The following is a 68,948-nucleotide window of genomic DNA, read 5'->3' as shown; positions in this document are numbered from 1 at the left end:
TCATGTGATACAACAGTCACACGATCATGTGACAAATGATGTCCATGAGAAATAGGAAGAGATGCAGACTTCTGGACCCAAGATTTTCTCAAGAATACTACAGTTTCATCTGCCGGAACCTCATCAAGACTTTCTAGAAGCCTCGACTGTACTTGACAGTGATACTGATCCAGTAACAATCAGTTTTAGCATTTCTTAATAATGTTTTCTACACTTATTTTCTACTCAAGAAATGTAATGTTCATCCAAAATGTAAAATATATAAAAGTAGCAGACACCGAACGTGTCAAGATTGTTCTGGGAGCTGCAAATCCAGTTAAATAAATAAATAAACATGTATACATATTTTTGAACCAAATATCACATTTTCAAGTGCAAAATTAGTTTAATAATGGTGTCTCCAAAAAACATTTAGGAAACTATAAAAGCACAAGGACGGCACATACTGTCAAAAAGCTAATTTTAAAGAAACAAATAAATACAACCATATCAATAAATTGACTGCCATGAATCACTTATAAAGAATAAGAAAAATGCTTAAGCCTGCCCTGAAAAGTCTATTGACCAGTAAACCAAAAGTCATTGGGTAAGCTTGGCCACATTTTTAATTTATATAACATTATTACTTGCAGATTCTAAATATTATATATTTATATTGTTACTGCACTTCTATTTCAATTAATTGATCATTTCATTTGTTTGTTTGTTGGCAGCAGTAAGAACTCATACAAATAATAAACAAACATTTGTAAATTTAAAACATCTCTAAAATGGAATAATCTGTTCCTTGTCCCATTATTAAACACAATCTGAACATTCCAATTAAATATGTGTATTTGTTATTTGGCCAACATTTCCAATGATTTTCAACACGAGCCAAAAAGCATTAGTCAGTGATGGCACGATTCATATTACGTTTTTTTTTTTTACTTTCTTTTATGTCCTGACATGAGCCATGTCAAAGTAATCTAAAAGTCCTGAGTGCTGCGTCATTAATCTGGGTTGTATGCACCATTTTCTCTTCCCGGTGGAATCTGTTCTTCCTGTCTAATCCACGTCTTTATCCCTCTCATTACGTCACGCTGACCTTTGTACCGCTGCAGCCCCGACAGCTGGTGAAAATGTCCCAAACCACACGTTTTGCAAGAGACAAACTAAATTGCTTACTCACAGATTGTTGTGTCGTCTGGTTTGATAAGTGATGAAGAAAATGATTGCTTCCTCAGAAAAAATAGACTTCCGAATCAACATGGTGCCTTCAGGTGCAGACAAGATTTCCTCCTTAAGCAGGGATTAAAAAGCAAATCTGTAATGTAATATGTCATTTATCACCTTTATCTTTTTCCGGATGGATGAACTTTTAACACATAGGCATTTTTTAATATACTTATATGCTTGTATGTCCAGATGTTATGACACAGCTTAACTTGCTAAATTGATACTGAATGTAAACTAAAAATAGAACGCTCAGTGTGACAAACGTGAGACCTGCCTTCCTCAAATAAAAAAAAGAGCTCCCTTATAAATGCTGTCCTTTCTATATACCTATTCAGTAATCCTATTTTTATTGTATATGAAAGGGTGATTAAAAATCATGAAAAGTTTATTTAACTGGCTCAATTATAGCAGAGGACCCAAACCATTGCAGGAGCCATGGTCTCAAGCAGGAAAGGTCCTACTCAAATTCAATATTTATTTTTGTTTAGCTATTTTTGCTACTAAGATCTTTTCTGTAATGCTTTTACTTAGCACCCCATAACACATAATGGATAAAGAAATGAAAATCCTCTCATCTTCCTCCCAAAGATGCAGTAAGTCCCTCATCATAGTAAACAAGATTTGATCTCCAGAAAAACAGTGTGCGGGGTTTAAGCACATTTTTTAATGTAAATATTACAATGAAAAGAGAGTTTTGTAGAAACAGACACATACTGATGATACAATAGAGTCACACATATATTTAAGACTCACTTGAATCAAACGGTTTTTTTTCCATTTAACTGTGATGCAGTCATTCTGAGGTGAAATGTATGTGGTCACAATAAAATAAATATTTGTTGATGCCTGTGTTGGGGGTTTCATTTATTTATTTTTGCATTTTATTATTATCATCTTTTATAATTAATAACAACCTAAATGTTTTTAGTAGAAACTGGAAACTGTTTTGTTGAAATGGTTTTGAAATGTTTAGGTAAACCTTATTATATATATTCATTTTAACGTAAATACAGACAGAAACTGACGTATGTATTTATATGATGTATGTGAGGATATACAACAACCTTCTGCTGGTTTATACATATGGAATTTAAATTCATATGTGACTGAATCCTCCCAGGCACGAAAAATAGTAGAAAAATATTGTTATACAAATCGCTATGGCATCCACGATGGTGTGTCATCCTTTACCTGAAGCCTGCATGAAAAGATACGAGCTGGTGAATGAACCGCTCACACATTCCATGCGGGGTTTTTTCAGGGAACACAAAAGAAGAACATAGAAGTATGCACATCATAGCAGCAGGCAGCTGGGAGACTGTGGATGCTGGTGAATATTTGATGAGAGAATGGATCCTCTCCCCGTGCAGGGTGAGTACAGTGTGCATACTCAATAACACTACCCACACAAACACACACACACACACACTGTCATACGACTTGTCTGCTCGTTTCATAATCCAATGCCGGGCTACGACATTTAAACCATTAAAAAAAATATGTTCATTTGTGTCTTTGTTCCGATGGTGACGGTGATATTTAAAAAGAAAAACAACAATTTCTAGAGTGTCTTGTCGCTGCACTAAAGTTAAATTAAAGTAATAAGGTAAGGTAAGGTAAGGTAAAACTTTATTGATCCCTCAGGACGTCTCCTTCGGGAAATTGTTTTTTACCAATAGCCAGCAATTTTTCATAAACAATAAAAAAGAATACATAAAAAATAAAATAAGAAGAAGAACATAAAGAGGAAGAACAAGATGACACAATCTAAGCCTAAAGATAAAGATAAAGAACATAGGTCAAAGAAAAAGGATACAAAGACTAACATAGAACAGAACATCCAGATACTTTCACTCCACTCCTGCCCCCTTACTCAGAATTGTACAATTTAATAGCCCGAGGGATGAATGAGTCCCTGAGTCTATTTGTTTTGCACCTGGGTAGGAGCATTCGTATAATATAATCTAGAATAATATATAAGAATATTATAATCTATGAGAATATAATCTATGAATATATATAATAATGACAATCACAATTATTTTTTTTTCCTGTAGTCTTCAGGTAATAGGGTCATCAAAGATAAAGCATCGCTGGATGAACTGTTGTTTATATGTTTAATAGGCAAATTTGACTCCTGCACCACACTCTGGAGTCAGGTAGTCTAGAACCCCATCTTCTTTTACACCTCGTCAATTATATACAGGCGGCAGTCTGGATCTCAAAAAAATCTATAAATATTCTTGGGCCATTTTTATTTCGGCTAAAATTGGGGATTCTGATTATAAAACTTCATTTCATTTCATCAAAATACACTGATGATGTTTTAATTTTCTCCATGGAAAATTGTGAATTGAAGAATATGGAATAATTCCATCCGCCAAGGAGGTTTTAACCTCAATTTATTTCTCTCTCTGTTGGCAGAACTAGTCAAATATTCCCCTGCAAAGATTTTCCGAAGATAATAATGGGACAAAAAAACCACATTAATGCATTTTGGTGGTGTTCCAGATTACCATCTGGCACCACTAATCTTTCAAAGGATTTGTCACTAACCTATTTTCCAATGATTCTCTTGTCGACTGGAGATGTAAACACTCAGTAGGTGGCGATCATGCCCTGTAATGATAATTTAAAGTGGTTATTTAACAGTAAGTATGAGACGTGTTATTTTCTTTGTTTTGTTTAAGTTTTTTGTTTGTTTTTTTATTTAGTTTATTTACCTATTGGGAAATTTAAAAAAGAAAAAAAACACACATTATGCAAGAGAGACTCTAAAACATTTTAGATTTAATGGTGAAAATAGGTTTCTTATTCAATATGCTTTCAAATCAGGGATGTTTCAGCGTCACAAGAATGCAGACTTGTATCCTAAACGTAGCAAATTAAAATCCCATTAAATACCAACAGCCTTAAATATAGGACAGTTTTTCGCTGGATGCATTTAATGCCCTTGATGTAGGAAAAATGTGGGATGAACCTGCATTATGATTGTAGAAGGTATGCTTTTTAAAGTTAATATAGAATGAGTCAGAAATTGCAGCACTAAAACTGAGTAGTAGTGATGTGTTGATGAGGCTTCATGAAACAGCTCGTTAGGTATCATGATACAGTGTTTTTATTTTGAAATAAGTCTCTCTCTGCTTTATAATCTCTGGCCCTGATTTACTAATTCAATGAAATCTGGCATCAATTTCAAGTTCCATCTAGTGGTCTTTCAAAAATAAAGACACTGTATCATGACACCTCATCAGCTGTTTCATGAAGCCTCATCAACCTAGAACTAGTTAATAGACATTTAGGTGCTGGATAATAAATCCTGGTTTAACAAGGGAATAAAATATCTGCTAGTTTTTCTGCTTTATTTGTATTTTTTAAGGAATCGACGGTGATCCCTTTGCAATTCTCCGACAGAGGGAGGGAGAGTGGGAGGTGGGGAGGTGATGAAAGAAAGATAAGAATAGAAGCAGAGATTAGGGCCGAGTGATGACTTGCAGATGCTGTGACTTTAAGGGGTATTTTTAGCCGGGCAGATAGCAGTGGTCACTGCATCGAGGGAAGAGCGGGGGGGATGAGCGAGGCTTGGAGCCTCTTGCATGGTTCTGACTGGGAAAGAGCAAAATCTCAAGCTCAGAGGCACAAACGACCAAACGTTCCAACCATATATTTTCTACTGATATGATTCATACTTGATATTCAATATCACCTTTCGCTTCTCATAAAAAAAACATTGTTTGTGGTCAGTTATTAGGTCTGCGTCTTGGTTGGTGCCGTGTCCATATTTTCCCCTCCTTTGGCGAGATATGTAAATTTAATGACACCGGGCGAAGTGTGCGTGATCGGGTTACTGTATAGATTACACGATGACCCTTTTCAAACGCGCTCGCAGAGACCCAGAGACCTAGAACTCCGATGCAGGTACCCGCTCAACACTTGCCGGCCGCTCCGAGGACAGACATGCCGGGGAAGAACTGCTTCGCCTTCCTGAAGGGTCAGCGACAGAGGTGCGTCTAATGGAGTCCCTGCTCTTGTGTTTTGCTTCGAGCTGCGTTGGTGAAAAGTTGCAGTCTCATCTGCGGAAAAAAAAAATAGGGTTGGAGAAAAAAAGCGGGCGATGCAGCGTTACGCCCGACCATGACGGCTTAATTAAAGTGAGAGCAAGATAAGCACTGCCTCGCAGCTCTGTTTATTGAAGTGTGCGTTGGAGAGAGCCAGGAAGTGAGAGAGAGGCGGCCCCGAGATGGATGCCGGCTTCTGCTCGGAATACAAATGCCGTTTGCATGTGATGTGGCTCTGATGCACGGACGCGTCTGGTTCGAGTGTCACAAGGGATTTGACTTCATCTCGGGGGCCGTGATGTTGGTACAATTAGGGGATGCATTCCTCGTGTCACGAGCTAATCTTGGTCAGAGTCGTCCACGGATGTCTTTAATTCCTCTTTAATAGACGACGAGTTCGCTACATTCTTTTTCACTCTCCTAAGAGACATCTTTCCTGATCTTCTTCAGGCAATATTCCAGACGTCATTATTAAAAATAGAGCTTCTTTATTTGGCTGGAGAATTCTTTTTTTCATTAAGAAAACCATGTGAAGGGAATCCATTACTACTCCTTAATCCCAGTGTGACTCTTGAAGAAAAACTACTTCAGTTGGAATCGATTAAGTCGTCACTGGTTGGAATAATTATTTCACCAGGTTTTCTAGTGGTGGGGGGGGGTCACTAACGTGACTGAATTCACAGTCGTGTGCGTCCAAATCCAATTACAAAAATCTATAAAGACAATTCCTCCACAGTCGGTACAGGACAATTGATCGGCAGTGTCTCGCTGAGATCATGTTATATTCAGTAACCTGTACTCAATTTAATAGTGATGTGATGATATAAACTGAGATCAGGGTCACCATTTCACTCTTTTTCCTCATATCTTCTACCCTCTACTCTTTCTCTGTGGTGTCTTCTTCTTGTTCTCTGTAGCCAACACTTCTTCTGTGCTCTCCTTTTTCCTCTTTTACTTGATAATTGTCTTCTTCTACGTTGCCAACCTTTGGGCTTCATGATCCTTATTTTAGTCACTTAAACGTCTTTGTTTCTGACTCTCTTTGCCATCTTTTTCTTCATCTCCTTCATTACCTTTCTATCCGCAGACATCACTTCTGGGTCCAGGAGGCACTAGACGTCACTCCAAGCGGAAAATACATTTCAGATCCGTTAGATCTCTTTACTATAATGTCAAATGTAACTCCACTTGATTCTTGTATTTTCCCCAATTATTACTCAGCTTAATAGCTGCAGCGGTTTTCTCTGGTCTTTTTTTTCGTCTCTGGAAAGTGGAAGAATAAGAGCTCAGTCAATCATTTTTCTTATTTAGTGACTAAAAAAAAGGTTCTGAAAAAGACACAACATCGACTTAAAGACTTAATTGTTTACTCCTTCCTGTCTTTGTCATTGTCTATTTCTTTGTTTTGACCACCTTTGTTTTCTTTGTTCTTCTTTTATAAAATAGTTTCCCCAACATCTCAGTAGGGCTGAGCAGACGGAGAATCACAAAAATTGTAAACTAGTGCACGATATCTATTTATAAATGGAGCTTTCCAGATTGCTGATGCATTAAAGATGACCTGATGCATCAGAAAGATATAAATGTTTTTCAAATGATGAAAGATTTTTCTTAACCCTTCGTTATCTAAGGGTTAAGGTGACTCAAAGGCCCCAAAACAAATGTGTTTTTGGTATCCCTTGCTGGCTTCTAGAAATACGTATGCAGTGGTGGAGGTTGTTCTCCTTGACCAAGAGACAACACAAGGGATACCACAAGCACATTGTCTCCAAAACTCTGGGTGACCTTGACCCCGAGATATCACAAGGGATACGACAAACACATTGTCTTCAAACCTTTGGGTCACCTTGACCCTGAAATATCACAAGGGTCAAAGGCTCAAATAGGTCAAGTGCTTTAACAGGTTTAGTCGCCTTCAAATTTCAAACGACGTTGCTAGGCAACCACATCTGAATAACCATGTGATCCTCAACAAATTAACACATTCTAAAATAGTAAATGTACATTGTTATTAGCATTTCACGACTTATTCGCTTGTGTGACCTAAGAAAGTGTTCAGGAAAAATGCTGCCGACTCCCCCAGGCAGCTGTTTGAACACCTCATCAGCACAAGTGTGTCATCGTCTGCGTCACTGCGAGACAACCGTGCTCATGTGACCGGTCCCTAAAGATGAAGAAGAGGAAACGCACACATTGAAGTCAAATATTTTCCAGCAGATGAGATCCTATTTTTACAAACTCAAATCTGCAGGCAGTTAATTGAATAGTTGTCTTTAACATTCACTCCATTTCAATATGATTCAGGAGGATAGATGGGAAGGTAAATGAGGAGTCACGACATACACCGGGTTAGTCATCATGAGGGGGTGTCGAGTAATTCTGTTTAAAAAATCAAATGTTTCAGTTAATAAGTGATGAGAGAGAGCTGTGTGTGTGCATTTGAGATTATTGATAAAGAAGGATAAATAGATGTTAAATGAAAAACAGTTTTAACTACAACTTGGAAAACATTTTAACTTATAATTATCATTATTCATGTATTATTTGGATTTATATTCGTTAGATATTTAATGTCACTTAACATCATTAAAACACAATGTGATTTTTAGTTCTATTTTCAACTTTCTATGCAAGTGGATGAACATAAATATATGTATACAAAACAGTATTTTCATTTAACCTTTTCAATTAAAGAATTGTAGAAAACCTGTAAATTAAAATTAAAATTAAATAATTTAATTGATGCCCAATTTACAATATTTTTCTCAGTTTGTTGGGACATATTGACTTCAATATAGGAGGTTGTGGGTTCAAATCCCTGTAAGAAAAGTAGAGTAGGTTAAATGCCGAGTTATTTTAAATGTATTTGGATAACAGCTTCAAATCAATGTCAATCATTTTAGTTTATAATTCATGAATATATTTGGTATTTAAAAAAAACCATACATTCTATTTGTTTGTGTCTGTGTTTATCAGGTCAATAGTGTTTCTTTAGACCCAGTAGAAAAAAATGGAAAATGAAAAGTGCATTTCAATAAATCCATTCCTTATATTTGTAACTTCACAAGATCTGCCATAGGGGTTTGCTCTGTCACTGAGTGATGTGCTCAAACCCTTCCAGGAGCTGTCTGATGTGTAGGCTTTATCTGAATGAGAGAGAGAGAGGCAGTGGGTGGAACATGAGTGGAGAGCGTAGTTGTTGATTTAAACAGGCAGTAGGTATTAGAGAAAAGAGCATGATGCATCTGGTGTCGCTGCTGGATCCACTAATGCTTTGTCTTATGTAATAAAAATGACACATGGACTTCTCGGTAGACGGGGACACTTTCTCACTACTGCATTCTTTTAGAATAGCTTAAAGAGAACATCCTTGTCACAAATGTTGCTTTCATTTAACTCCTGCGTTAGTTCAGGGTCAAGGGGATTTGTGGCCGAAAACAAATGGGTTTGAGGTATCCCTTGCATTGCTTCTGGGTCGGAGAATTAAATTAAATTCAATTGTTTTATCATAACAAAGATAAATCAACAATTAGTGGATAACAGTGTGACAGCGACAAGGAAAGACTTCCTTTTAGAAGGCAGAAAAATCGAGCAGAACCAGACCCAACTTTAATGAATTTCAGCTTCTTCCACCATTCTAAGAATTCTCCAAGGAAGGCAGATTGATTGAAATAATTACAGTTGCAATTAAATGGATAGTATATTTAATATATATTAAATTAGGAGAATTTCCTTTTTTTTTGCTTAATTAATTTTCATTTTTCTTTTTTCCCCATTATCCTTTTTTATTTATACATTCTTTCCATTTTTAATTTTATTTTTTTCTTCAGACCCTTACTTAAGCAAACCTGTCTGACTTCTCCAGGTATCTCATTTAATTATAAAAATAATATTAAAGACCAAACGGTAGAACAGAATCTTGGAAATATACTATATATATATATTATACTATTATACTATAGTACCATGCTCACAGGCTGAGTTTATCTTTAAAACGAATACATCAATACAGTCCAAATGGTAAAATAAAGTGAAGATTTAACAACTTCCCACGTCGTGTAATGGGATCAAAATATTAGAGGTGGAACGTAATTTAATTGAATTGTTTTTATCGTCACAAATCTCCCTCAAAACACGGCAGTGTTTAATATCACTAAGATGATTTCTGCACACAGCAGCCACACTCTAAGGCTCCCCAGATGGAGGTTCTGTTGATTATTGTTTCCGTTGTGTCGATGAAGAAAGATTTGCTTCCGCGCTCAGAGAATGCCGAAGCAGTCCCACAGCTCAGACATCACACATGACGTAACTTTCCCACACACCCACATACCACTTGCTCGCCGTCCTTCCCACACATCTTGCTCACCACGTACCGAATAGGTTCCCATTTGTGAGGCTTGAGGTGAATCCCTGAGCAGCGACACGACCCTGACTGGTGTCTCTATTTGAACAAAGTGTTGATTTATTTTTTCACATAGGATCAAAATGTTTGATTTAAATCTTTGCTGTGTGAAAACAGTTTGATAATACGTAGTTAAAATGTAACTACAAAACATGTCTTAGTAAAAAGGGGTTATTTTGTCAACAGGACCGATGTTTTGAGGGAAAGAAAGGACAAGCAAATGCACTGATACAGCTTATTCCTCCTTCAAAAAGCACATTGTACAAGTCTTTCTTTAAATACCGAGGATGAATAAAATCAAAATGGTTAGTCCTCATATTCACATGAAAGAGAATATGTTTACAGTAAACTGTATTAAATAAAGTCTGGTTTCTGTTCGCTATTAACAATGGTTACCCTTGTAGAAGCCATACAAGTGAAAGTAAGTAAGTAATAGTGATTTTTAAAGCGCCTTTCTAGACCAGGGTCACAAAGCGCTTGAACAATCACAAGAAATACACAGTTAAAAAAACTTTAAAAACTCTAAAAGGCCAAGACAACATAAAACTAACACAGGAGTCCCAGCAGACTAGGAAAAAGCCTGCACAAATAAGAATGTCTTAAGATGTTTCTCGAAGGAGTCAGTAGACTCCATCAAACACAGAGAGAGAGGAAGATTGTTCCAAATCTTAGGAAGCCCGGATGGATTTCTTTCTTCTGGTCCGGAATCGTGTTCAGGAACCATCGGTAGATTCTGATCCACAGACCTCAGAGCCCGAGCTGGGGTGTAAGGCTGGATCAGATCACTGATGTAAGGAGGAGCCTGACCATGAATAGATCTGAAAGTATGAACCAGAATTTTAAAAGGGATCCTGAAAGAAACTGGCAGCCAGTGAAGAGTTTTAAGGATCAGAGAAATGTGAGTTCTTCTACTAGAGCAGGTCAGGATTCTCGCTGCAGATTTTCCTGTTTACTGCAGGCTTAGAGATTTTTCTCAGTTGAAGGAAACAGTTTTTTCAGTTGTTGTACTAGAGACATGTCTTTGACAAATAAAACACCCAGGTTTCTCAGGCTCAGTTTGACAGACTGGCTAAAGTCACCCGAGTGCTGAGTCAAATCCTCCGAAAACCATCCTAGATCCAGATTGAACTACAGAACCCAACATGACTACTTCTTAAGCTAGTTCACTCTCAACCAATCATGTAAATCCATAAAGTTACACTCTTTACAGACACAAAAAAAATACAGGACCTCCTTGGCAGACGTATTAAGAGCAATACTTGATTATTTCGGCACATACACAAAAACACTAAACAGGAAAATTAAACAGATGTGCTGCTGTCTAGAAACTGTTTCCTTCAACTGTGAAAAATCTCTAAACATTCACAGGCCACACACACTATTTATGTAACCCAAATTGACAATACAGAAAATGGAATACGTTGGAAAATAAGAAGTTGTTTATAATTACTATTTAATTCTTTTAAGCATGTTTCTCCATTCCTAAAAAAAAATCCTCTCAATCATGCGAGTAGAAAATGAATCTTTTCATGAATCATAAAACTCCTTCGATGCCCTTGATATGTGCTTAGCTAGCACTCGAAGATAACCTTGCTTGTATTGCCGGGACTCTAATGTTTTCGTCTGTGTAATTCAGCCGCTGAAACTACAGAAGCGACATCGTAGCTTAGCTATGCCACTTGACAGAAGGGGACGACATCAGATCTTAGAAGCTGCAACATTACCTACAAAGCACTCTTAGCATATCAGGTACAGGCTACCAGAGGACACACACTCATAAAGTCATGGGGGGTAAGAATATTCCTTACATAGGGCTTTTGCTCCAGCCAGGGGTCCATAGGTATTTCAGATCACTAGCAGGTTTGACGATCCATCAGCATATCATCAATCGGCTGATTTTAATAAGAGGTTTTGCTGTAAACTAGCACAGGTTGAATAAAGTATACCAATGTGTTTCTTTCTAGCTGGTAAGACCAATAACTAGTCTATAATCTACTCAAGGGCTTCAGAGAGATACACTGGCTCGTAAATATTAGGACACAAAGTCACTTTGAATAAAACTGTGATTTTTGTAAATTATCTTTAGTATTTCTTTCATTATGGAAAGTGTACCACCCAATAACACTTTGTATATTTTGAACAGTAATATCAAATTCTCAAAAATAATTAAATATACAACTTGCAATGACTTTATTTTGTATAGTGTGAAAGGATCCTAAAGCCCAGAGGAAGCCTTGGGAAAACATAAGTGTAAGAAAACAAAGAGCCTTACTAGATTTGCTGCACATCCAGAAACAGGAAGTAACCACATCCATCGTTTCCAGGGGGGATTCCAAGTGTCACGGTTTGAGTGCGACAGTCAAGCAATTTCACCTATTCTCAAACAGAACACTTTTTGTGTAAATCTAACCAAGCACAGAATGCACCACACAAGATCGACCAAGGCCAAGGCCAATCTTTCATTACAGCACCGCTACACACAACATCCAGTCTCGTAACTTAATATTTATAACACAACAACGTCAACAGTATACTACAGTCAAGCTAGTTTGGGGTCATGAGCCGCAGTTGAATTGAGAAGCATCCAAATTCAGATCATTTAAAATGACAAGTTAAAGATGTGGAATAATAAAATATAATAGTATTCGAATTTTGTAGAAAGTGATCATTAAAACACAACTTTTCAGTTGTCACTCATATATGTCACTATCAAAGATGACTATGCTATAAATCAATAATTAAGTAAGTAAGTAAATTCTATTTGTAGAGCGTTTTTCCCAGACCAGGGTCACAAATGTTAAACAATTTAAAACAAAAGTCAATAAAATATATACTTAAAAGATCAAGATAGCCGAGAACAACACAAGTCACGATCTATGACCTGCTCAAATCTACTTTAAAAGATCTAAACATATAAAATATAACATTTCAATGTAGACTTTTGGAGAAATGAATCATTTAACCATCATAGTTGAACTGTGTTACTCATATGACATTGTAAAAGATGACATGTTTATGATGCTTGTTAAAATCGATGACACTATCCCACACATATCATATCTTAACCTTTCAATGTACAATTTTGGAGGGATTCACAATTTTTTACCGTCATATTTTACCAATGCAAGTATTGTTATTTTAAGTGTGCAGCTCTGTCATTTTGTGAATCAAGTCTCCTAAATGATCAACTTTAAATAAATGAAAAAAATACCGTTAATAATTAAGATTTACTCGTCGTGGTATTTGGAATTATTTAAGTTAGTGTGTCGAGGATTATTTAAAAAAAAAAAGAGAAAAATTGTATCTGAGGATGTTCCACTGCTGCTCCATGATTCATCGACCGCATCACGACATTCATATACGTCAACGCTGGTGGCGAAACCACGCAAGACGTCAATATAAAAAGGTGCATTTTTTTATTTACAGATAAATCCCTTTTTTTCTCTTTTTAATTTCCGTGCGAGATATATATATATATATATCTAGTGATCACCTGCCAGCCGCGGCGCCTGCGCAGTGAGGCGGGAGGCGGAGAGGATGCTGATAGCTCTCTATCTGCTGCCCTGTGCCCTCCATCCCTCGGATATCACAGAATCACGCAGAGCCGAACATCCGCTGGAGTTGACCGGAGTGATGGGGGAACAGATGAGCCGCGGCTGAAGGTACGATTCCCCACCGCGGTTGTCGCCCTGGAATGCAGCGGCGGAGTGTTTGACATTGTGACCGTGGAGGGTGAAGGAGGCTCGGCTGCGGTGCGGGAGGAGAGAGAGGGCTGACACGGAAAAACACGAGTCCGTGGATGCGTTTTTAATAATTCGTTTTATATCAATAATATTCGGGTGGACATGTGGATGGTAGTTGAGAGCTCCAGCCACACTAGGCTCAAGGGCACAGGAGTGTTTTTTGAACACATGAAGCTGTCATCACCTCCTCTTTTGCTGACTGACATGCAGTCGTGATGAAGGCATGTTTGGTGATTTTACACCCGATTTATCCAGAATCAAATCACCTCCCACATCAATTTCCATCTGACTAGAAGTGTCCTTCTAATATCACTATAATACTATTTTGATTTCAAGAATTAATGCAGCTTATGTTTCTTTTATTCTGATTTATTTTTATCTTGGCACAAAAGGATTTGCCTTTGAAAAAGGATTCCGAACATGGTTAGTTGTAGCTCAGGCTATTATTATCTGCATCACGTGCTTCACATGGCTCTGTGGACGGTCCCTGTCTGTGGTTGAAGAGAAATGAGGGATTGCTCTCTCTCTGTAGGGGCAAATTGCAAATGTGCAGGGCGATCATTGATGCATGACAGAGGCAGTTTCTTATCAGCCATTCTTTTCAATTTCAATTTACAGTTGTCCGTGGGAGATAGATGCATCACTTTTTTTTATTTTTTATTATGTAACACACCCGGTGGATATATACTGAGCTCCAGAGCATTCCCTGTTTATTACGCATGAACACCACCCTCTTACTATGATTCCCTCATGATGGCATGCCTTCACTCCGTCATGCGCGTCATCGCTGCCTGTTTTATTGTGCAGGATGTGGAAGAAACGTGTACTTCCCTGACATCAAATCAAATTCATGACTACGATTATAGACAGATATCATGATTCGTGTTTGATTTATGGCTGTACAATTGTTACATGACTGAGTCCTTTTTCCAAGACGTATTAAATCTTCCATATCTGTTCAACATCACAGTGATATTTTCACTGTGTAAAATTAAAATACAAAAAAATTGCTATAAAACTTTATAACTCGGTTTAAACACTGAAATGACTGGCAAGATTTTACTTTTTTTTTTTAAACTATGAAACATTTGAAATATTTACTATAATATCTTCAATGGAAATACAAGTATTATTGCTTTTGGTATTGCATTACAATTACAAATTGCTATTGGTTTTGAGAAACATGTAAGTAAGTAAGTAAGCAATATTTATAGAGCGCTTTTCCAGACCAGGGTCACAAAGCGTTTAAACGATCAAAACAATACTCAATAAAATGTATACTTAACAACGCTGTTAAATGATTAACAACGCTGCCCAATAGCCTTTTAGCTAAATCGAAATCACTCAAAAGACTCACTTTTGCAAAAACTTTTGCACCTGTACTCCCAACGCTACGTGTCTTCGTCTATCTCCCTCTACATGATTTTTTTTCTACCTTTAAAACTAGTGAGTTTAATCGCACTGATTGTTCATAAGTAGTTGTAGCCAGATTACTGTGAAGCTCTCGACATAATGCAGGTGAATTTGCTCTATGTTTAGGAGGTACTACTGCACAAGTGGAAATAGTAAGTAAGTAAGTAAATTATATTTGTAGAACGCTTTTCCAGACCAGGGTCACAAAGCGCTTAAATAATCAAAACAAAACTCAATAAAATATATACTTAAAACCTCAAGATAACACTGAGAACAACACAGGGTCTCAGATAATCAAGGAAAAGCCTGCACGAATAAAAATGTCTTAAGATGTTTCTTGAAGGAGTCAGTAGATCCATCACAAACCTCCTGTTCTCCGTTTCAAATGGTGTTTAAATGACATGATATGTTCTTAGAAAGAAGACTTGAGAGAAGCTCCAGTTAGAGAATGGCAAAACTGTTATGGGAAGATCTCAAAAAAATGTATCAGATACTTGAACAAGACTATTCTGGAAACTGTATGCAACAGGCACAAGCAAAAGTCATTGATGTGCAGGATAAAAGCAGCAAAAAAAACAACTAAAAATTTCAAAGAAACCTCTTGAGAAACTCTATGATTTATATGTACGTAAAAAAAAGTAAATTGATGAGATTTAAATACATTTTAAAAACATTTTTTTGTCGCCCTTTATGGTTCCAGGAAGTCTGATGCGGACGCGGAGCCGGAGGAGAGCCCAGGGAGTAGCAGCAGCAGCAGCACTAGTAGCAGAACCAGTGGGGCTGTAGATGCCCTCTCTACAGCTCCAGCCCCAACTCCCCCTCAGGCCTCTGCCAGAGCTCCAGGAGAAAGACGAGACAGAATACAGGACTCCTGCTCTGACTCGGACACAAGTGTAGATTCTAGCTCCAGCGAGGAGGAGGAGGAGGAGGAGGAGGAGGAGGAGGAGGAGGAGGACGAAGAGGAGGAAATGTTCTCCTCCAAGTTTCTGAGTGGGGCCAACCCACTCAACGCTGTGTCCTCAGCGGTCAATAAATTTGGCTTGTTTGGAGATGATGGTGAGGGGGATAAAAATGTAAAGGCGCCCCAACAACAAGGGGCGAAGACACCTGGAGACCAGCAGGCAGACGCTAAAGTGCAGCAGAAGGGAGCCCCCAAACCAAGCCAAGGACCAAACCAAAGGCCTGCTCCGAAGCAGGGGTCGCCACAGCTACAAGGGAACGGTCAGGCGGCGCCTTTGCACAAACCCGGTGAGCAACATGTTGCCCAAAAAGCAGGAGCACCGTCAGACAAGAAGTCCGAGTCACCCAAGAGTCAAGCTAGGGGGCCGGTCCAACCACCTCCATCAAGAGTTCAGCAGCAGGGGAACATAGGAGCCAGGGCACCAGGGTCAGCACAAGTGGATCCCAAAAGCTCACCGAAAGCGGGACAGCAACAAAAGGCACCATCAAATCTGGGGCAGACGCAACCAGTGTCGCCAAAACCTTCACAACAGGCTCCGTCGCAGCAACAGGGACTCAGAACTCAGCAACCCACTGGGCCTAGAGCACCTGACCCGGCACGGGCAGGGTCACCAGGACCTACCAAAGTTGCATCTCAGTCAAAAGCAGCATCCAAAAGCATTTGCCCGGTGTGTAACACGGCAGAACTCAATCTACACACAAAGGAGAAGCCCAACTATAAAAACTGCACGGCGTGCAAAACTCAAGTGTGCAGCTTCTGTGGCTTCAGCCCGCCAGACTCAGATGTAAGTATCAGCTTTGTTTTGCTAGATTATGATATCCACAATAATGGATTCCAGCCTTTTTCAAATTTGCCTGACACCATTTCCCCCTGTAGATTCTAATTATAAAACTGTCTGATGCCATATTTATAATCTAGGAATCAATTTCCCGAGGAACATTTTGCATGTTCTACAAATCATTTCCCCGGGGACTCATATGAAGCAGAAACTTTGTCGCCATTCATGTTTAAATTTGTATAATATTCATTCGCAAGTTGTCTTATCTAAGGGTACAAGTTGTGATTTGCTTAAACTGTAGAAGTTCATTAAGAAATGTAGGTGAATTTACGATTGTATCAGTCAAAAGTCAACTAAAAATGGCCTACAACTTTACACAAATATTTGTGTAAAACAGACACGTTTCTTAAATTACAAGTTAAAACAATATTTAACAAGTAATATTATTGAACAATCTCTTATACAAATGATCTATTCAATATATTAAACATTTACAAATCAACGTATAAAACGTTATGTACAACATTGACCATTAAATCTGCTTCACAAAAACTTTGGACATCCCTGCTCTTAATAGTCGTAAGCTATGAGTTGTTATCCGTCCATAAGTGCCGACTAACTGTGTGATGAATGTTTCTTCACATGGACACTCACTTTACTGCATTTGTGGGTTTAACATAATAGAAGAGAGATGACAGTTTGTGCTCATTTCTGTAGTTTGTTGTGCTGCATTTTATACAAACATGACACTAACATTTACTCGTGGCGTGAGCTCAACAGCTCAACTAGTGGCTGATACTTCAGATCAAAACAAACCTATCTCCCATCTCCACTGTATCCTCTCTGACTCAAGGCCTGCATTAGCAATCTCTGCTGCACTTCAGGTCCGTCTGGTGTCAGGACAGATAAAGAGGGCTAGTCCCCTCCGTTGCTCTGATTGTACAGGATTTATCTACATATCTCACTTCAATGTATGACATGAATAACTTTTTAACAAATTAATAAGAATCAATAAACAAATTATTTTTGTGAAAACATAGCGTTAAGCACTTAATTAATAACATTATTTCCAAATATTCAATGTTTTCCTGAAATAATTATAGAAAATGTGATGATAGAAGTTATATAATATAGATTAAATTTGAAAATTAAAAAATTTAAAATTAAATCTTCAAAATATACAAAGAAATAGTGTTGCATGGTAGTCAATTGCACTTCAGACTAAGTGATGTTAGTGAAATGCTAAGCTAGTAAGTATATCATCGAGATAAAAATCTGCTTCACTTTAAATAAAAACATTTTTCTGTAAGTTTAACTTGATGGTAGGTTTCATTAAATTTGTAGGCAGGAGCCAAAGATTGCCACTGCCTCATCAATCCATCACTGCGTAAAGGAAAAATTAATTAAATTTCTAGAAATGTAATTGACATTGGCAAAGATTGAACCGTTAATTTAATGAAGCAATATAATCATCTAAACAATCTATAAATGCATCCGAAAATAATGTTTTTATACATTAATGTTTTATATAAATTATCTGTATTTCAAATTTTTCTATTTTTCTCTTTACTCTTTGAAGGGAAGCGAGTGGCTTTGTCTGACCTGCCAGGTGAAAAGAGCCCAAGGAACTTCAGAACCACAGGGACCTCCAGTGAAAAAGCCAACGCTGACCAAAACACCATCTCCTGTGCCGGCTGTCAAAAAGGAGACACCCACGTCAGGTTCGCCACAGAAGAAGCCGCCCACATCAGCAGTGCCACCCGTAGATGCAGCAGCAAAGGGACAACAGAATCTTAAACAGGCCAGTCAGGCGCCTCCTCAAAAAAGCCCCCAGGAAACCCGGAAAACATCAGGTCCACAGAAGCAAGAGCAAATGAATCTACCTGGAAATAAGCAAAGCAGTGCCACACCAACTGGAGGTTTATTTGGATTCGGCAGCTCGAAAACGGAAGCTGCAAAACCCGAAGAGTCGGTAACAGGGAAAATGTTTGGTTTTGGTTCTTCAATCTTCAGCTCTGCCTCCACCTTGATGTCCTCAGCTGAGCCCAAAACCACACCCCCAGTTTCTCCCAAGGTGCAGCCCGCGAAGGAGACGAAGGAGCCCGCGGCTCCGAAGTCAGAACCGGAGAAGAAGAAAGAGCAGCTTTCGACAACAGTGCCAGCTTCGCAAAAATCCCCCCAAATCAGCCAATCCACGTGTCCCCTCTGCAAGATAGCACTGAACAAGGGCTCTAAGGATCCTCCCAACTACAGTACGTGCACTGAATGCAAATGCACAGTCTGCAACCAATGTGGATTTAACCCCATGCCAAATGTTAACAAGGTAAGAGCTTATGAAATATTGAAACATCAACCAAAGCATCTTGTGAAAATAACAGCCTCAATCACAGTAATATTAAGTTATCATTTCTGCCATATTTTCCTTTTCTTTTCCCAATCTTTGAGCTCCAGAGTAGTCTTTTTGAATTCACACTCATTCTGTCGACCGATGTTATCTTCCAGATCTTTTTATTTGTTCCTTCTGGCTTTCTATTTCCCCGTTATGTTCTCCTGAATTAAACGTCTCTGCCTGTTGATCTCCATTTTCCTGGAGCAGAAGTCCCTGTCTGATCATCTTGTCCTTCACGGCTTAATTCCTCGTCATAATCTCCTGGAGCAAAACTCAACAGACTTCTCCTTTATTACGATTCTCTTTTGAGGACAGATGTTAATTCATTTTCAATCTGTCTGTTAACTTTGGCACCATCATTGTATCGTTACTGCTGTCTGAAGCTCTAAGTGCTACTGCTGCTTGCGACCCATTGTTAAGTGTATGTGATTTTGTTTCAAACCTATTTTTGCAACATGTGTCATCTTTGGTTTGATGGCAGTAAGAAATAGATAATTTTTCAGTGTAGCTTCAGACGCAAAGTTTGCCGTGCTTTTGACCATAAATTGTTCTTTAAAGCCATTTTATAGCCTTTACATATCATTTATTGTATTTAATTTAAGGGTAACATACATAACTTGGTCAAAACAAAATTAATCTTCATCAGCCCACTAAATAATTTTTTTTGTGTTCAGTCATTTCAATATATTTTTAGATGTATTCTGTCTATTTATCTTTCAGTAAAACCATTTTAATCTAAGCCATTAACACATTTTAAAATGTTCATTCCATTTCATATTGGTGTAGATAAAAAAAAAAAAATTTTTGGAGCTACATTCTGGCTCCGATTGTGAGGTAAGAGCAAGATAATAGTTGCTGACTACAAGGTCAATAGTCCTGCCTTTTGTGGCCGAGAAAAAAGCAGCCAGTGACACTTGACACTGTAATTGAATACACATTTAGTTGGCCTGCATTCCGACGACACAAATCCTTTTTTTTTTTAGGCAAAAGCGCTGTAAAATCTGTTTTTATATAGACTATAAATGCTTCGAGCACCAGACTTTATACATATTGATTAATTTACCTTGATTATATTTAAGGGATCATATATTTATAATATATAATATGTTTATAACATAAAGAAGACTATTATTAAGTCAACTCAATTGGAATAAAAGGGAAAAGGATTGTGTTTCGTATAAAAAAAAACAACAACTTGTTATCAGCCTCTGAAAATGTTATACAAGTTATGTAGTTATGTATAATAGAAAAATGTATATATATATATATATATTTCTAATGTCAGTAACATGGTGGCTGGTGAAAAAAAATGTAGACGGGGAAAAGAAACAATAGAAAGTAATGGTTTAAACTAAGACAATATTAATTTAATGTAAAAATAAATTAGATTATACTCCTTGTAAATTGAACGTGCGAAAGCATTTGAATTTTTATATGATATGTATGACACTGAATAAACTGAAGTATTAAAAAAAAACTGTTAATAGCCTGTCCTCCACACCAGGACATTAGACATACTTTATACCCACTTACCACCAAGACATTTCATTAGCTGAGTTACAGAAACGTGACGTCAGTGATTGGCTTTTTTAAGAAGCGCCTCCAGATAGACCGGATATGACGAAGGACGACCCAAACCAAGATTATAAACAGAACATGAATCAATTCAGTTTATCAGTGTGAAGCTTCTACACACTTACAAACTCATCACTGTTGTTATTTTTAAACTAAAAAAGGAAACACATCCAGGTCGGAGGCGCCCAGGCGCCCTCTATGGGCCAGCCTTCCACTCTTTGACATGTTTACTAACTTTGTGCCTTTTGTTTTCTAGGGAAAGGAGTGGCTTTGCCTAAACTGCCAGGTGAAACGTGCAACTGCAGGGATTGAACCTCCCGAAAACAAAGCACCACCAATAAAGACGACTCCACAACAGCCAACACAGCAAAAGACATCAACCCCAGGGTCCCCTCAGAGGAAAGTACAGACAGCTGGAGCTCCACCAGCTAAAGGAGAAGCCATTCAAGGAAAAATTGAGCCGGCATCTGCTGGTCCAAAATCACCTCAGGTGGGCCACAAGACAGATGCGCAGAATAAAGCAGAGCGGAACAACGCCCCTGTCAGAAAAGAGTCAAACACGCCGCAGCCACAAGAATCGGGAGGATTATTTGGTTTTGGGAGTCCAAAAAGACAAATAGAAGCTTCAAAGCCAACTGAATCTGTGACCGGTAAGATGTTTGGATTTGGCTCATCCATATTCAGCTCCGCATCCACAATGATTTCCTCAGCTACTCAAGATGAGCCCAAAACTACGCCGCAGGGATCTCCAAAAATACCAGCTGCAAAAAATTCAGGAGAGAAATCAGAGAACTTTCAGAAACAGAAGCAGCCTGAGCATGCAAAACCACCGTCACAGCAAACACCGCCAGCTCAAATGGCTTCCAAGAGTGGCGAGAAAACATGTCCGCTCTGTAAAATACAACTTAACATTTCTTCGAAAGATCCTCCAAACTACAACACATGTACTGGGTGTAAAAATGCTGTCTGCAACCAATGTGGATTTAATGCCGCGCCAAATGATAAAGAGGTAATCTTACACACTAATTACGTTTTTAATGGTGGTTTGTGTGTGGCACTCAATTGATTGTTCTTTTTTCTTCATTAGGCAAAAGTGTGGTTGTGTCTCAATTGCCAAATGAAGAGAGCACTTGGAGAATCGGATCCACCAGTTAATCCAACGATAAAACCCCAGCCATCACCGAACAAAGGGCCTCCATCTTCAAGTGGCTCACAGAAAGAAACTCTTCCAAAACCCCCATTGAAAGATAATCAAACGCAAGGTAGTTCTGCGGCAAAGAATTCCAGTACCCCTGGCTCACCTCAGAGTAAGCCATCAATGCCAGCGGGACAGCTTACAAAGTCTGAGGTGCCGCAGACAAAAAGGGAAAGAAGTCCATCAGGTCCAAAAAAACCACCAGAACAGCAGACAACAGCTCCACAGAAACCACGGGACGCATCAAATAAATCTGGAGTTGGACAACAAAATGAATCACTGGGTGGTAAAATGTTTGGTTTTGGGTCGTCCATATTCAGTTCGGCATCTACTTTGATGAGCTCTGCCGTACAAGATGAATCCAAAACAACACCGCCACCCTCTCCAAAAGCAGCTGCCATGAACACGAGCAGATCACCTCTTGCTCAGAAAAAACAGCCAGAGAAAATTGCAGAGCAGTCCATGACTTCGTCGTCGCAAAAGTCGAAAGATGAAGCAGGACCTCCCAAGAATACAGTGTCTGTAGAACCCAAGGCAGGAGGTTCTAGCTGTCCACTCTGTAAAGTGACACTTAACGTTGGCTCGAAGGCTCCTCCAAATTACAGCAACTGTACTGGGTGCAAAAACACAGTTTGTAACCAATGTGGATTTAATCCGAAACCAGATTCATCTGAGGTAAGGAACAAAGAAAATGAAAAGTTGATTTTACGGAAATAAGAACGGTATTAATACATGCTATTTTGTTCCAGGTAAAAGAATGGTTGTGTCTCAACTGTCAGGTGCAAAGAACTCTTACACAAGCTGAACACATAAAACCGCCAATCAAGTCTCCTTCTGTACCACGAAAAGTGAGCGAGGAATCTGTGAAGAAGGAAATATCAACTCCTGGATCCCCACAGAAGCTCCCAACTACAAGCATCAAAAAGGCACCGGACCCTGCAAAAGATTTGGAGATTAAGGATCAACCAAAACAAACTCCCGACCAGAAGACTTCTAAAAAGAATGAACACATTCCAGTGAATCAAAAACCTACAGAGAAGGGAAAAGTTACTGAACAAAAACAAGCTGCAGCAGATACTAAGAAAGCACCAGTGGTGGAATCTGTCCCCAAAGCAGAACCATCTAAAACAACAGAATCGATAAGTGGCAAGATGTTTGGTTTTGGGTCGTCTATTTTTAGTTCAGCATCGACAATGATTTCCTCTGCGGTTCAGGAAGAATCCCGCACCACACCTCCCAGCTCACGGAAGATGTCTGCCCCAGTCCAGGTCTCCCCAAAGATCTCTCCCAAAAGTACAACTACAGCAAAATCTTCTTCTCACACTGAAAACCTGAAGAAAGAACAAGAGAAAACACAAAGGCCACCTTTAAGTACAACCACAATAACAAAAGTGGGTCAAGAGATCTGCCCTCTCTGCAATGTCAAGCTCAACATTGGCTCAAAAGACCAGAAAAACTATAACACCTGTACTGATTGCAAGACCATTGTCTGTGACCAATGTGGATTCAGTCCAATGCCTGTGGGTCAGGTAAGTTGGGTTGCACACTAACTGTTACTCTTATCAAGTAATTTCAAATCATATGAAAGAAGAGCACTACAATACAATTGTTGGTTTGTTGGCCGGCAGTAAGAATACTCAAAAATGGTGCAGCCTTACCTGCACCAACATAGGGTTTTCAGTACAATGACTCCCGTAATCTCATTGAAGTTTTAAAACTATTGGTTTCTGGAGTTACAAAAGACAATCTTTTATCATAATGCAGGAAAAATTCAATCTGCTAAAGGCCTATGTTTACTGAGAGAGACCAGTATTTAAGATCAGGAGTGAAACAAAAAAATTGAAGTTCAGACAGTAGATAACTTTATAAAGTAATAACTTCAAAAAATCTTCATAAGGGACTTACTACATCTTTGACAGGAATGCTTCAACATTTGTAACATTTGAGGGAGTCAGGAGAGTTGTGTTCTGACATTAGTTGCCCTTATAAACGCTTAGGAAAATTAGAAAGAGAAACCTGTAAATAATTGTGTGCTCTAAAATGTTATAGATAATGTTGCAGGCTATTTCTGTTATGTTAAACAATATATTTTTGTGTGCTCTCTCTTTAGGCGAAAGAGTGGCTCTGTCTTAACTGTCAGGTGAAGAGAGCCTCTGCAGCACCTGAGACTCCACTCCCTGCGAAAATGAAGTCCCAGACTGGGTTACTTGTTCAGGACACCTCCAAGCCAATTGTGTCTGAGAAAGAAAAGGAAAGCAGCGCTCCTGCTGAACAGAAGAAGGTCATCCCTGAAACACCCTCCACACTGCCAAAAACTGTACGGTCGGATCAAGCTGGTGTCTCCCCTACACTGAAGAAAGTTGAGGACAAACAACCTGAGAAAATACAACAAGAAACACAAAAGAAAAGTCAAGAGGGGGCAAACCAGACAGGACGTAAGATGAGTGGTACCACCACAGCTAGACAAGGCCCTGACACTTCACCCCGTTTGGGCGGCTCTAAATCTCCACACGCTGCGGAGAAACCTGCAGAGTCAGTTACCGGGAAAATGTTTGGATTCGGCTCTTCCATATTCAGCTCTGCATCTACGCTGATCAACACTGCTGTTCAGGATCAGCCAAAGACCACCCCACCGGTTTCACCCAAAATGTCTCCTTTCAAAGAAGCCAAGGTACCCGACACCCAAAAGGTTCAGCAAGAGAAGAAACCAGAATTGATCCCACAGACAAAGCCGGCTCCTGCAGGAGCTGATAAAGGGAATAAAGCAACAGGAACAGCTGCTCAGGCAGTAAAACCAGACGTGACAAATTGCCCACTTTGTAAGGATGTACTTAACGTGGGCACCAAGGATCCTCCCAATTACAGCATGTGCACTGACTGCAAAAGCACGGTTTGTAACCAGTGTGGATTCAACCCCATGCCGAATGACAAATCGGTAAGCTATTTTTATTCACGACATGCATTTTATTATTGTTTCATAATCATCAAATTATTAGTATGAGTACCTCAGGCTCACATACGGGGCTATCAAGGAATACTTATCCTTTTGTTATTGTTGTCGAAGTTTATTTTTTAAACAGTATCATTAAAGACATGAGGATTTACACAGTTATGTATACATTTTTAATAAAGTTATAAAGTTGTACAACCAAGTTTTAAAGATTCACCCAATCATTTTAAGTTAAAGAGATAGCAATACACTAACCTCTGATTTGATTTCTGACTTTCATCTAAATTGTTGGTCGTATAGAAGGTTTCATCTGTCACTTGAATGGTACCCAATCTCTGCTGCTGATGCGAATGAGGTTGACTATGTTGGAAATAAATACATTTAAAAAAAAAATACAATCAAATAACTGAAATAATTCAGCTTTAATGTGTCTGTAGTGAAACAAACCTGTTTGAAAACCTGGCTTTGTTGTCTTTAAGACAGTACACCAGACAAAATGATTTATGTTATGTTATGATGTAATACAACTTGTAAAGTAAAAAAGTGCACTGATTTAATTTATCATGCGTCATTATATAGCCATGTAATATAAGCCATTGACATGGGTTTTTGTTTGTCTCTGTATTTTTTAGTAACCGTTTTGTAAAGTTTATATTTTTGTTGGAAAATTGACTTTATTGTCATTATTTTGACTGAATATGCTTTCAAAACAGGAGACCAAAAAATAAATAAAACTAAAAAAGGTATTGCAAGGAAAACAACATTCAAAACTAGTTTTTTTCAAAATACTCTTTCCTCTTTTACATCTATTGTGCTTGACTGGACACATACTAACAGTCATGTTACAGATTTTTTTTAACCCATGTCTCCTTTTTTTAGGTCAAGGAATGGCTTTGTCTCAACTGCCAAGTTAAGAGAGCCACCGCTGCATCAGACCCAACGGTCCATGCTGCAGTTGAGCCTAAGGCATCGAATAGAGAACTTTCATCTACCACAGTTGAGTTAAAGGATACATCAAAGCCACCTTCATCACCAAAGAAAGCGAGTTCAATGTCTACTGGACAAAAGGCACTAACCTCAGGCACAGACACCAAGCCATCTGACAAAGCTGTACCAGTCAAGAGCGACATGATGAAAAAAGTACCTCCTGAAAGTCCAAAGAAAGTAGTTTTGACAGACGAGCCTCGGCGCAAGCTCAGTAATGTCACTCCAGGTGGTTCACCTCACCTGGGTGGTTCCAAAACCCCACAAGCTGCAGAAAAGCCTGCAGATTCAGTTACAGGAAAGATGTTTGGATTTGGTTCTTCCTTATTCAGTTCTGCCTCCACACTGATAACCACAGCTGTGCAGGACCAGAATAAGATGACTCCACCAGTTTCACCGAAGATGTCTCCCTCGAAGGCCCCTGCTACCAAAAAGGTTGAGCAAGAGATAAAAGTGGAAACAACTCTGCAGAAGAAAGATACTGCAGAAGAGGTCAAGACGACTAAGGGTCAATCACCACCAGTGGTTGAGAAAGCTGGTCCGATAGCTCCTAGAGCCAGCGAGAAAAACTGTCCCCTTTGTAATGATGTTCTCAATGTGGGTTCCAAGGACCAACCAAACTTCAGCACATGCACAGAATGCAAGAAAACTGTTTGTAACCAGTGTGGATTTAACCCTATGCCAAATGACTCAGGGGTGAGAGCTTTGGTTCATTTGAAAACATTAAAATAAATAGTCCTGTGCCCATCATTAATTTCCTTTTGATTCTTGTTTTTCAGATGAAGGAGTGGTTATGTCTCACCTGCCAGGTCCAGCGAGCTCAAAAGACATCAGAACCGGTCAAAGTTCTGCCTGTTAAATCAGCAAAAGATGCAACCAGTCCTGTTCCACCACTAAAGAAAGAGGTGCCAGCACCACAATCCCCACAGAAAAACCAGGTGAAGCCAGTGACAACTGATATGGCCCAAAAGCAGAACGATGTAAAACACGCAAGCCAAGCTCCAACTGAGAAACCGATTATGGAGGTCAAAAAACCAATGGATCCTAAAAAGTCTCCACAAAAAATTGTACAAACTACTGCAAAGAAGGAAGCCGACAAACCCCAGGAAACAGGAGGTTTCTTCGGGTTTGGTGGTGGGAAAAGTCCAACTAAAACTGCAAACGCATCAGAGTCTGTGACAGGAAAAATGTTTGGTTTTGGTTCATCTTTTTTGAGCTCAGCATCCACCTTGATTAACACAGCAGTTCAGGATCAGCCCAAGACAACTCCACCAGTTTCACCCAAGATGTCGCCAGCAAAGGAAGCCAGGTCCCCCTCGATGCAGAAGTTGCAAAAAGAGCCAATTCAGAAATTGGCAGAACCTTCCCAACCAAAAGTGGAAGCCAAAATGACTGCAGAAACTCCAAAATCGACAAAAGCGCCACAGGCTGGGCCCTCAGCTCAATCACTCTGCCCACTGTGCAAAGTTGAGCTCAAAGTTGGCGATAAAGACGCAATAAACTACAGTACCTGCACAAAATGCAAGACTGATGTCTGTAACCAGTGTGGATTCAACCCTACGCCACACATTAAAACCGTAAGCTCTTTCCTTATAAAAATACAATTCAAAAAACGCAGACTTGTTTATTCAGTGGTTCTTGTGGATACAGTCTAAACCAATAGCTGGTTGTTTTTTTTTGTTTTTTTTACAGTTTTTCCGTTAAAGAAAATAAATATTTCTGAATAGGTTAGAAATGTTTTCCATGAATGGTTGTTTTGGGCACAACTAACTCTCCCTAGTAGGATGCTTGAAAGTCTCATATTCAAGTCTCCTATTGTAACAAATAATAAGGGGTTTAAGCTTTTATATAATATATTTTATAGTGAAATGTCTTAAATTACCTCTACATTTTTGCTCCTCTAATTCAGTTCTGTTTACATTTGTATTTACATTTCCAAGGGGAATGGGAAGCTAGCTACTTTTGATCAGTGTTTGAATACCATCAGGGATCCATGACTGTGTTAGCCTACTCACCTAATGCAAAGGAAAGCTTTTATCCATAAGCTTGTTTATCTGCTTGTAGTCCTGTCAGTATTGTGTATTTTATTCATGTTTATTTATTTGACACTGAGAAATGGGCTCACCTCTTACTGTTACATAACAATCTTTCATCTTCTTCCAGGCGGATTGGTTATGTCTGACTTGTCAGGTAGAGCAAGCACGCATAGCAGCAGAGGCAGTGGAACCCCAAGTGACAAAAATGCAACCAAACAGAAAATCTCCAGGTAGTGAAATGGATCTTACCAGTGATCAAATTGAAGACACCATTTCTGAAACGAACAAACTCGCCATGCGGAAAGATCTTCGGAAGACAGCTCCCCAGGCCCCACAACTTTCAAAGAAAGCAGAGGAAAAGACAATAGATTTAACACCAACCCAGAAGGTTTTAAGCTCTGCTAAGCCCGAAGACGAAGAAAAGACAAAAGAAATTATTTCCGAGTTTGACTCTGAAAAAACTGCAGTCCAAGAGGAAAAGACGGAACCTTCCATGTCGACTCCCCCCAGGACTGAGAATATAAACGTGACTAAAAATGAAGAAAAAGCTCATCTTAAAAAAGATCCCCAGGAGGACATGGTCACTACCAAGACCGAAATTGCACCATCTACTCCCTCAAAGTCTGCAGTTCAGGAAACCAGAGGAATACAAAGTTCCATGAATGATAAACCGCAGCAAACGGCCTTCACAACCGAATCAGTGGCAGGAAAAATGATGGGATTCGGTTCATCTATCTTCAGCTCAGCGTCCACTTTGATCACATCTGCAGTTCATGAGGAATCCCGCAAAACACCACCAGGGTCCAGGAAAATGTCTGCGCCAGCTGGCGTTTCTGACAAGAAGACAATTCCTGCAAAAGCCAGTCCTCCTGTGTCTCCAAAACCAAGATTGACAAAGGCTCCATCCATTACCAAAACTGATAAGCAAGTAGGGCTATTGGAAAAAGCGAAGGCTCCTCCATCCGAGCATACAAAACTTAGCACCTCAGAGGTTGAGAAACCAAAGCAACCTGAAACTAAGTCTTCATGTCCTCTCTGTAAAGTGGAGCTCAATATTGACAGCAAAGAGCCATCCAATTACAACACCTGCACTGAATGCAAAAACAAAGTGTGCAACAAATGTGGATTCAGTCCAATGTCATCGAAGCTGGAGGTAATATACCATTGGATTTTTATTATCAAGGAAAATAAATGTTTTGGCTTCGCTCTTAAAATTTGAATGGGCAATAAATACTGCTTTTGCATATGTAAATGTTATGGTTTCTACCTCTACTGGGGAAAAGTCAGATGCTTTCTTTCACATGTTAGTTAATCATGTTATCTTCCATTCCATTAATGTGGGATTTATATACTCATGCACAAGCTTATTCATGGTTACTTTAACTCAGAGGTGATTGAACCAGTGTAAAATTAACCGTGAGATTATGTTTAGGGTCTATATTTGTCTAACCTACTTCTTGAAACAGGGCTCTAGTGATATTGAAAATTAATTGTTAATAATTAATAATTTCTTGGATTTTTCTTCTTTTAGGGGAAAGAATGGCTTTGTCTTACATGCCAGATGCAGAGAGCTCTCGGGGCTTCTGAGCCACTGGGTCTTCCAATGATGAAACCATCTCCAAGCAAGGAGAAGACTGAACCTCTTCAGGAATCGTCGGAAAAGGAAGTTGCCATGCAACCAGACGCTTCGAAAAATGAGGCTATTGCTGATGTCACTGACATAAAAGATGCAGAATCTCGAGGAATGTTTGAATCAAGGAGGAAATCCATCTCAGCAGCACCTCCACTGAAAGTCAAAACTGTTCCACCACCTGCTACTGACAAAGAAGAAGCAGAATCTCAAGGAATAGTTGAAACAAGGAGGAAATCTATCCCAACAGCACCTACATTGACAGATAAAACTGTACAACGACCCTCCGATGACAAAATAATGGCAGAGTCTCAAGCAATAGTTGGACCAAGAAAGAAATCCATCCCAGCAGCACCTACATTGATAGATAAAAGTGTGCAACTACCCTCCGATGACAAAATAATGGCAGAATCTCAAGCAATAGTTGGACCTAGGAAGAAATCCATCCCAGCAGCACCTCCATTGATAGATAAAACTGTACAACTACCCTCCGATGACAAAATATTGGCAGAATCTCAAGCAATAGTTGGACCAAGAAAGAAATCCATCCCAGCAGCACCTCCATTGATAGATAAAACTGTACCACTACCCTCCGATGACAAAATAGAGGCAGAATCTCAAGCAATAGTTGGACCAAGAAAGAAATCTATCCCAGCAGAACCTCCATTGACAGACAAAAATGTACCACAACCTGGCACTAACCCGAAAGGAGCTGAATATCAAGCAAAAGGTGGTCCCAGAAAGAACTCTATCCCAGCATTACCAACATCGATGGACAAAACTGTTCCACCACCTGCCACTGACAAAATAGAAGCAGAATCTCAAGCAATAGTTGGCCCGAGAAAGAAATCTATTACAGCATTACCAACATCGATGGACAAAACTGTTCCACCACCTGCCACTGACAAAAAAGAAACAGAGACTCAAGGAGTATTTGGACCAAGAAAGAAATCTTTCTCGGCAACGCCTTCATTGAAGGACCAAACTGTTCCACCACCTGCCACTGTAATAAAAGAAGATGAATCTCGAGGAATATTTGGACTACGAAAGAAATCTGTCCCCTCAGGGCCTTCATTGGTAGACAAATCTGCTTCCACGCCTGTCACAGAAGCTTCTGCTGAGCCACGAAAGACCTCTGTTGTCGACACAAAAATCACAGCACAACCTGCTGGGCCTCAAAACCAGAATGTTGTTGGTGTTTCAAAATCAGCTCCTGGTCCTACTCAAGATAAATCTCAAAAACCTAAACAAACGCCTGCACAGCCAGTCAAACCCACACCGCCACCACAAAATGCCAAACAGGAGTCAGGGGGTTTCTTTGGTTTTGGTAGCCCTAAAACAAAACCTAAAGCGGCAACTGAGTCAGTGACAGGCAAAGTGTTTGGCTTTGGATCTTCATTTTTAAGCTCGGCTTCAACTTTAATAACTTCAGCCGTGCAAGATGAACCTAAAACGACACCCCCGACTCCACGGAAGATGTCTGCTACGCATCAAGTGTCTCCAAAAGCGACACCACCGAGTTCACCAAAAACAGCACCTGCAAAAGACAGCAAAGCATCGGCTGTCCTCAAAACCGAAGACGGGAAATCTGAGAAACAGCAGAAAGAAAGTTCAACCTCATTAACACAAGATAAGACGAGCAAAGCTCCTTTAAAGCCAACAACAGGAAAACCACCTTGTTTCTGCCCACTCTGCAAGACTGAACTCAATATAGACACCAAAGATCCACCCAACTATAGCACTTGCACTGAATGCAAGACGATTGTCTGCAGTCAATGTGGATTTACTCCTGTACCCAACTTGACAGAGGTAACTTGAATATATCTGTTTGTCAAAAAGTGCATACAATTTTTACAAAAAACTGGTTGAATTCAGAAAATGAAATCCCTTCTTTTATTATAGTGATAGTGTCAAGAGTAGCATCAAACATCTTTAATAATCAGAAATTGTAATTGGATTTCTGTACCTCCTTGAAGGTTTAATCTGTCGACACAACTAAAACGTCATAAATTCACAGTAGTGGGATTATGCCCTTGTGTATAATTAAATGAGCCCTGAACCTAACCCAAACACAGGATACATCAAATGTGCTCAATAGTCACAATACTAAGTTTCCTTAATACAACAATATACTATAACTTTCTAATGACCAATCACAGGATTTGCTAATTGCAAACCCCTGCAGCTATGAGTGTTTTTAAACATCTCAACAGCCTAAAATAAAAATAAACCTGAGGAGCCTTCATATAATAGTAGAAGTAAAACGTTTAACTTTCTTTTAATGATAATAACAGTTTTTATCTTCTTCTTTTTAGGTAAAAGAATGGCTTTGTCTGAACTGTCAGATGCAGAGAGCCCTTGGAGCATCTGAACCAGGAGGACCCCCTGGAATGAAACCCCAGGCATCCCCAAGTAAGGTTCTTCCTCCCTCTGAGTCTGATAAGAAGGATATACCAGCACAAGGGAAGGAGAAGCCTGAAGAATTCATAAAGGAAGTAACTCCCTCCAGGGAATCTGCAGAGAGTGTAACGCCTCTGCCAGCAAAACCCCAAAAGCCTGATTCCTCGCAACAAGCAACTAATGAAAAAACAGGGGTCCCATCTAGTACTGAAGTAAAACCTCTTGAAAAAGCATCTAAACAGCCAAACATTGATCCTCATCCGCCAGCTTTGAAAATTCCACAGGACAGCAAAGCAGATTCAGCAAAGAAAGAAAGTGTGAAACCACAGATGCCCTCTAAAGTTCCAGCCAAAACTTCTGCGCCTCCAAGTCAGCCGGCCAAACAGGACTCAGGAGGTTTCTTTGGCTTTGGGGGACCTAAAATACAAGCAGCGCCAGTAAAGTCTGCTGAATCTGTGGGTGGGAAAATGTTCGGATTTGGCTCCTCCATATTTAGCTCTGCATCATCATTAATAAGCTCAGCCGTACAGGATGAGCCGAAATCAGCTCCGGTTTCTCCTAAATTGTCTCCAGCAAAGGAGGGTAAAACACCTACTTCCCCGAAACCATCAGCTCAGGCACCTACTTCACCGAAACCATCAGCTCAGGCACCTACTTCCCCGAAACCATCAGCTCAGGCACCTACTTCCCCGAAACCATCAGCTCAGCCACCTACTTCACCGAAACCATCAGATCCGCCAGCCAAGGCTTCCCTACCTTCTCTGACCAAAGGACAGAAAACTGCTTCTGGACCGCCTACGTCCACAGAAGCTATCCCAATTCCACTCCAAAGAGGTCAGGCAACCTGCCCACTTTGTAAAGCTGAGCTCAATACGGCTTCAAAGGATCCCCCAAACTACAACACCTGCACGGGATGCAAAGACATGGTCTGCAATCTCTGTGGATTTAACCCCATGCCTCAAACCGACAAGGTATGTCCACCTTTATACAGATTTTTTTGGTGCGTGGCAAAAAATGCAATGTTGAACAAAATGGGGAACAAAGTATTTCACCATAATCACAGTTGTTACATAACAGCTCATGAGAGGCTCGGGCAAACACAGCGCTGTGCAAATGTTTTCAAATGATGGTGGGATGTGAGAGTTGTGCAACGGCATTAGTGAGATGGGATCTGTTGTCATAGCAAGCTAGTCACGAGGGAATTGCCAGCAGGAGATTTGTGATAGCAAAGTGCTGTGATATGCCAATAAAGTGATGTGAAAGGGATTACAGCGACGGCAGCACACTACAACTCAACTTGTTTTTAATGAACACAATCATCAGTCCAAACCGAAATAAAGACGGTTCCATATTGCTCATCCAATATATACCTTTTGCCAGGTTTGCAATCTGATATGAAACCATTTTTAGCCATTCCTGACATCTTTCAAGGAAATGTAGACTTTCTCAAAGTTAAAAATATGATTACATTTTCATATTTAGTCCTTTGTTTAACGCTTCTTAGTTATTTTCTGTGACGCCCCCATAGTGAGAAGAAAACATTTGGCACCCCACCTACTCTCTGTCGCTTCTATAAATGCTTATTATAAGGAAACATGAGAACACATTGTATCCATACTTATATGAGAAAAAAAAATGAAAATAAATATAGATCAACTCATAACAGAATCACCTTATTAACATCTTTCATTTGCCTGAAATAAATGCATAAAAATAATCTAAAATTAAACTATACACATTTTTGAACCACTATGACAATATAATAGTTTCCTAAATAGAAATACATTTGGCTCAACAGTTAATTGTGGGATTTTTTAAGCCATTTGTATTAATCAAAAATAAGGAACTTAAGGTTTATGATTCTTTTAGTTTGTCACCGATGCTAACAGTGCCCCCGTGTTAAACTGAAGAAGCATTGTCCAAGAAAGAAGATGGTTGGCATGTTTTCACTGGAAAAAAAACTCAAGCAGTTTATAAGCATGTTCGTTTTTTTATGGTTTTAAATTGCGCCTTTATTTATTTGAATTCATGACGAAGACACAGTGAAGCAGAGTGCTACATACACTTATTTATTTTTTCGACTGGTCTAGCCTGTTATCCCATTCTAGCATCTATGAAATCTGTAAATAATTAGTTTACAAGCATCACATTTAAAATAATATATATATATATATATATATATATATATATATATATATATATATATATATATATATATATATATATATAGTATGTGTTATATGTTTTTTTCACCTTAATAGTAATTTAATTTAGACATAGGGTCGACCTCCATGGGACATGGCCAGCTACTTTCAAAATACAAAAAATGATAAGCAAGTTAGGGGAAAGAAAACACTGCGTGGGCTGTGCCATGATTGTAATTTAGACTTCTCATGTTTCCCTGCAAAAACACAGGGGCGAAAGAGAACCTAACAGATGAGATTGGTTGGGGGAAGGGACGAACAAGGATTATTGCTGCTGTGTTTATGATGGATTTATTCCTCCTAACAGTCAAACAGCAAAAGCAAAGTCTGAATGTATCTGGTTGGGATGAGCAGCTTATGAGAGCCTTTAACCATTGATGTTTTTTTTAAAGGATGTGGCTTTTAGTATAGAAAAGAAATGGACTTTCTTAGATATGAAGGTTTAGAATTATAGTCTTTGAAATGGTTTAGTGCCTTCAGCGAGTCTTTCCATTTTTGTTTTCCCCAGCTGATGAATACAGAAGCCTGTGAGTGACTGTTATCTGATAAGTAGGGCAAACACACGTAATGCTACGTAAGCAAAAGCATGACAGGACAGAAAGAAATGAGTTAAAGGTTGTTTCAAATTGCAGATTTCGATCTATGTTCCAAACAAAGATAACATTTTATTAAATATGACAACACCTTTGTGATAAAAACTCCATTAAAGATAAAATTACATCTTTAAATGTCAGTCTTTGCAGTTTTGCATGTATTGCTTCGCTGTAATCTCATGTACGTTTCAATCAGGACAGATACATTTAACTTAAGTTCATCATCTGTTACTGTTTTTTGTCATCAATATCTGCATGTTTTGCATAGCAAATATAGGGACCTCTCAGTGGATGTTTTAGAGGGGAGGGCAAGGAGTTACAAAATGGTAAAAATTCAAACATGTCCGATATTTATTCAATGTAAACCAGGTACTGTATTTATAACACACTAAGTAAGGGATCTTTCTAAATCCTGTTTCTTTGGTCAATTGTAGGGCTCATAATCCACCTGAACATACAAATTACTCCTCACCCTCTTTCTTTATTATTATTATTTAGTTTTTGTTTCTTTTTTCCATTAACTCTTTACTAAAGCAAACCAACAAACTTGACTTGGAAGGGCAAAGCCAGGTTTTTCAGCCAGTACTTTATAACATCAAATGAATGTTGCAGAATGTAAATATTATATGAATATATTGAAACTTCAGCATTAAAACAAATATTTTGAAATGTGCTATTGCTCTAAAATCTATTTTCTATATTCTGTATTTCAAACTATTATTATTTTCCTATTTAATAATATTAATTAATTGCACATAGGGACCAGCAATCCCATACAAAAGACTGATGACATTTAAGAAAAATAATCTTATTCATGGATTGAAATTTAAATGTTGAAATGTTAAATACCTTAATATAAATATATATATATATATATATATATTTTCTATAAGTCCATAGTTTGTGGAACAAATTTAAAACTGTAATTTGGTCCCTTATCAAACAAGAAAGGGGAAAAATGTATATGCTTTAAATGTTACTGTTCTTTTAAGGCGGTGCTTATTGGTAGCTGGTGCTTAGAGACAGAATGTAGTGTGTCCAAAATCCAAAATTTTTGATTTATAAAAAAAAATAAAAATGCATGGAGTAATAAAATAACTTTCATCTTGAATCTATAACAATGGCCTTTTTCTGAGTTATGTACTGTCGCTAATATTTTGGTGTGTGCTTGAGACAATGTGCATTAGTGGGTTTACCAGGCGTGTTTCAATCTGGACTGAGAGTGCTTTGAATCACAGTTATGGCTCAATTTTACAAAAACGGTTTCATGTTTGTATATTGGGCAAACATATTATATGCGAATATTAGTGAAGAACTGAAAAAAGGCACAGAAATGTCATGGCTTTTTGTTCTGGTTACCACCATTTTTTGTTATAATAGTGCCTAGTATTGATATTCATATTAATATTTCTAATGTTAAATTTCAATTTAGCACCATCATATTACACACATCCTTTCTATAAAATAAATAGCTGTATAGAAATGAATAATAAACTATGTTTTGGTTTGTATTTCAGAAGGAATGGCTGTGTCTGAACTGCCAAACTCAACGGGCCCTGTCAGGACAACTTGGAGACCCAGTGAAAATAACACCTTCCTCTTCTACTCCAGCTGATAAGCATCAACCATCACCAACAACCAAGAAAGCGGAGCCCCCAGCGAGCACTCCTAAGACAGACGTTGGTCCTGCCGCCTCCAAGTCTCTTGAGACATCAAAAGAAGCCCCTGTGGTTAAGACATCGGGTGGCTCAGCTGTCATCCAGACAGAAACAAAAGTTCCCGCAGCATCCAAAGGGATTGAAATCGAGAGCCGTAAACCTACTGCAACTGAAATCAAGAATGAAATTGTTGAAAGCGAAGTATCATTCTCCATTGTGTCAAAAACTCCTGAAATCGAACCAGAAATAAAAAGTGACTCAGGAAAAGTGGGCGAAGATATCCGGGAGGTAGCTGGACCCACAGATGGTGCTTCATCTGCTCTTGTTAGAGAGTCTGTCCCGAGAGAGAATGCTCCGACTAATGAAGTCCAAGTGACAGAGAGTTCTTTGAAGGATGCCGATGTGGAGACCAGATTGAAGGAGCAGAGTCGAGGAAAAGAAGAGTCGTCCACAGAAATCAACAAAGAACTTGCTGTAGGTATTGATGAAACCGCATCATCGCAGCCATTGAAGACATCGCCGATAAAGAAGGAGACAAAAGTGAGTGTCTTCTCTTTAATTTATCGCAAAACTGTTAAACAGTTTGAACGTTGATTGATATGTGATCGCCCATTTAAAGTAATAAACTATAAACATTATAGCATTATTTACAAACCGGGGACAACTTTTCTGTTTATTAATCAACAAAAGACTGGCTTTTGGGTGCTTTTGTGGCCCTTGAACAGATTTCATGATCAGTGTTTGTAAACTGTACCATCCAAACAGAGAATGAAAAATGGACATCTATTGATAAAGCGTCTAAGACATTTATGACCTACAACAGATATATTTGTATATATTTTATCCTCATTTATTGTGGTACATTTTTCACTGTGTCTTCGTCAGGTATCAATTTCATAGACGGGATTAACAAGGAAACGGTTCTGTGTAAAATTCATTTTAATATAGACAAATTAGAAAATTTGGAAAAATTCTGGAAATGGCCAGAACATATAAGCTTTTAGGGGTTGTTTGTAGAACTGTGTGATAAGGAAGGCATGGTTTTAATGCACAAATCTGCATTTCCTTTAAAAGAATAATATAATGTAGCATGTAACTCACTCTAAATTAAATATACATAAAACTACAATGGGGATGTTGGGCTAGGCTCAGAAGAAAATAGTTCAGCTCTTGGAGTGAGACATGATCAAACACAATTGTTCTGTTCTCTTCACACAGTTTTCATGCGCCATCACCTGGTCTATTTAAAAAGCAGGGTCCAGTGTTCCTTGTCAACAACACTGGCTGCATTATCAACATCACAATTATGAGTCAATAACAATATACAAAAATACAAAACAATAAAATAGTTCTTAATATTTCCGTCAAACTGAACAAACAATCCATAGATATCCATTAACGAGTTACTAAAGTTGTTAAAATCATGCGAACAAACACCGTACTTATGGATCTTCAATGGTCATATATATTTATATTTGTTGCATTAAAGGAACGTATTTAAGTCGACGTTGCATACGTGGTTTAAGGCTAAACTAGTTAGCGAGACTCGGCGATTACCGTAACCTATTTACGATTATTCTTCCAATTATTACCTTGAGTATTTGACAGTTTTCAAAAATAACTGCGACGTAGTATACCTGTGGCTTTTTCCGCAGCGTGTCCCCCCATTTAAAAGTGACATCTCGACTCAACCGGCTTTATCTGTGCAAGGTGACTTGACGTGCTCTGTCACGTGGCCGCGCGCCGCAAAACGTAAACAATGAGTGACGTCATCACACAGGATACAGTGGGGAATTCACGGAATACAATAGTCAGAAGATAATCAATTTATTTTCTTTATTTTAATCATATTTCCGATGATAATTATATTTGCGATCTTCCAAACATAGAGAAATGGTTCATGTACTCATGTAAATATGATTTAAAAGTGTAGATATTAATTCAAAATACGTATTTTAATTTGCCTCACTTAATTTCACAGTTTTTAATACCTTTCTTTATTTTTTAAGTGTTTTGTGAAATGACCCAATGCTTTGAAATATGTGATTGTTTCATATGTAGGTTAATTTTTTTATTTTATTTACTAAAGGAGCCAATCGAGGAAGAAACGAGGGAAGAAACTGTGACCTTGTTGCCTACTGTAGAAGATGTCTCAGAAAACAAAGACGTTTCAAAACTGGCCAATGAGGCTGAAATGAAGATGCAGGAGACAGTTAGTGAAACACCACCAATCTTGTCCACGGCTGAAGAATTAAAGGTGGCTGATTGGACGAATAAATCAGCTCAACAAGAATTAGTTGTTCTTGAAAAGGAAGATAAACCTGAAAAAAGGCGCCTAAGTTTCCATGCAATAGAAGAAACGAGTGGAAGCGAGCTCACACCCACTCCTTCACCTCAAGTTATTAGGAAAAAACTGGCAGTCAGCAAAATTTCATCGAGTAGTGAAGAAATGAAAACTGAATCGGCAGACTCTTCTATCGAAGATGAAGACTTTATCAGGAAACAAATTATAGGTATGGGCGATGAAGAAGAAATGTCACTCTCAGAGGATGAAAATGGAAAGAACGTGGAAAAAGATGAAGTCATAGTAGGCGCTGATCTTGATAATAGTTCGGCAAAAGAAACGTCAGACTCTAAAGAGGTTTTCAAAGAAGAAGATGGTGGGTTACGAAAGGCAGAAGCTCCTATAAAAACAGTAGTTGAAGTTTGTCCAGAGGCTCACAGCCCAACTCTGAAGAAAGCGATCCCTGCTCTTAGGCAGAGGCAAAGCACTGAAGAAGAAGTAGAGAGCATTACAGAGTCCCTATCAAAGGGTTCATCAAGTGTTCATGTGTCTAGTTTTACACCAAGATCATCTCCCACATCTGCATCATCACTGGAGGAGGACAGTGATAGCAGCCCCAGTCGTAGGAAGACCAGTGGAGACAAACAGTACCGCAAAGGCAAACATAGACAACAAACCCAGCCTCTACCGACCATCGAAGACTCTTCTGAGGATGAGAAGATGAAGGACGAAGAAAAGCCCAGAAAAGAAAAAAGTGAAAGGCCAATATACTCCAAGGTTTTGTCTTCAAATGAAAACAATTCGTCGATGGAGGATTTGAAAGAAGTCATGGTGATGGAAGACACTACAAGAACATCTGGCTCTGAATTTTCAGTTAGTATAGAATCAGAGACTGATACTCGACAAGCTGTTCAGCGGGGGCGGAAACCTTCACCAACCGTAATACCGTTCAATATTTGCAAAGCAGAGGAAGACATTTTGTCTAAAAGGTCATTGAAAAGTGCAGAGGATACATACGAGGACATTTTACAGAAGACAAAAGCCATTCCAGGTGAAAGCCCTCCTGATATTGAGCCACTCTATGGAGGGATGACTATTGAGGACTACCTTTATGAGTCACTTGTTGAGGATACAGATCGCATACAGGAATTTCAAGCTGATCCCTTAAAACAGGATACATCATCTGATCAACTCAAAAAACTACGCTCCCCAGAAGAGGTTTATGAAGAGATGATGCAAAAGAAGAAGGAATTGATGATGATCGAACAAGAATTCCATGAAGCGAAAACAGCTTTGGATTTCACCTCATCTGGGCTTGAACTAGATGACAAGAGCTGTGTTGTGATAATGCCCACAGAGGAAACAACTATCCCTGTTCAAAGTGACTCTTCCAATGGTAGTGAGACTTCTATTGAAATGCAGATTAAGAAAAAGAAACGTCCAGCTCCCCCGAGACCCTCAGAACCCCCCAAACGTACTGAGGTGTATGTGTTGCCCACCACTCAAAGTGGATCTATTTGCTTTGTTAGGCCAATGGTTCCTCAAGATCCTGCACTTATGAAGGCACTCTTTCCTATACCGGATCTTAAAATTACCCAGTGTTCATCAGGGGAGGAAGAAGATGATAGTCTTGCAGATGATTATGGTGTAGGTGTTTCCTCAGATATCACACCCAGTGATGATTCTGAGACTAAGGAGGCACCATCTTCTAACTCCACATCAAACAAAAGCACTGACTTTGAACCAATATCTGTGGTGTGTGAAATTCCAGAACCAAAACCCATACCAACGCCAATATCTGCTCCAGAGCTAACTTCTCCAGTCTCACCAGTGTCTCCTGCAACATCCCCAGCCACACCAGATTCAAGTTTGGCCTCAAATGCCACATCATCCTCTTCATTCCCAGCTCAAACACCGCTGTCATCAGAATCAACCCCTCTCTCTACACCTACACTACAAAGTTCAGAAATATTGGCATCCACAGAAGGTGCTGTTGTACCTCTAGCCGAAGGGACAGAGTCTTTCAGTCCAACTACTGTTGTAGTCACAATACCAGATGTTGTTTTTGATCCCTCCAAAACATCTACAGCGGAGGATGTACCCATTTGTATAACTGAAATGAAACCCTGTGTACCTGTTCAAATGCCTGATTTGGTTTCATCTCAATCTCAAATGCCCAATACAGTTTCAGCTGTAACACAAGTTTTGGCACCAAGCCCATCACCCACAGTTGTCCTCACGCATTCAACACACCAAAGAATTGCAACTTCTATTGCAAGTGTCATTCCTCCTGTGACCACCAGTGACGAGCCGGTTATTGTACAGATGCCTGACCTTGTCTCAACCTCATCTCCAGTCTCTGTACAACCGCAACTACCTGTATCCGCTCCAGTATCGGGACCGCTACATGCTCAACCCAAAATAGTGCATTCGGTTCCTGTTCAACCCACAGCTCCATTGATGACTCTAACAGGCGTCCAAGTTGAAACTACTCCAGTATCCACTACAGTAATAAAAAAGAAAGTCCCACCTCCTCCTCCTCCACGTTCAACTTCAGTTTCATTTCCTGAGTCCACTAAGTCGCAGGCGCTTATTAAAAGTCAAAACATTACTCCAACAACAACCACATCAGCTGCTAAGGTATCTAACCAGCAAATGCATTCTGTATTTGTAGATATCCAACCCAGAATGGACAACAAACAATCAGATGTAGTAGCTGCACCACAATTGGTAACCCCAACTAGACAAGGCCATGTTGTCATCATAGTATCCAGCGTTGAAACTCTACCTCTTGTTGGACAAAGTTCAAAAGACAAACAATCAACATATTCCACGGCTACTTATCCTCCAGTCAGTAAACCAGTCCGAACATCAGTTACTATTAGTGATGCAACTCAAATATCAAAGACTTCAGAAGGACCACCTCCAGTCATTTATAACAAACCTACTACAGAAACAAAGGTTGTTGACACAGTAGTGACATCCCAAGCTAAACCAGAAGTTTATCCAAAGCCACCAAGTCTTATATCAGGGTCATATGCAACAACAAAGCAACATGTCACTGCAAGCATTGCTGGGCCACTTCAAACTGCAAAAACTCCACCACCTATACCACCTAAACCTATAGTGATTCCTGCTGGACTGGTTTTCAGTCACAAACCTGGTGAAACCATCAAGCCACCTTATACTGTTAGCAAAGCCGCAACTCTACCACGAGCCAAAGAACCACCAAAAGCACTTTCTCTTACACTGACTCGACCAGTTGAGTCCAAAGTAAATGCATCATCTCCTAAGTCACCTGTTTCTCCTCGACATGCCAAGTGTTTACAAACTTATGTTGTGATTACTCTTCCTTCTGAGCCTGGATCTCCAACTGAGAGCATAACAGTCCAAGCCCCTGTAAGAAGAGGATCAATCCCCTCCACAAAGATGTCAGTGGTGCGGTCAGAAATCTTTGACCAAAAAGCCCTCAAAACAAACTATACAGCACAGGATACAGTAAGGAGGGCATCTTTTCCTAATGTCCAGCAGTCATTTCCAACACCGATTGTTCAAACTGTGGCAGCCAAGGAAACAACTGCAATAATGGCAGTGAAGGTACAGGCTAGCAAATTTACTCCTACAGCTCAACCACCAGTTCCCGTGGACAACAGATCTTCTATATCTTGTAAAGAAACACCCATTGAGGCCCAAATTGTCCCACTTCCAATCAAAAAGACATATGTACCAATGACAGATGTACAAACACAAAATGCCAAGCCACCAACACGTCAAGAAGAACACTATGAAAATGCTAAAGATAAAATTACAACAGCGGTTCTGCCACAACTATTGGAACAAATGGCACCAGTTGCTAGCCTCAGTTTCAAGGAAGACAGTATTGGAATAATAATCCCTGCTGAGGTGACATCTGAAGCTCAAGAAACAGCAACAATTAATTATCCACTAGAGCCACTTCAATCTTCCGACAGAAACGATGTTGCAATTGATGTTGAAGAAGTGCACCAGTATGTGGATATTCTTACAGATGTCATCGCAACAAGGCCCCTGGTGATGGGTGAATTAGATGTTGGACAACATTCAGAAGAAAACAGAACTCATGATTCTTTGACAGAACAGAGAGGAGCAGTTTTGTCAAATATGTTCATGGATAGTGGACTGACTTCTGAAGCTAAAACTGAGATGCAAACATTTGGGCCAAAACCTGTTGATACTCAAGTAGTAATGCCCCCTAAAATGATGGATTCACCACCAAAATATTACACACCAAACGAAACGATAACACCAGAAACTGTTCATCATTTTCCATCAACAAATGTTGCAGTGACATTTGGGATAACACCACTTGAATTTACAGATCATCAAGAGCAAGATATTTGGCCTGTTCCCTTCGAGGAAAATACAACTAAGGTGGTTTCATCTTCAACCACAGCATACTCAACACCCCCTTTGGAGGTTGTTGCAGTTCAACCTGTATCTGATCAACCAATCCAACAAATAACTTATTCAACTGATATAAGACCTTTGATTACCTCTTCTGTGATTGAATCTCAAGAAGTGGCTGCAATGCCAATTGTATTTAAAACAACTGAGGAAAATACAAGTAGCAGAAGGACATCCATATCGTCCATCATTAGACCACCAAGTGAGATATATCCTTGCCCTAATGAATATGATATTCCTATGCATTCGATGACAACTGATGCATATGCTGCGACAAGAAGAGAATCATTAACATTACAACATCATTCCCCGTTGGCACACATTATAAACGTGCCTGCTGAAAGGGATTTTCAAGCTCCCTACTGGGCAAGACCTGTTCCTTCAGAAGACCAATCGCAAGTGTCAATCTTTCCCACAGAATATGATTATCCCGTTGAAATAATAACCACAGATGAATACAATAGAAGAGACTCGATAGCTAAAGCACAGGAGATTCCAAAGTGTGTGCCTGTGGCACCAATAACCATCACAAAAATTCAACAGGAATCCATTGAAAGCCAAGGGTTTAGAGCATCTGAAAAGTTGGTATCAAGTATGAGTCATATGTATTCCTCTTCCTTTTCAACCTCTGGAAAACCACCTGAAAAACTCCCCAGTCTTGTAACCCAGGTTGTCACCACTGAGGTTCAGAGGACAACTGTTTCAGTTGTACATGAGAGATTACCCCCTCCGCATACGTTTAGCATAAAGCCTGAGATTCATGCAAATAAATCCCCTCATCAACAAAATGCAAATATTTATCCTGCCGATGTTATGGATTTACGTACGATGAAGACAGGGGTAAAAATGACTGAACAAGGAATGGACCTCACACCTTATAATTCCAACAGACAAGTCTCAACTGAAATGACTGGCCGCCAAATCACTGCAGTTCAACCTGAAATTGTAAATCTCAGTTCAGAGATCGTACCTGCTACAACACTGTCTTTGGTCACTGACAGTATAACTATTGTTACCTGTACAGCAACTATATCTTCATACAACAATACTCCTGCAGAGAAACCACTGGATTTGCAAGGGCCGGTTACATCATTGCCCCTATCTCTAACTACATACAAACCATTTGAACCACTTGCACAGATTGTATACAGGCCAGTAAAGGTGCACCCCATGGTGAAAGCAGTCGATTCTTCAGGAGAAGACTTACCCATTAACCTTTCCTTTGGAACTGTTCTCTCTGGCGGTCAAATGCCAATCACATCGGTCCCAAATGGCGGTACTGAATCAGTCCTTTCGTTGGAGGCAACAGCAGCCATGGATTTGTCAAATTACAGACCAGTAAACGCAATGGTGGCTCTGTCTGGAACCAGCCCTGGAGTTGTGACCACCATTGTTGAGGACGACGGGACTCCTATTGACCTTACAGCAGGCCGAAGAGGTGTTTGCTGTGATGTTATTTACAATCTTCCATTCGCTCGAAGCTGCAGAACACAGGCACCTGTCACGACTCAGCCTGATGGACACTTAAACTACACAAATGAACAGTACAAAGAGACCATTCCCTGTAGAAGCCATGGCATGAATGGTGAAAAAGGATCAATAACTGGACTCTCAGGTACCGGAATTCTGTATGACTCCAAGGTTGAATTTGACCCCTTGAGTGGAAGGCCAGAAGTCGTCATGGACCTTACGAACACCACTCTTTCTGCTGGTATGTATCACTTTGTTTTGATTTTCTTTTTGTTAATAATTCAACAAAACAGGCTTCATATTTTATTTTTTTCACATCAGTGTCTCGTCACTTTGTGTCTCTTGTTTCCCTATGTTTTACCACACTTTTATATTTGTATTAATCCACTCTTTGTGTGTTTGTTTTCTTTAAACAGATGCATGCGTGTGCCTGCATGTGGTTCCTCAGTGTTTTGGATTTGCATCTTGCTAACCAGAGTTTCTTCAGTTGTGCCTGTGATCAAGTGCATGCAAGACATGCATGCAACACATTTTATAAACTGTTGTTTAAAAAATATATAATATATATTTATTTCATTTATAAACTTAGACTTTGTATCTTTTTATGCACCAATACAGGTAGAGCTCTTGAATACACTAGCAATGCTACGGGAGCGTTTCCAGGGATGACAAGCCCATCATGCGCTCAAGTTACTGTGCACAGTATTAATAGTGTTCTAAGGACTGCAGATGGAATTGTTTACTCATCTGTAGCTACCCCAATACCATCTACATATGCCATAACGACCCAACCTGGATCACTGTTTAGCACAACCCTAACCCCAACTTCAACATTGCAAAACCAACTAACTCTCGACCCATATGGCTTGATTGCATCCACAAATATAATCCCTTTTGACACTGGACTACCCAAGGAATTTCTACCCACAGCTTTGGCAGATATAATAACAGGCTACCCTGAAATGTACTCTGACAACACCCTTGAAGCTATAGCTGCCTCTTTGGATGCCCTGGCAACTTCTCCAATATTTCCTGGATTAGACAACACTAAAATGGTTCAGTACCAAATGGAAAGGGAGTTCCTTGAGCTAGAGAAGCTTAAACAATTGTGTCTTGCCGAGGAACTAGAGTGGGAAAGACAGGAGATACAGCGCTACCGTGAACAAGAGCAGCTTATGGTTCAAAGAGAGCTAGAAGAGCTTCAAGCTCTTAAACAACAGCTTCTTCTCCAGCAGGAGGAAGAGCACCATGCCCACATGGTGGCTCAACAGGAAACCTATGTCCAGCAGAAAGAACAGTTACAGCAGATTCAACATCTTCAACTGCAACTCCAGAGGCAGCTAGATGAACACTATGGTAGCTCTGCTACCACTGAAAGTCTTCTTAATGCCAAATATGCTGGAGTGGGAGACAGTGGTCAGTATTGGCCAGTCAAAGATGAATCTACACACTTGACTGGGACACACTTAGAGCATAATCGGGACCAGTTTAATGTAGGGAAGACAGCTGATCATTGTACTGGGAGAAAGATCATTGATAGCGGTGTTCAAACAGATGATGAAGACTCGGCAGAGAAACAACATGTGGGGAGAAGAAAAAAGAATAGAAGAAATATTGATAGTTCAGGCCATAGTGATGATGAAGAACAAGATGAATGGGATATTCCTTCAAAAGCTCGACGCAGATCTCGAAAACATAGTAGTGATGGGAAACATGGCTCCAAGGTGTCTAGCATTGCAATCCAGACAGTGGCTGAAATATCTGTGCAAACGGATCACTCAGGAAGTATCAAACGACCAAATGTCCATATGGACACCAAGGTTGAAATTATCAAGCACATATCAGCACCAGAAAACTCCCAGAAAGGGGGAAGTCTGAGTTGTCAGACAGATTTAGATAGACGACATTCACCAATTGACGTGGCTTATGGTGCACACTTGACAACAGACACCTCAAAAACAAAGATTTTCTACACTGCTGTGTCGCCACTTTCACCGGAGAGATCACAAGGAGGCCAAAGGATGCTAACAGCCGATCCATCCAGATTTTCTTCTGCACCCCGGATATTGAAGGCTGGCCAGAAGTCACTATCAGATCCTAAATCCCTAAGTCCATCAACAGAAGACAGGGTTGGCAGCTATTATACCGACTATTCGGTAGGTCAATACGGAACTCCTGGGCAATCATTTTTGTTATGCGAGTCAAAATATTAATTTGTGTTTTTGAACAATCTTACGTCCTAGGGACGAGGATCTCCCAGTGGCACAGGAAAGAAGGTGAAGCGGACTCTGCCGGAACCTCCCCCGGAAGATGATTCTTTATCTGGAAGATCTGGTTACAGCACCAACTCAGCTCGACGTCGTCTTGCTCGCAGTACAACAATGGCACGGGCAAAGATTTTACAGGATATTGACAAGGAGCTTAATTTGGTGGAAAGAGAATCTTCGAAACTACGGAAAAAACAGGCTGAACTAGATGAAGAGGAAAAAGAGATTGATGCCAAACTGCGGTAAGATTTATTTAGATATTTACATTGTGGAGGAAATATGTATGAGTTATGTGTGGTTTATATAATCACCCTTAACTACAATGTAACATAGTAAAATATTTCTCTCTCCTGCAATCAACATTGATCTACATGATTCTTACCCTTGATAGCATGTGGTCTAAAAGGCTTCCTTGACATCACTCATTGAGACCTCTTCAAACTCACACATAGTAAAAGGTATTCATGTGTGAGAACCAAAAATATCATGTTTCATGTTTTTTTGCTTTTTGAAATTGACACAAAGGTCAAGTTATTATTCCTAAAATATGTTGTTCTCTCTTTTTTTTTGTTGCACTCAATGGTGTAGGTACCTGGAGATGGGTATCAATCGACGAAAGGAGGCCTTGCTAAAGGAGCGTGAGAAGAGAGAGAGAGCCTATCTCCAAGGAGTGGCAGAGGAGAGAGATTATATGTCTGACAGTGAAGTTAGCAACATAAGAGAGGGCAGGGGTGACCGCTTAGAGAGACCACGGACAGCACCACAGTCAGAGTTTGATCAGTTTATCCCTCCACAGACAGAAGCTGACTCGCAGTACAACACGCTTACCAGTCCTTATTCCCACTATGGTCAGTATGTCCCCCAGACACAGACCACCAGCCACTACACTCAGGATAATCTATATCAACAGCAGTCACTATATCACCAACAGGTGTCCCCTTACCAAACTGGGTCTGCAATGACCCTCTCCCACACACAATCCCAACCAAGTAGCTACCAACATGCTTTACTCATGCAACAGGGGAAGCGACAAACTACCTTATCTGATTTAGATTCGAAGACCAACTATGAAGTGATGCGCAACCAACCCCTTATAATAGTCCCCACATCCTCTGAAAGTGGTTATAGTGTTGCGCACCTAGGAGGCAAGTATGGCAACTTAGACTTGAGACTAGGGTTAGAGGAGAGAAGCATGGCCTCAAGTCCCATGTCGAGTATATCTGCTGATTCTTTTTATGCTGACATCGACCACCATAATGCCAGGAATTATGTACTGATAGAAGACATAGGGGAGCTGACCAAGAATTCGACGGGACTAAGCAACGCTGGCTTGGGATCTGGATTTAATTTACCTGATAAGGAGCTGTCAAAGGCAGACAGACTGCTTCGGGCAGCGGATGTCAGACGCACAGCAGAAGTAAGCTGTCATTTATTTTCACTTTAAATTGTTGCCTCAATACCTGTTGATGTAACATATTTTTGTACTGATAAAGATATTTTCAAAGATTGACTATAACAAATGAAACTTCCCTCTGGCAGATTTTCTGACACCAGACATTTCTCTTAAATCCATTGGACTTGTTTACAATGCAAACATGACTTTATAAAACACAAAATACAATGGAATAACTAAATAAATAAACGTTCAATGTTTTTTAAAGACAAGTTTAAATTTTATTTTTGCAAGTTCAAAACCTTCCAAATAAAATAAAGATCATCACAAACAATCATGCACATTTTAACTTAGCATGATTACAAAAATCCAGAAAATGTAATCGTAAAATTGATTAAATAAGTAAAAAATGCCATAACTTGAATTTTGAAAACAAAACAGAATAATTATGTGGAGGTTTGATTGTAAAGAGATAATTATTTTTCTTTTAGGTTGCAGATTTTTTAGGATCTTCTCGTCTTCAGGGATATGGTAAAGGAGAAGATGAAACTATGGAGGAGCCTTATGAGCTGAAACTACTGAAACAGCAGATCAAGCAAGAATTTAGACGGGGAACAGAGGGATTCGAACATTTATCGGGCCTCAGCTTGCCCCAGTATCTTCCCAGTGATGGCAATTTCCGTCACTTTCCTAAAGGTGAAAAATACAGCATTGGTCGACTAACGCTGGAAAAGCAAGCAGCAAAACAGCTCCCAGCGGCTGTGCTGTACCAAAAACAGATGAAAAGTAAAAAGCCTGTTATTGATCCGAAAGCAATCACGAAATTCTCACCGATTCAGGAAAGCAGGGACTTGGAACCTGACTTTGCCAGCTTCATTGGATCGGGAACATCGTCTGTGACGAGCCTTGCAGCAAGAGCAAGATTACTCCAGGATGAGATCACCTTTGGGCTGAGGAAGAACCTGTCTGAGCAGCAGAAGTATCTGGGCTCTTCGCTTGGGGCAAACCTTTCTGGATCCCTTAATCTTAGTCAGTCATTTGGCATGACATCTCCTTTAAGGACAAGTGTACCGGATGATGGCACTTACCCAAGTGGCAGTCGCTCCAGACCCTCTTCACGTCCTTCTTCTCGCCCTTCTTCTGTCTATGGCCTGGATCTATCCATGAAAAGAGACCTTTCTAGCTCCTCACTAAGACTTAAAACAGAGGGAGAGGTTTTGGATGCAGCATTTGCCCCTGGGGTGGTCAGGGCGAAGCCCACTAGTTTGCCAATCAGCCAAAGCAGAGGCCGCATCCCCATTGTGGCTCAGAACTCTGAGGAGGAGAGTCCTCTGAGCCCAGTGGGGCAGCCTATGGGTATGGCTAGAGCATCAGCTGGACCTCTCCCTCCGATATCTGCTGACTCCAGGGACCAATTTGGCTCAAGCCATTCCCTGCCAGAAGTTCAACAACATATGAGGGAGGAGTCGCGGACACGTGGCTATGATCGGGATATTGCCTTCATCATGGACGATTTACAAGGAGCCATGTCTGACAGTGAAGGTATATATTGCCTCAAACTAATCTAACCTTTCCTTGCATGCAGTTGCTAATTGGCTGTTCTAACTTTTTATATCTTAATATAATCATAACATTATTGCATGCTTACTTTGATATATTTTGGGGTTCCTTGCATATTTGTACCTCCCCCATAGATACTTATTTCCTTTAATCCTAAACATACCTTTAAATATATTGGCATGCTTAAATGATGTCGCAATAACAACCTCAAAACACTTTAAATCCATATAATAATACAGTTACACTACTTATTCCTGAAAAAAAGTGGACATACTCCTTTTGTTTGGAAGTTAGAGTAACAGTAAGCTGACTAAATCCCCTTACTATATTTCCCTTCTGTACCAACAATTATTTAGAATAGTGATTAGCAATGCATTTCCACAAGGGCCATATACTGATACTGACACTATATGTTGTAACTGTAATTAAATGATTAGAAAAAATGGCAAACTGTTGTTTTTCATAAAATGTAATTATTTGTCAAAATAAGATGACTATCCACACAGTAACACATGTATTAATGTTTGTTTGTTTTTATCTTATTTTGATGTACAGGTTAAGTAAACTATGAGTCATTCAATGTGTAGTAGAAATCTTTAAAAGGTAACATTTGTAAAGAGGAAAAATAGTTTACTATCAACTGAAAACTCATATTTTCAAGTCTATACAAATGAAAAAAATGTATACTATTGATAGAATGTTTTTTTTTAAATAATAATAGATAGTAAAGAAAACGAAAACGAAAAATTACAAATGTGTATCGAATAAATATCATCATGTATAGAATTAAACAATAATAAATATGTTTTGCCAGTGAATTCTAAAATAAAATAATAACTTAAAATAAAATAAAAAACATCATAATATATTTTAAATTCCTCCCTCATATTTAGTATAATGTTAGATGCTTTACAGTTTAATAAAACTGGTGAGAAAATGACATTTTAATAGGCAGAAACCTCAAGCAGAACCAGACTGTGTTGACGACCAGGTCTGCAAAAGTTTCCACTTTTGAAATTTACTTTTGGAGACATTTTGTTGTCCAAGTTATATAAATGTTTGTCTCCATTTTTTCGGAGTGTTGCATGTTTGTCAAACCATGATTTTGTTTAATGAATCCAATGTCTACTTTGTGTCTTTTGACTCTGTTGATGTCTCATTAACCATGTAAGATGTTTGTTTCTTCTAGTGATCGATGATAAATGACAACACTTTCATCACTTTAAAATGGGATTGGTGGTGTTACATTAGATTAAAAAACATACAACATTAGACATCGCCCTCTTTAGTTGTAAATAAAGAACCACAAGACAACAATACCATTATAGGGATAGTACACCCAAAATTCACTCACGTTCTACTCACCCTCATATTGACCAAGGGTTGGGAGAGTAATCTCTTACTTTTTTAATTTACAGGCAGAAATGTATGTCCATATGACATTTTCGAACGGCGCCTATTTTTTTTTTACGTCCCACTTGCCACAGCTATATCTTGCGCGAGCACCAACTGTCTACTGTCTGACCGTGTAGCATGTTGGCCTTTAAGCTTCTACTACAGACTAGCTTAAAATACAAACTTGTTTAAGTTTTTTTTTTTCTCATGTCGAGGCTTCAAGATGTTACATACGAGCAGTACAGAGGTATTTGGATGTTTTTTAGTGTGTCTTTTTGGACGAGAAAGATGTAGAAAGTTGGGCTACGTTCACAACCACATTATGGTCATACATGTTATTGCCTCTAACTCTAAAAAGAAAAAGATTATTATAAAAGTGATCCCAACCCTTTGTCAACATTAGGGTGAGTAGAAAACAAGTGCAATTTGAATATTAGGTGAACTATTACTTTTTAGTAATTGGCACTACAGTAATGGACGTTGTAACTTGTTGTTAAATACAAAACTTGTCTTGAACCAACGTAAAAGTTTTGATCTGCCCGCAGCAATCTGTGAGTCCATGCTGGCTTTGAACAGAGATGATGCCAGAATCATTCATGAGAGTATCAGACACGGTAGAGTATTTTAAAATACTAGTTTATCATACAGACTCAACCCTGCTTTAACTTATCAAATACTCTTCCCTCAAATGTCTTTGTCTTTTCCGTAACAGCTATTACTCAATACTTTTAGTCTTGCACATCTTTGAAGCATGCAGATAAGGTGACCCATGTTATTAGTGCATGTGCTGACGCTTACCCACTGGTACTGGTGCGGCCCCTGTAGATTGTTAAGTCTGTTGATCGTATCTTATCTGACTCAAGCTATTACACACACCCATTCACATATACCTCTGTACTACAGCTGGAGGCCCAAACTGGAGTATAGAAGGTGAGACAGCCACTGACCTGCCATGTAGTAACATAGAGAATGTGCGCCTTCATACCATGGTACTGAATGATTCACTTCTCGAGTTGATTTCCTGAACAGCTGATCCATTTCAGAATGACCCACATCTTAATGGAACAAGCTACATACCATTTAGCCAATCTCCTGTTGACATGCCAGATCCATTTTGGAATGAAAACCATTACATGAAGACAAAAATACCAGTTACATTCCATTGTAGTGTTTCTAGTTATACACCATACTATGGAATGATGTCACGCCATCGTGGTTCTTGTGAGCTTATCCAACCCATTTCAAGTACCCATCGGTCAAAAGTAAATGTATTTCAATGAACTGAAACTTCCTGTTTTAATCTTGTTTAGTCATGTCAGAATAAGTCATTTGAAAAATGAATAATTATGGTGTTGGAACAACTTTGTATATCAAAAAATGTTGTGATAAATGTCTGTTGAAATACCTAATATTCCCTTAAAAATATGGAATAATTCATTATCAACAACACAGAAACATAAAGATGAGTTTATGACAAAATGTATTTGATTTTATTAGTCCGATTTCCTGCGCCAGAAGCGGTGTAGATGAGGTTACTACGAACAACAGGATATACCAGTTATGGTGTTTTTTCCTTGATCTAGAGCACTAGAGTCTAGACCATAGAAATTGATCTGTCAACAAAGTTATCCCTTGTGATTCAAGGTGACCCAGTGGCCAAAAATAAGTGTGTTGACCCAGAGAAAACACAAGGGACACCTCAAACACATTTGTTTCCGGGGCCTCCGGGTCACCCTGACCCAAGAGATAACACAGGTTAAAAGTTACTTGAAACATTGCTGCTGTCTTTGGGGTATGTTTCTTGTTATCTTTATCAGGTTTCATTTTGATGAATCTTTGCTGTTTTGAGTTTGTAAACAAAGTATGTGTCTCTTTATTGAAGGTCAGCTCTTTTAAGGTTTCTATTTAGAATTAAACTGTTTACAGGAGAGCATAATCTATCATTGACTTGAAAAAAAAAACAAATAAATAAATAATCCTTCTGGGACAATTAAACAGGAAAAGTAACATTATAGTTTAACTTTAATATTGATTAAACTTTTATGCTCAATGCGTGTCAAGTTTGAAAGTATTATGTATTACTTAAAGGTATATTTACTTTTTGTGCATTTCTGTGTTTTTGTGTTTTCTTTTTTCAATTTTACAGTGACATTTCTAATGATACATTCTAATGAGAATTAAAATGTAACATAATTAAATGAAGGTTAAACGTTCTTGTTTAAGCTGATTTAAGTATGGTTAATTATGACTTTAAATGCAATAAAAGTATTTTTAAAATTCCCATGTCCTCAGACACAAGGATAAACTATTTTCTGGGCAACTTGAGCTAATAAAATGTTAGCATTTATGGTCATGTTAAACTTATTTAAAATGATGGTAAATATGATTTTGTTACACCTAGCATACCATCTTAGAAGAGAGGACACAGACTGGTTTGATAAGCCTCGGGAAGGGCAGCTGCAGAGAGGAAACGTTACCGACCGGAGACAGGTAAATATGAAGAGAGAAGTCTCAAGCCGACAATAAACTCAACATGATTATTTTGTGTCTTTTCTCAGATGAACCTGGCCCCTTACGCCTTCCCTCACACCTGCGTTAAACTTAAGAGAGACCCAAAGGACACCAGTGTCTCAGGTAAAAAGATTAAGAAGCTACAAGTTCAACATTACACACCTACGCAGTCTATTCCGTCTTGAGGTGTTTACGTGTTTTAATCCCACAGGGAACGGTCTTGGGATTCGTGTGGTCGGTGGAAAGGAGATACCTGGAAGCAGAAAAGAGATCGGAGCTTACATCGCTAAAGTGATTGCAGGAGGCGCAGCAGAACAGACAGGAAAGATAGTCGAAGGTAAGAAGTTTCATTCGACCTTTCAAATTAGTTGGGCAACATTGTTTAAACAATAACGAGTGAGAGGGATGACAGAAAAATAGTATAATACATGGAATACATTATTTCCTTCTTTTTAAGATCTACATTTTTTTCCTGAACCAATTATATCACTTGTGCAACAAAAAATCCCTTCTATTTTCATCTATATACATGCAGTGAATTTTTGTTAAGAAACAAATCCCATTTGGATCATGTCATGCATATTCTTGCCAATTATATTTACGTACATATGTATAGAAAAGGAATAATAAAAAAGGATTCTTAAGTAGTATTTGACCCATGTTTGAGGTGTTGAAGCACTTTGAGTCATTGGTGGTCATAATATGTTGCAGAAGAGTTCAAAAGCAAGAATGGTTAACACTTGTTACTGTGTTTTACATACAAATGGACAATACTTACTTAAAATATACTTATATATTTCCCTTAAAATAAATACAACAAATACTTGCAAATAACTATTACTTACTTACTGACTGACATGTGATCAGGGCAATTGGATGTTGTGCAACGCTGGAAATAAACATACATATTTTTCATTTGGTTGCGAGTGTAAGCTCTTAGAACACATTCTCAGAGAGTCACAATCTCATAAATCCAGATGGAGATGTGGGACGTTGCGACTTGTGATCTGTCATGCGTCAACCCTCTAAACGTTACATTCAAACAGAAAGGAAAACATCTCAAGCCAGCTTCGCCAGCACTGTGTGTGCTCGTCATTATGCTATATTTAGCACCATCAAAGACATACACAGAGTGACTGAAGAGCTTGAAAATGCATTTTTTTGAGGTCATACGCTAGTCGTTGTTTTCACAGTTTTCCTTGCTCATATTTTCACATATATAAACATTGATGGCTGTTTTCATGTATGCGTAGTGACAAGACTTTATATTGTTAAGTGAACTGAGAAAAGAGAAGGAAAACAACAACAGAACATGCCCTCTGGTAATGAGAGAATGGACTGGGGGATGGGAAAAGAGGATGCTGTTAATTCACATTTATTGTCACAGCAAGTTTTTGCTTGAAGCTCTTGTGTAGGAGAGAGTACTATATAGTGATTTATGATAATATGGTTGAGGGAAGATAAGGGAGTAAAAGAGAGAATTACTTAAAATATTTGGGATCAAATAATAGAGAGACCAATGGAGGTGGTGTGTGCTTTTTTTCACATTTCCATTATTAGATAGATGATAGAGTTCTGGGTTTCTGATCCACCATTTTTTACTTTTTAACATATTTAGACCTAAGCGTCTTGATATTTACATGCTTATTCTACAAGTGACCTTGCTGAGGTAGAGATGCTGGACTTGTTTTGTCACCTGAAACAAAAGACCACTTCAGCGTTGCCATTGGAGGGAACACACATTAAGTATAATAACAGTTATGGATATGATTATTTTTCGTCGACTAGATGGCACTATGTGCTGTATAATCGTTGTCTCTTTTAGATTGAACTTAAGATGCTGTATCACAATGTTTCAGGCCCCACCAACCCATCATTGGTTTTTCATTTTAAAAGAGGACATGGAGAAGACAGGTGTGACTTGTGACACACACATCATATGATAAGGTGGAAGACTAGTGTGGCAACCCTCCTCAAGAAATGCAAAAAGACGTAGGAGATTTTAGTTAATTTTGCAATTATACTTCTTTTTTTAAACAAGACAAGACAAGGCATATTAGTGAAGTGGGTCGTGTTACCCCCTCAAAGCTAGAACGTTGCAAATTTGCTTCCAGCTTGGGGCATCCTGCCTTCTTTGCTTGTGTAGTTTATATGCGTTTACTCCAGGTACTATGGTTTCACCCACAATCTAAAGTAAATAGAGGTTGACTGAATACTCAACATTTTGCATAGGTGTGAGTATGTGCATGAATGGTTGAATGTTGAAAAGCAGACAACCTGTTCAGATTATCCTTTGCCTCTCGTCCTAACCTTGATAAGGGAATAATCCCCATTGGAATAACAAAATGCCATGTGTTTGGCTACACATTCTGAATAGCATCTTGCAACATTTTGAAAGTACAATTCAGATGGAGCTGTACCTAGAGTGATGTTGTGACGTTAAATTAAATCAATTAGCTGAAACACATTGTCTGGAAATGATCCAAACAATTATCCTTCAACAGGAATGCAGGTGTTGGAATGGAACGGAATCCACTTAACTGGAAAGACTTATGAAGAGGTGCAGTGCGTCGTGGGCCAGCAATGTGCAGAGGCGGAGCTCTGCGTGAGGCTGTAAGTGACAGATGTCATCATTTATCTCTCTGTTCCACAAATAAATATCCGTTTAGCCACACCATGACAGATGTGCACCCATCGGTACCTTCTCCTTTAAGTTGTCTTTGCACTCCTTAATCACACATTAATATTCCCTTATACATTTCATGTATGCATCCAAACAGTGACCTTAATATGCTGTCTGACCCCGAGCACCCACAAGCCCTGGAGCACCATGTCCAGCTTAAGGCTGGTATGTACAAGGATTTGTTGATGCATGCATGTGCATATCTGTGCCGATATAGCACAAGTTAAGGGTCTCTTACCATGCATGAATTCTGTCAGTAGGTGGGCAGCGCTCCCCAGGTGTGGACCCTAAACAGTTGGCTGCAGAACTACAAAAGGTTTCCCAGCAGCAAGCTCCAGGTGTAGCTGGGATGGCAGTTGGGGGTTTTGGAGTCCTGTCGGCCCTGGAGCGTTCTGCACTTCTTCATTCTGGCACAGGATCAGCTGCCTCGAGTGGCGTGCCAAGTCCCGGCCAGCCCGCTTCGCCAGCAATAAACAAGAAACAAAGACACAGAGTAAATACTTTTGTTAGTATACGATCACTATTTAGCACTGTGTTTGTATCTCTGTCCAGAAACACTAACAGGGGAATTCCATACATTGACTTCAAGACCAGAGGGAAAAACTAAATAAAAAAATCCATTAAAAACTCACCAAAACACAGAGAAAATCCTAACTAAAAAATTGCCAGGAATGACAAGGACCAAGGACAAAGTGTGGTCCAATAAACGGGAAGTACAAGAGAGTGTCAAAGACTAAATGTAGAACTACTCAATGAGCTGACGCTGGTCTGAAGAAAATCCAGCAAATAAATAGTGCTAGAAAAATTGCTGACACTTGTGTTTCTCCAGAGGACTGGCCAACACTGTCAGAAACCATCACTATCAACTGTCAGCAGCACACCGGCCAGAGAAGAAAGTCACAAATCAACATTAATCTTATCAAGAGAGATTATGACAGGCGTTAGCGTTGGACACCCACATCTACATCCTTTCCACATTTGACTGGGATTCTCGCTACATACTGTACATTATACTGTACAAAAGAAATTCACGAAACCCTTAATCCTAGGGAAGTTAAAGTCTGGCCATGGGTCAATTCAGCCCCTTTTTGTGGCTCTGTACAACATTGTTAACCGGAGAATCAGAATGAAACCAATTTGTAAAACTCTGACAGTAATTGCTTTTTAAATGTCACACGCAAAACTAATAATTAAAAATTATGAAAGGACATAATCTAAAAAGAAAGGATGAAATATAATTAGCAATAAGAGTGATCGTATGGTTTGCAACATTTTGTTAAACAAATTATTCATTTCAAATATTTTCTCTTGTCTACAGCCTGAAATATTAAGGGAAACCCATCCTATCACAGGAGAAATCCAGGTAGGTATTTTTAAAGGAATAAATGCTTCTAAAGGTCAATTGAAAATTAAAGAAAAATTCTTCCATCAGCTCCAGATCAACTATGACAGGAACCTGGGAAACCTGATCGTCCACGTATTGCAGGCTAGGAACCTTGCCCCGAGGGATGACGGCTACTCTGATCCTTTTGTCAAGGTCTACCTCTTGCCGGGCCGAGGGTGAGCTCAGATTGTCCTGTTGAGTGTCTGGTCTCTGTCAGCCTTCTACCTTGTGTGCCTTTCTTGATTTCCCTACCCTATTTCTTTATGAATTCGTATTGATGTTGCAGTTTCGGATAAAAATAAAGATGGACAGAGTGTTGCGACATGAGGCAATCACTTGATGTGTGCTATTTTTTCAAAGTTGAAATAAATATAAATTTTCCAGTTAAGTCAGGAGTAGAATTTTGCCTTAGAGGGCTCATATTTTTGCTGAATTGGTGAAAAAAACCATCAACATGTTAGATTCTAAGGCTGTGCTTATTCCTCCTCTGTCTTCCTCCAGGGCTGAGAATAGCCAGAGGAGCGATCGATAGAGCTTTTATGTGCTCTGTAACAGTATCTGTGTGTAAATAATGACCCCATTAGACCTGCTCCCTGGCTTATAAGACCTCTCAGCCTACACAATTTATGGCTTTGAAACAAAAGGAGGCCACAATTGTACTCCTGTTGTTCTGCTTGATGAGTATTTTGAAATGCATTCCTCAGTCGTTTTTACTTGAGTACGGAGACACTGGATTTTATACACACTTCAGGATATTGAATTATTCATTTACCCACGAGCCAGTTGTAGTCATTTAGAAGTTTAATGATCATCCGTCGCATACATTCGTCGGCCATGAAAACCATCTTGCACCCCGGAGAGAATATTGATTGCCTCAGCTCGCTATCCTTCACTGCATTTCCTTTGAGCTCTGACAGTTTTTTGTGTTTTTGCTTTCTTGTTTGTGTTATCTGCCCTCCTCTTCCTCTTCTGGACTCCCTCAGACAAGTCATGGTTGTCCAGAATGCAAGGTAGTGTGGTGCTGATCTCTTTGGTCCCCTGAATTGTTTCCCCTGAATATGGTTTTCCATCCTTTTTTTGTGACCTTTGTCGTTTGCCCAACTTTTTTCTTTTTCTCATGATGTTCAAAATGCTGATATCCTTTGCTTTTTGTCATCATGCTTTTCACGCTTCATCAGTGTTTTTATGATTGTATGGACTTTAAATTATTAAAAAGGGACATTCATGTTTTATTTTTCTATTTAATTGGCCATGGAATGAAAACAATAATTTTAAATTGAAAGATTGAAAATCCTTTGTATCTGGCCTGATTAGCCAATATTAATGTCAACTAAACAAACCATTTGGGGGAAAAAACAATATGTGAATAGATTTTAACTTTTAAATGAAAGAAGCTTACAACATTTTCCATGCAATGGCTTGTAGAATTTGCATGTCTCTCTTCATTTTCATGGAATAAAAGTGACAATTGAAAATGCAAATTCTAGCATGTGTTTAACTTAAAGTTCAGGGCCCAGTAAGCCACCGTTAATGCAGCCTATTATATACATATACATGCATATAATGTTATTATTATATTCATTGATTAAGATATGATTTTCACAACCTTATTTTGTTGTTAATTGTGTTTAAAAATCACTTTTGTATCTATTATCATCTGGTAATTTCTCTTTCAAGATATCTTAGTGACATCTTGGTTATTTTGTTGGAAGCATTTGAGGTACAATGGAAAAAGCCCCCAAAAAAACAAAAACATTCTATGTCCAACTCAAGGTCATTTTCATTCCATAATTGGGATAGACAGTGTGCCATGTTTTTAACTTTCTTTTCAGTTTTGTTGTCAATTGTAATTACAGATGTGTACATACAATATTTTACTCACCAGCCCACATTTTGTCTATTGTGATGTTTTAGCGCTGATAACAAGCGGAGGACGAAGTATGCTCAAAAGACCATGAACCCAGAGTGGAACCAAACTGTTATTTATAAGAACATTCATCTGGAACAGGTACACACACAGCAGGATCTGAAGCTTGTTGTTTTCCTTTGCTGTTTCCAGCTCTATTTGATCCACAACACAAGCTAACAAGCAACATTTCTGCTCTCATACATTTTGGATAACAGCTCAACTGTGCTGCGATAGCAGTCGTATAATCATGTATCTGTGCTGGAGTGTCACTGTTTGTGTCGGTTTTCTGCTCCAGATAACAAGAAGTTTGATGATCAGTTCTAAAGGGATTAACTTTTAAGCACGTAGGGAATACAATCTGCTGCGTATTCTCAAGATGTAGTTCTGGCATTTGTCGGGAGAGCTTTCTGAAATTTTTAGAACAAATTGGTTTCATTTCATTTTAGTTCACGTCAGCATATAACTGTAGATAGACCTCTCTCAATTAAAGTTTATATCTAATAATGTTTTCATTTCAGTTGAAGAAAAAGACCCTGGAGGTGACGGTGTGGGATTATGACAGATCGTCTTCCAATGATTTCTTAGGCGAGGTAAGTGTTGAGATTTTATTTTCCTGATCTTTAAGCAAGCAGGTCTGAAGAGTGTATTTAGGAAATAAAGTTTATTATTTAAAGCCATTCTTCAGTTTGTCTTTTCAACTACAATGCCCCCAAAACCATATATTCTTATGAAATAGTGATTGCTAACATGATGGTATAATTTCTGACATAAATGGTAGTAACAAGATATTTGTGCTTCTTTTTGGTTTTCCTAATGTACATTTTTATTTATTTATTATTTATTCTTGAATAAACTCCTGACATCCCACTTCTTCCTCACCTAAACTTGCCTGACAGCCCTCTCAATCTGGCTCCAAAATGAAACAGTCAAAAGTACTATTACTTGCACCATTTAGGTTCCACCACTAGGGTTGCGTACATATACTCTACTATTATGGCTAGCCAGACCAAAAAGTAACACGTCACTTCTTTTACCACCTTCACATCCAATATGTATTTAAAAAATATTTATTCATGGCATTCTCACTCACTTCGGGGAATTTCCTTGAGGAGCACTTCAAGCGTTCACGTCTTACTCACACATACAATTTAGCCCCAAAGAAAAACTGTATTACAATGAAAAGGGCTCAAACTGCTTCATGCACCGTTAAAGCACTATTTTAAAACCACAAGTCTGGCACCAGTAATGATTGAAAGCTACACAAAACCCATCCCTACTAAATATAAATTGGCAAGTGATAATAATTACTTCCTCACAGAAGTGCATGTTCTTACATTTTGTGGCTTTTCCCAAAGGTGTTAATTGACTTGTCGAACACCAATCAGCTTGACAACACTCCAAGATGGCACACTCTCCGAGAGCAGAGTGAGAGCATCGAGCACAGCCGAGCTCACCATTCCACTCAGGGGCCACCGGGATCCGGACCAGCTCAAGCTTATGGTCAGGGATACGGCCACGGCCAGGGCCACATGTCAGTACCTGGGCATGGAATTGGACATGGACAAGGACTAGCACACGAGGAGGGGGATTATGATTCGCCTAAAAACTCAGTCATCAAGAGTAGAAGCCATGGAATCTTCCCCGACCCATCCAAAGGTAAGAGAGAAAATAAACCTTCACAGACTTTCTGAGCCAACACTGAGCACCTCTTGAGATCCTTCACTTCCAATTTAATCCCAACAGATATGCAGATGTTGTCTTTAGAAAAGTCTCACAGCAGCCCCGGCAGCTCCAAGTCTTCCTCCGACGGTCAACTTCGATCGCATGGCCCCTCCCGAAGTCAAAGCAAGAGCAGTGTCACTCAGGCCCACCTAGAGGATGCTGGGATAGCCATTGCTGCCGCTGAGGCTGCTGTGCAACAGGCCCGCCTGCAACCAAGTAACTTCCTCCCCTCCCCCTGATGTACTCCTGTGACATGCTTCCTCTTTCCTTTGCATGTGACCTTTGTAGGAACTTCATGCATTGACACCCCCTGAACTGTATAATTATTTAAAGAGCATTCTGAGTTCAGCACTTAACCGTGGCTAAATTAATCTTAAATAAAGAGTACTATAAATATAAAGTATATCAATTATGTAAATTAATATTTTAAAAAAGTATAATTAGAAAATGAATTTAAACTTATTTTTAAATATAAGCAGTATGAACATGTTGGGTTAAATAGCGCTATTATCGTTTTACCATTTAATGTCTGCATGTGCCACTCTCATGGTTTCTGCAAAGACAAGCATCAGAGCCAATCTGGGTTGGCAGTCCAGCGGCTTTAAAAATAGAGCAGTTGTCAGCAAAATTAGGAGCCGTGTTCAAAATCCCCTTTAAAGTGTCCACGCTAGTCAAGCATGCAGCGTCTCCGGCTCGTCCCAGCCATGAAGGATTTGGTGATGCGGCAGTCTTTCTCTCTCCATGTTTGCATGCGTGTGCCATATAAAATGAAATGCCCCCGCAAAATACAAAAAAAAAGCTGGCACCAGGTATGGCACATGGACTCCCCCTTTGCCCTACCTGTCCTTCCCCCAACCCCCATTGTCTTATAACAAGGGGGACACAAAACGTGAAACTGAAACCAGCAAACAGAAAAGAAGCTCAAAAGCCTACTGGACAGTGTCCCATCGGCCAGTGGATGTAAAGAGCTCATCTTGTGCTGGGAAGGTGAGGCAACATAGGACAAATTAAAAGTGAATTAAAAAACAAACTATGTACATTTTAAGTTCTAAATTATTATTTTTTAAATCAATGGTACGTTGAGTTTAATGTGGATTTATTTTTATTTTCTTGTATTTCTGTTTGTCCATGCTTAATGGATTCTGTTTTATAATAAAAACAGAAAAAGTAACTAAATTATTCTACCAATACACTGAGTTGTTGATTATTATAATACAATAATATGTTTTTTTTGTACATCATTTAAGACTTTTAGCATTTGAAATTTTGTCGAGGTCAATAAGCTCAATGGGTCTGATGGTGATAGCGTTCTGTCACTTGCTTGCACAAGTCAAACGGCAGACACGCATGAACGGGAAACTGCATTGTCAGCTCCTTCTGCACAAAAGCAATTATATATAAAATAAATAGCTGTGGATCCAGATGGTAATTTGGTATGACACCAAAATTCAATTATCTTGTCCTACTCCCAATATCAACATTTCCTCAAAAGTTAATTTAAGTTCAGTCATCCAGTTATTCTTCTGAAAGTCAGACAAATCATAAAACATGTCTTCCTCGGCAGATGTAAATATAGCGTAAAATATGCAACTCAGATATTTCATATACCGATCACATACGTTCAAATAAAGTTTGGTTGGTTCGCTTCAACAGAGTTTATGTCAAAGAATATAACATCAACTGACAAACAATTGAATTATTCTTATAGGATGCTCAGTTATAATTATATTACATTGCATTTCCGCCTCAGTGGTTGCTGAAGGAAAGAAAATGTTACGGTACAGTGAGTGTAAATGCATGTGTGTGGTAGAAGATGATGATGTTTTGAACATCATGCAAAGATGCTTACGAGGAACTGCTTCTATACTATACATGTTTGGTCATTTAGTCGAGTTTAATTCTTTATTTTGATACATGTTCTTCACAATCAGCATTGTGGCCTGTCTCTAAGGATAATTTTACCTGCATCACTTTTAGATGCGCAAACAACTACGACTTTATTGTATCGAACATATCTATGTGACCCGCAGGACCAGGGCACCGTCTGGCTGACATGTCAGGATCAGTGGTTCTCTCTGCCCCGAGTCTCGTGGGAGGTGCTTACAACGATCTAGATGTTGTCGACGGGGCGGACACTGGAGTGGACAGTGCCATTTTCCAAGTGCCACGGATGTGAGATATTATTTAACAGTGTAACAGCTTACGAATGGCGTTGTTTCCCACCTCTTAATTTTCACTTTTTCATTTATACAGTGGAAAAGGTATCCCGAATGGCACTGACAAACACCAACTGGGGACTCCAGAAAATGAAGGCAAGTGCACAAGATCATGATTTATTTTCATGGTTTAACATCTCCCCCTGCTGGGCATTTATTACAAAACCTCATTTACTACGTATTTGACTTGTCATTGACAGCTCAATTGAGATGCGCTTAACACATTTACACTTCAGCATAAAGGCATAACCCGCATCTTGAGATAATGGGAGACAAGAGGGTGTCACACTATCCTGCCTGCTGCCATAACTATATCTGAGTTTCATGTTGCTCAGGTGTCATGATGTCGCCCTTCCATCTCTAGTTTCAATTTGTAACAGAGACTTCAAGTTCATCCCAGGCTCCAGCCTGACAGCTGCAACACATACTGTATGAGCATTATGTTGCCAAAAAAAAAGGAACTAAAGGAAAATATGTTTTATTTTTTTATTTATTAAAATATTTTATGTATGTATTAGTCATTCTATAGAACTGGTCCCTTTTTAAAGCAAAAACTGTGTTACTTAAAAATAAAAACAACAAAAAACGGCCTTAACCCTTGTGTTATCTCAGGGTCAAGGTGACCCAAAGGCCTGAAAAGAAATGTTATTGTTTTATCCCTCGTGCTGCCTCTGGGTCAAGGTCAACGACCTCCACCAGTGCATATGTATTTATGGAAGACAGGGAGGTCGGACCCTGAGGTAACAAAAGCTTTAAACCTTAAACCCCTTATAAACCTTATGCCCTCTTTATTTATTTATCTGAGCTCATATATATATATATATATATATACTTTTATTTCAAAAGGTTCCTATTTTTGTCCGTAAAAAAAGTGTTATTGACGTGTTCAATTACGAAATTTTGATTCTAATCTTTAAAATCTGAAAATAAACTAATAGTTTCACAATACAGTTTGCTAGCCCTGTTGACAACTGGCCATTCTAGAAAGTTAAGCAATTGCTAAATTCTATTTATTAAAACAATTATAATGTCTGACCTAGATAAAAATGACTTAACGAGGAAAGAAAGAAAGACGGACAGACAGACAGACAGACAGACAGACAGACAGACAGACAGACAGACAGAAAAACAGTTACTAAAACATGGATACATTGACCTGATAAAACACTAAATACTTAAATTACAAATGAGCTCCACAATGACCCAACTAAAAAAGCCACATTAGGACTAACATTAATCAAGAGGCTCTACAATGTTACAAACCAATAGTTGGACTATAAACACGTACACTAATAGGTAAACTTCTCTTTTTTGGTTTAGAACTTTCAACACTGAATATTAAACTAAACTCGAGCATCAGTTTCGTTTTTTTGTGTTTAAATTCAAATCTTGGTTGACACAAAAACTAATTTTTTTTCATTCAGGCGGGAAAACTCAAGTCATGGGGGAAATCAAAGTTGCTCTGAAGAAGGAGGTGAAGACCGAAGGAGACCAACTGGTCTTGGAGATTCTACAATGCCGAAACATCACCTATAAATTCAAGAGTCCCGATCACCTACCAGGTCCATACTAAAACATGTTTACACTTTTAATCCACAATAAAGAAACCTGTATCAATTCATTTTCTCCATTCCCTCAGATCTGTACGTGAAGCTCTACGTTGTCAACGTCGCCACTCAGAAGAGGATCATTAAGAAGAAGACGAGAGTGTGCCGCCATGACAGAGAGCCTTCTTTCAACGAGACATTCAGATTTCCACTGAACCCAACTGGACATTCTATACAGGTAGAAAGCAATTTGAATCGTGTATTCCTAAAGATTGTTAGAGTCCTCTCAGAGAGCTCTCGACTTAACCTAAAAACCCATGGCAAGTAGTCTTAGCTTAGGAGCCCCCCATAAGAGTAAGAATTGGAGAAGACATTTGTATTTGTCCAAGGTATTGCATTCAATAAAAAAGTATCTCTTACCACAAACATTAACTCTTGCATGTCAACAGTCATATTCCCTGCTTTGAAAATTTCTTAATCGTAGGATCTCTCTTACGATTCTTCAGGAATAGCTTTTATCTCTACTAGTATAAACTATGGGAGGAAATTGCAGGAAAAAAAAAACTCTTAGAATTTGGCCACAATACAGTATGAACATCTCTTTGCACTTAGAAATGTTAGGAATACCGCCCGAGATGTTTTGGCATTGCTAGGTACAATCCTCTAAAGGGATCATTTAAAGAGATCTTACATTATACGGTATTGTAATATGTAGCGGTAGATTGAAGTTTATGGATGGACATGAAGAAGACCGGGGATCGTTGGAAATATCAAAATCTTCAAGTTATACCACATGAAGAACTTCACAGCTTAAAAGGAAAGTCTGTCTTGATGTTGCTTGTTTCTTTGCTCATATGGGACAGATTAGCCTTAGCTGAAAACAACCTAGCATTTTCTTGTTAATGGTGGCTTTAGATTACAACACAAATACAAAAAAAAAGGAAATATCCTGAGCAATATTTATTGGTTATTTAAGACTCTATTGTCTACAATAAGATACTTTGTCTATTTGACAGAAACACACACAATTTTATTATGCTGATATTGTCAATTTATACTTCTATTTCTAGCTTTTCTTGGTTTCCAATGGAGGGAAGTTTGTGAAGAAGACGCTTATCGGCGAAGCATACATCTGGCTGGACAAGGTGGACATGAGGAAACGTGTGGTCAGCTGGCACAAGCTGTTTGTCAGCTCCACTCAAACAATCCCCTGAACCCGAGAAGACACATCCATCGACAACTGGGGGCGGCTGAAATGAAAGCGCTTCATTTTCTTTTATCCTTATTATGGGTTAGAAACTGTATCAGTCAAACACTGCCAAGACGACCACCGCGTCCTCCGTCGGGTCTTTCAGGACGAAGACGTTGCTGTGATAAGCAGACGTGGACGAAACTGCAGTGTGGAGACGACCTCTTCTCGGAGGGAACATAACAAACAGGTTTAATGGAGTTTACAATCGATGATAGAGCTAAATAAATCTATATAATGATATCATAATTCACAATTATATTTATTTTTAATACCAAGATTATGGTACGAAGCACCTCAGATTGTATATATCCAAGATATAAGAGCATATCAAAAGTTTATTTCTCATAGTACAGATAAAGACGCAGTACTTAAAATAGATATACTACTCTCTCCACTAGATATATTATCTTTGTAAAGCTGAGGGTGGCGTACTGACAATCCAGTACTCTTCTCTGTGCTACTGTTTGAATTCGAGGTACGTGTAACCGTTTCCCTTTCAATATTCAACAGTGCTTTGAGTTTAAAGGTGAACAGCAGGGGAAGTTTTTGCTGCTATACGACGGAAGAAGGAATTACAATACAAGAATGAAGACGCTCCTTTGCGTTGAATGTTACAAGCCAACTACAGAGAATGACAAATGTTTACCACATCTGTTTAGTGTGTGAGACATTTCAGTGCTTGTTCAGAAGTATATTTTTGCGTGCAATCCATGATGTAATTAATAGAAGTGCTGTTGATGCAAGTAGGTTTGTGTTTTGTCCTCCTATTAAAACCCCCAAATAAGGATAAGTGTAACCACCAGTCACTTCCTACATCTGTTTCAATGTAGTGGTGTTGTGCGTTTGTGAATCCCACAGTGGTGAGGAAACAAGCCCACTGTGGTTGTTAATAACTGAGGTCAGAAGAACACACGAGGCTAAATGTTTCAAACACCGTGGCAGCATATTAAGGCCAGTGAGAAGTACCCATCAGCCCCTTTGATTTCCTCCCATTTTCACTGGCTCTAATATGATGTCAATGGTGGTTCATTGTCATCGTTAGAACACTAACCATCCACCTTCACTATGACTGTTAGTGTATCTAAACATATCAGGGCTGACGCAATCTAAAAAATGAGCGTCAGCAAATGTTCAATAAATATCAAATTGAGGATAAAAGAGAGGGTGAATGAGAAAAAAACAAACAGATTTAAATATTTTGTTGTGCCAACCTTGATATATATTTTTTTAAACTTCAGACCCATCTTTTATTTAGAAGTACTTCTATGCAACATAGATGTTTGAATGCATTTATAAATGAGCATATGGTTTTGAATGTGTCTTGTTTGTTCGTTTTCTGTGAGGATTACTTTAACAATGTGCACTTTATTATGGTTCATTTCTTAGGCCATTTCAATGTCAAGCAAACTTAAATGTCTCTGTGTTTTTAACTGCCGTGAGAGAAAATAAACTGGTGTGCATGATGTATCTTTGTGGCACAAAAAAAATGAAGAAAAAAGAAATTGCTTTTGGCTGTTAATGCACACAAATCATTAAATGCATTCCATAGATTACTTATCAGTCTGTGTATGGAGGGCGATACATATGTCTGGTCAGAGTCGGGTGTTGTTGTTTCCCTTCAATCCACTTTCATGGATTCCTAGGATTATTTAGTTAATCCGTTGCCTGTTGTTGTAAAAAAGAAACCTATCCGTTGTTGTTCCGAGAAGTGTGAATGTGACTCAATGTGTACATAGTGTTTATTTTCTACAAAGAATGAATGTTTATATCGTCCAACATATGAGCATGTGTGTCGTTTAATTCACGAAAAAAAAGGAATTGTACAGCATTGTGTGTCCTATAGTTGTCTAAAGGGATTCGATTGTGTTCTAAAACATGTGACTATCTGTGCAAACATGTCCTGTAACAAACAGCTAAAACAGTGACGAGGGAGAAAAAAAGAAAAAAAATCTAATGAAATACCTTTCTGGATGTTGCATGTTTTGTTGATAGTTTGTCTGTAAATTTGACTAAAGATTTAAAAAGAGAGAGAATATGTATAGATTTATCTGTATGCGGACTGTAAAAAATATGCTTGTAAAGTTTGTCTTGTTTTTCACCCTGTGTAAAAAAAAAAGAATATAATGTTATGGTTTTGTGGTTGTACACAGAATGTGTTGAGATATTATGCAAATTGTGCTGTAAAAATCAGCTGTTTTCCCCTCGAGTCTAAAGAATAAATATATAGATCAACCTAACTGAAAGAAATAGTGCTTTATTCCTTTGTGATTTAATGATTATGTCTGTAATTTTCCGACCAACTAATTGGACTCACGATGGTATTAAAAAGAGGATTAACAAGGGGGGTGGGGCTTATTACATTTACTAAAGGGTCACATTATAAACTTTGCGTTGTAAGCAGTCACAGGTAAAAACGGAAAAGGGAAACAGTTTTTTAGAAAGACTATGTTGGGTAAAAAACACACTTTATTTAATATAAGTCACAAAACACTGTAAACTAAACTGTTTTGCACAGAGTCGGATGTTTTTGTGATGTTTTTACCAGCATACACTTGAGTACACAATAATATTCATATGAGAGAGTTTTTTGGTTTTTGACTCTGACCTAAAGGGTCCGCAAAACATTTTTTATTTTCTTTACACAGGTTTTTTATATATAATAAATCCATAATTTAACATTCAGCCTTTTATCTGTTAAGAAATCTGTAGAAACAGATTTCTACTA

At 38.9% G+C, this 68,948-nt stretch overlaps 1 protein-coding gene across 1 annotated transcript; it reads left to right on the top strand.

Moving 5' to 3' along the window:
- Window positions 1–13,295: 13,295 nt before the first annotated feature.
- Window positions 13,296–68,460, top strand: pclob (piccolo presynaptic cytomatrix protein b). Its single transcript, XM_087797771.1, has 41 exons — window positions 13,296–13,340; window positions 15,535–16,579; window positions 18,153–18,896; window positions 20,794–21,546; window positions 21,625–22,407; window positions 22,482–23,261; window positions 23,843–24,667; window positions 25,562–26,362; window positions 26,446–27,243; window positions 27,830–28,855; window positions 29,234–29,423; window positions 29,532–29,647; window positions 30,455–31,141; window positions 31,648–32,314; window positions 32,435–32,703; window positions 36,047–36,727; window positions 38,277–44,625; window positions 45,003–46,540; window positions 46,628–46,893; window positions 47,240–48,068; window positions 48,536–49,586; window positions 51,545–51,613; window positions 51,903–51,929; window positions 53,401–53,489; window positions 53,558–53,633; window positions 53,722–53,847; window positions 56,015–56,123; window positions 56,291–56,358; window positions 56,451–56,686; window positions 57,512–57,556; window positions 57,626–57,753; window positions 58,561–58,587; window positions 59,492–59,585; window positions 60,005–60,076; window positions 60,842–61,142; window positions 61,230–61,424; window positions 63,239–63,380; window positions 63,462–63,520; window positions 64,849–64,986; window positions 65,064–65,209; window positions 66,042–68,460. The coding sequence occupies exons 2-41, from the start codon at window positions 15,803–15,805 to the stop codon at window positions 66,183–66,185; spliced, it is 22,221 nt and encodes a 7,406-aa protein (XP_087653897.1). The 5' UTR covers window positions 13,296–13,340; window positions 15,535–15,802; the 3' UTR covers window positions 66,186–68,460.
- The last annotated feature ends 488 nt before the right edge of the window (window positions 68,461–68,948 follow it).

This window comes from Callionymus lyra, chromosome 8, assembly GCF_982586985.1.
Source record: "Callionymus lyra chromosome 8, fCalLyr1.hap1.1, whole genome shotgun sequence".
NCBI lineage: Eukaryota > Metazoa > Chordata > Actinopteri > Syngnathiformes > Callionymidae > Callionymus > Callionymus lyra.
This window is presented reverse-complemented; position numbering and strand designations above follow the sequence as displayed.

Coding starts and splice junctions, on each gene's coding strand:
- pclob (XM_087797771.1), top strand. CDS start 15,803: ATGTTCTCCTCCAAGTTTCTGAGTGGGGCCAACCCACTCAACGCTGTG. Junction 53,848..56,014: donor GACAGGAAAGATAGTCGAAG/GTAAGAAGTTTC, acceptor ATCCTTCAACAG/GAATGCAGGTGTTGGAATGG. Junction 61,143..61,229: donor CTTCCCCGACCCATCCAAAG/GTAAGAGAGAAA, acceptor TAATCCCAACAG/ATATGCAGATGTTGTCTTTA.